Below are 70,471 nucleotides of genomic sequence, written 5' to 3' on the forward strand. Positions count from 1 at the left end.
CTTAGTGTATGTCACTGGATCTTTCTTATTTCAGCACATTCGTTCATTCACTCCCTGGTCTTCATTAGAAGTATGATAATGAGCCGCCATTTTGGTCCAGGCTAAAATTTGTCCACACATACAGTAATACTTCATGATCCCCTACATTTCATTCTTGCTCCAACATTAAATCAAAATCACCATCTGCTCGATGGACCGGCGCCAAGTTCAGTACCAACGTCCACCGTTCTAATGACTTGGATACGCTTTCTGCTATATTAGCCGTCCACGGATCAGAGCCATAATAACTTTGACTTCTGACGACTCTCACCCTGCATCCCACACATAATGTGACATAATGACGGCTCCCACTTTGCATCTCAGCGCTGATGGCTAATGCACCATTTGGCATCACTATTGTTCACCACTTTATGCCACAGGGTCGGCTGCCAAAGTGGAAACAACAGTGGACTCATGGCTTTGACGAAATAAAATAGGTCCTTCTTGGAATATCTCAGCTGTGATCATTACTTCTTTCTTCCTCCTCCCTCCCCTCGCTGTCTCCTCCTTCATTTGCATCTGCCTCCCTCGCGCCCTAACATTTCCCCCGACTTCCTCCTCTTTCCACCTGACATGTTTTCATCTCTCTCCACTTCCTCCCCTGCCGTACCTCTCCACCTCCTTCCTCTCCTTCATTTGATCCCTTTCATCGTCTCCATCCATCTCTGTCTGGCCCTTTATTAAGGGAAAAGGGACTTGCAGCCAAGGCAGTTTAGCTGGATCACCACCCAGACATTACTCCATTCTCACTTGTCCCTCCCACAGCCTTTCTCCCTGCAGTAATTTATAATACATTTTATTGTTTTGTCCCCACAAAGCACCATATACTATAGTACTATTCCCTTCTTTGATTATTTCAAAAGCTTTGGCAATTGCTTAAGGTTTTCATTGGTAAATAAAAAAAATGCTGCTGTCAATGTTTAATCATCTAAAATGTGTTGACTGACAAGATGAGAGAAACGTATAAAAAACAGGAGAACATGTTCTCATTCTCATCTATGTCCCAGCTCTGGAACAGTATAATTCACTTAAGGAAGTGGTCGTGGCCCCTGATATTGATGATCCTGGCTGACAGGACAGAAGGGAATGGTACTGAATCAAGGAAGTGAAACGGCATACTGAATGCTAGCAGCGAGCCAGGAAATGTTTTAATAATCAATCTCATCAGTCCCCTCAGTCACAAAGTAATAAATATGAGCCCCACCATAGTTCATCCTCCAGTTCAAGACCAGCTCACCACTCAATGTCAATCAAATTATGGGAAACGCAGAGCGGTGGTGCAGAAGTGAGAATAGAACTCAGCAAGTAAGTGCCTTGCAGCGTGAGTCGCGGTGTAAACGATTCCCACAGCGAGCGTATCTTTTTATGTTCAGGGTGTAAGTACGCGTTCCTGGTGAGCAGCGCAGGGCAGAGTCAGGATTGCAGAGCTGTGGAGTGCAGGAAAAGGAGGGAAGAAGGGAAATGAAGATCTGCATCTCATGGCTATTAATTACGAAGTAGGGAGAGATGGTGAGAGCCCGAGTGTGTGTCTGTGCAAGTGTGTTACTTTCTCACGTGGAATTTATGCAGCGTCGCTCTGTGGGAAATCATACATAAGCATGCACAGCGCTGCACCCGCCCCCTGCACCCCGCGTTACCCTGCGAGAGCAGACTCGGCCTCTCTGCTCGGCCAATTAAAGCCTCCTTTATTTACCCCTCTGTTGTTCGGCAGCAGAGTTTGTGTGCAGAGGTCAGTGTAGTGTTTGTGTTTGGGTGTGTAGCAGGGAGAGAGGCAGGCTCTGCAGGGCCGGTTTATTCTTAGTCCTCCTCTGAACGGCGGCTCACTGCTAAATTAGAGCCAGAAGCCAAGTGTGTGTCTCGTCGCTGGCTGCTCATCAGAAACAGTTGTTGCCACCAAACCGTGTCAGACCTGTTCAGTTATGACTCGCTCCGCCCAGTATAAAAAATATATATATTTAAGTAGTGTGTATATATATTTACAGTTTAACTTAATGAACCTTTTGCAGTGACCACTAAAAGCCTTTTAACAGACCAGGTCACACTTTAACCCTCCCTGTGTTACTATTTTTATATCTGTAAATTTGAATTTACAGTTTTGCAGGTGGCTCTTTTTTTTTTGTTGCCTTTGTTAATAACAATGAACTCTAAAGCACACGTCACAGCAGGTAAACAAACCTCCTGTGACTTTGTCTCTTCAACAGGTCCAACGCTCCTCCACTGTAGTGGCTCAGACTGTGCTTGGACAGTGTGTGCAGCAGCTTCTCGCTAACGTCTCGTCCCCAGGAGCGACTGGACAGTCCAATAGATTTAAGGCATTTAGAGAAAGCTCCACCCTAAAATAAACAGGGCCTTATTATACCTTCAGCTGGTTCAGACACAGACAGAATCGTTGTCTCAAGTGCACAAGCTGAATTACAGCTTTGCAATATTGAATTCATCATGTAATCCCAACATCCTGCCCTGCTGCGTTATGTGCTAATGAAGCCCAAACACAACTTTGTAGTGTTTTTGACAAAGCTGTCAGAAGAGCTGTGATCATGCATTAGCTGGTGGTGAGGAACCAGTCAGCTCCAGCGTTTTAAGCAACAAATTCACCCTTCGGCGAGATGCTTCCTGGGATCGAGCAAGAGATGGAGGAGTGTGTGTGTGCGTGCGTGTGTGCGTGTGCATGTTAGTATGTGTGAGTGTGTGTGTGTGTGTGTGTGTGTGTGTGTGTTTGTGTGTGTGTGTGTGCACGTGGCACAGCGCTGCTAAAGTGTTTGATATTTGCAACCTGTTTCTCCGTCTGTCACTGAAGGAGGGTGACTAACCCAAAGCCGTTCCCAAAATAAAACATCCTTTGAACTCCAAATCCCCAAGAGCTGTCCTCTCTATGTGTGCATCCAAGTGTGCGCGCTGCCTCGCCCGCATGCATTCACGGGTCTGAGCGAGCTCACCACTGCCGGCCTGTTGGACGCTCATCCAGGACGCGTGACATGGGCTCTTCCTCACAGTGCGTTCGCCTCCATAACTGAAATGAAGCATCAGAAGGCAGCTGAGCTCCTGCATATTGTGTACCAGTCTTGGCAGCCTACTCTGGCTGCAGTGCACCATGGGTAATGGTGAGCGATCACTATTGCTTGAACCGTGGGATTTGTCACACAGTCACGTCAGTATGTGTGCGTCCTTCATGCTGGGAGCATCAACGCTGCAGGAAAGAGTGTTTCTGCCTTAACGCTGCGAATTAAAGTGATCCTTCCACAGCATTGTGTAATCTGGAGCACACCTCATTGTGTATAAATGCAGAAATGAATGGGGAGTTTCCAGGCAGATATTCCTATATATTTAAAAAACACTTGCGCCATGCTCTCCCCCTGTCGTCAGGATTCCTCGGCCCTCTGTCTGAGGACGACGCTCTCTGGTTCCTTCCCCCCGCGTTTGTTGCCTTAGTTACTTTGATCCCTCCCATTGTAGAGCCACAAAGAGCAGTCGACAGAAAAACAGGACGATAAAGGGATAAAAGGGGAAAACGCTGGAACGGGAGCTTCTCTGTCATTTTCTTCGGAGGATTTGTTTTTTTTGTGCCACCGTGGAAGTTTAAATGCTGCGGAGAGCTGTGATTCCACTCCCCGCTCCTCCCCTCCGCTCCCACCGTTCCAGTTCCTCCAAAAATCTGCCACTGTGTGTGTGTGTGTGTGTTTGGGAGATACACGTCCATTGTTTGTTCTTTAATTACCAAAGCAGGACGTCCACTGGCCAAAGGGATTAGGAAGATTAAAATCACATTTTGTCGCGTCATGGTCGGTCTGACGGAGAGAAAAGGGGCGGAAACGATGAAGACAGAGTCAGAGAGCGACAGCAACACCCAGAACACAGGACCATTCTCCTCCGTCCTCTTCTTCTCCTGCCGCCGTGCTCCTTTTTCCCTCCTTCTCCTCATCTCCTCTAAGTCACAGCAGTCAGAGTTAAGTAGCTTAAGTCAACATCTTTAACACAACTTTTGCAGCTTTTTCTCTGCGTCTGTCATCCTGCCTGGGTGGATTACTCTCCAGCTGTGTGTTAGAATCGATGCTGCAGCACTACTGCCACTGTACACACACAACTGGCCTCCTTCCATCACTGTCTGGACTCATATTTAGTCCCTCCTCTGTCTCTGCGCCTTTGTCTTTAACCTGAATCCAAAGTTGGGGCTTGTGCTTCAAGCGGTGGATTGAAAAGGCGACGTTTAGGCCGTAGCCGCTAACCCTGCAGCCGACTGCGGCCTGCTTCTCTGTGGCTGTGTCCTCCCTGGCCTGTCGCTTTGTTATACAATGCTGCCATTTAGCATCGCTGTCACTCCCTGTTTCTGTTCTCTCTTCCGTCTCTCTCTGCCTTTGTGCGTCTTCGCTCTGGATTTAACCCTGTGGTTGTGTTTTTTTTTTTTCGTTTTTTTTTTTTAGCCTTGCAGCTCCAGCAATTTTCTCTGCAAGCGTGCGCACACAACCCTGTGGTCAGACAACACACACACACACACGCACGCACACACACGCACACACACAGGCTGACTGTGTCAACGAATCCTATGATCAAACCCTGTGGACTGCACACCCCGTAATCACAGCCCAGAGCTGAGACCCACCGGGGGCTGCGTCAACAGGCTGCCGGTCCCCTGGCCCTCCCCTGCCCGTGATTAGAGCCTCGCCGGCGAACAGGCACAGGCCCCCGCCGCCCTCTAACTGCCTGCTCCCACCCCGAGCTGCCGACGCCACATTAAAGGCCCCGCCGCCGGCTTCGCTGGCCACCGAGGCCGGGGGCAGCAGCTCCAGGGAGGCTCCGCGCTTTGACAGTGGCAGTGGGGTTAGACCTGAAATAAACCGTGCCGCCTACTGTATAATGTACAGTATTATTACATCTGCTGCTGCAAACAAATGAGGCTGTTTGAAGCGAGCGCGAGTCCCAGTCCCATAAATCCACGATAAACCCAGTCTTTCCTTTACACGTGTTGTGTTACTTCAGTGAAGATAAACTCCTGGCAAGTGGGTTTTCATTCTTTACTGCCACCATCTGCCACTGACAGAGACATATTTTAGCTCCATATGCATGTACCCCGAGGCCATTAGAATGTACAGGTACAGCCCATGTACACAAAGAATATATACTGTACTGTATGTGGAAGGCCAGAAATACTGCGTAAAAATGCATTATTCCGTTCACACAGCCTTTTTATGGATTTGTGTTAAAGCTTTGTGTGAGAAATACAAACACATTTCCAGATATACTTTGTTAAATTCAGCTGCAATCAGATGAGAAGTGCTTGGAGAGCAGTTCTTGAATGTATTTGAAGAGGACGGCTGCTTACAAGGAGGAGGCTGGATTGAAGCAAAGTGGCTGCTTTTGTCCCTAATGTCATGATAAGACAGTGGAACTGTGGCCCAGCGTCCTGTTTAGGCTCCGCCCACACGTCGCGGCCCCGGCGGTGATGAACCTCCGGTTGTGGGTGTGAACCCACGTCCACTGTGGACGTGATGGGCGGTGCGCCGCCGTGAACAATGAGCGAATGAACCGACCGCTGCAGCTCAGGGTGATCTGCTATGATCCATACACACACAGTGATGTCACAGTGATTAAATCAACAACTAGCTGAGGAGGAGACGATGTGACTCACACCATCTCAGTTTTTTCACCCCCTCAGTACTCTTTCCAATACAAACACAATTCCTCCTCCCTCCATCTGATTCCATCATCTCCCTTTATCTCATTTCTGCCCATTTTCCCATATTCACTCACTTCTCTCATCGCCATTTTTACTTTATCTTCCTCCTCACAATTCTGACCAGAGCTGCTCCTCTCTCCTCAACATTCGTCCATCCATCACTCATCCTGCTCCTTTATTATTCTCCTCTATTTCTTTGTGCCCCCCCCCGTCTCAGCTCTATCCGTCCCCCTCATGCTGCCGTCTCTTCGTTTTTATTCATTTCCAGCGTGATGTATCATCCTCGCTTTGTTATCATTCACTCATCGTTCCCTCTCAGCTCTTCTGCTCCTCTGCCGCACGTTCTTTAGTCTTTATCATTTAGGCTCCATCTTTATCACTTTTCACTTCATCACTTATCTCTCATTTCTGTTCTAATTTTTCTGGTCCGCTTTTTTGTGTGTTTCTGTGTTTGGAAGCTAAAATAGATGATTTAGAATAGATTTAGATAAGAAAGTTGTTCCTATGCTTTAGAAGCTGGTTGTTAGTGGTCTAGTCTGTGCTTGGGCTTGTTTTCTTTTTAATGTCCCATAAAAGGCATCTCCATTAAAGTTTAGTGCGGAGACAACTTTAACTTTTACTGGCCAGTAAAAGCCAGTACATGGGAGGAGACTGGAGGGTAAAGAGGAGAGGAGAGGACGATGAAGAGAGGTGTTAAAGATGCGCAGTGTGTCAGAAAGAGGAGAGAGAGCGAAGGGAGATTGAATTTGATCTTATGTCACACGACATTCACAAACTTGCTTGAAAGTCTTTTAAACAGCTTAAATATTAACTTTAATAGGTCACAGTTTCACTCCAGTCCCCCCTGATGGTCAGTGATTGAAACCAGCCATGCCTCCAGCTTCTGAACACACTTGCAAAGCTTCGTGAGTGATGCCCAAAAGGCGATAGATGGACAAAGAGGTCGGTGGAGGAGAGTGAAGGTGCCGGACGAAGACGGATGCGCTCAGGTGACAGCTGTAAGTGAGACCACATGAAGGAGGGAGCAGAGCCACAGATGGAGGGAGGAGGCGGGCGAGTCACACAGAAAGACAGAGAGCGAGTAGTGACAAGGAGGGAGACGGATGAGGGAGAGGAAAGGGCAGGTGGGGGGGTGGGAAGAGGGACGACGTGAGCAAATGACGGCTGGAGGCAGGAAAGTAAAACAAATAGGCAGGAGGAAGAGGAGGGTGGCTCGCAGTTGGCAAAGCCAACTGTTGGCACACTGGGTGGTGAAGAGAGGGATTAAGAAGGGAAAGAGGGGGGGAGAGAGGAGCAGGGAGAGAAGAATGAAGGGGAGCGAGGAGACGAGTGCTCAGCTCTCTGTGCCAGAGGCTGTGTGTGTGTGTGTGTGTGTGTGTGTGTGTGTGGTGTGTGTGTGTGTGTGTGTGTGTGTGTGTGTGTGTGGTGTGTGTGTGTGTGTGTGTGTGTGTGTGTGTGTGAGAGAGAGCGGGGTCCTTGGCACTCGTCCACATGAGGGCTTTACAGTGGCTGGTGTGGCGATCAATACATGTATATGTGGATCCCATTGCTCAAAGGCCCCGACCTTAAGCTGCTAACGCTGCTCAATCCACCCGCCGCACACAAAACAAGATTTGTGAGAACTCCCACAAAAAGCTCAGCGGGGGGTCATGACAGTCATGACAAACGCAGCTAATGTAGCTACTGGACGAGCATCTGGTTCAAGTGGACAACCCAGCCACAACCAATATTACGGTGATGATGTAATTTGTTTGTTGTTTGCCAGTAAACAGCATGTGTTACCATGCAACCTTTGGTTATTGTTATGCTAATTGATACCATCTGTATGTCACTCTTCACTTTAGACGAAAATTCTTGAATCAGATGCTTCTACTTGTGCAACTTTGACGTGTTTACAAGTACATGTGGGTCATTTCCACAAATAACCACTCATCTTTTTCCATAAGCCTCATTAATGCTGCTTAAAAAACCCACCCACCAGCGCAGCGTGCCACAACTCATTGTATTAGACGCCGATACACTGAATACTCGCGGCAGGTGAAAGTGCTGAACGTGTCAAGCGCCTTGAAGCGTCTCAGGGGGAAACAAAAGGCTGCGACACAGATTCTGCCCGCGCGGCAAGCGTTTCCCAAACAGCCTCGTTCTCGGCGACGGCCCCCTTTTTGACCAGAGCATCAATATATGATGAGCCGCGCTGAAACATGCATGACAACAGACAGATGAGAGAGGAAGAGAGAGAGGAAGAACAAGGGACGGCAACAGAGAGGTGGACGAGCGAGCGCCTCGTTCACCTCAGGCCTGTCGTTCATGATTCTTCCACCCACGTACAGGTTAAAGGCAGATGAGGAGTCAAAACGATGAAATGTTGCTTCCTTGTTGTTTGTGAACTTTTTTCCACCCTGCCTTTCACTCATTTTGACGCTTAGTAATCAGCTTGTTCCCCGACTGACTGATCGTTTCTGAATTCGGCGTCTTCTTTAGTTCCTGTTTGCGATTCCGCTGCCTTTCGTCTCACGCCTGTGTCGACTTCTCTCCTCTCCTCCCCCGTCGCCGTCTCAATCCGTCCTCGTATTCATTCAGCCATCCATTTTCCGCGCTTGTTGTTCGCCCTGTAACAGGCTCATGTATAATGCAGGAGCTTGAGGTGAGAGGCAAAGCAGACCTGGCAGCCGTAACCTTTATACAACATTATCTGAAACGCAACAAGAACGGCGGGAGGATGGGGGGGAGCTTGAACGTAGCCTGGTCGTCGCCGTGGCAACCGCGATACGGCATCTGTACATATGTGCAGCGGTGTCATCGGTGGATGATGGATGAACGGTTAGCGGTTGTAACGACAAGCTGTGACCTGTGCACCTGTAATCGTCAGAGTTGAGTTCTGAGCCTGCTTCTTCCTGGGGAGGATGCAAAATGGCCGACAAACACACGCTGTTACATAAAGCGTTACGTAAAGTCAAAGTGCTTGGTCGAAGCCTCTGACCATGATGAGCGAGGCGCATCAGAAAACTCTCCGCTGACTTCACGTGCTCCCGTGCTTCTGGAGTGAAATTAGGCACTTTCCATTCATCTGTGTGCAAAAACCCTGTGGATGCTGCCCCCCCCCACAAAGGAGGGGTCTGTCCATCTGCTATGACTGAAGCCACAAGCTTTACTGTAACGGCTGCAGTAGGGACCCCGGACTCTCTCTTCTTTCCATGCATGGTTATGTGCGCTGCCTTTACAGCTGACTCACATGCACCAATGCGGGGGCTGCTCGACCCCCCCCCCCGTTTTTCATCATGTTGCATATTTATTTTAATTTTTAATGCATCCTCCTTCTGTCTGTTTCATTTGTTCCTTTCGCCTCGTCTCGAGAAGCGTTAAGTGCGGTCCTCTCGAGAACCCGCGCCGGCGTCGCGTTGGCCGCGCACATAGGCGGGAGGTGGGGCAACGCAACTTATTTTAAATTGGGACATAAAACAGCAGAGACAAGCGGCTGTGAATAAGAGCCTTCCGTAGCGAGTGGACTCCTCTGACGACGGCACCACATATAAATATATTAATGCAGATATCTGCGGAGGCGGCGTCGTCCGCCGGGCGTTCGTTTGCATGTGAGTGTGAATCAAGGGGGGGTGCGGGGGCTCTGATGATGATGACGGGGGAGGCGGGTTCCGTGCATGTCGCCAGCGTGCGTGGCACACAGGATGCATGTGTCAGCTCTTCCGCTCCGCTTCCCCCTTTAAACCCGATGAGCTCGCCGTCCCAGCCTCCTGTGGGGCGACGGCGTCTACGCATCGCTACAGCATCGGCCCTTTCTTGCCTCGCGCCTTTATCCCTCGCATCTTCCCTCTCATTCCGGCCCGTCTTCTTATGTTTATCCCCTTCTTGATCTATGCCGTTTTCTCTCCTCCGTCTCTCGTGTTTTATCCTTCATTCCTATTGTCTCCTGACTGTCATCTCCCGTTATTCTGTTTGTTGTTCTACACTGGATAATGCTTGTTGCGCTGCTTTTTTAATCTGTAGGCTCTTCTGTCCCCTTGTCTCCTTCTCCTCAGTGCTCTACAATAGCTGGAAGGTGTGTGTGGTTGTGTGTGTGTGTGTGTACTTGTGTCGAACTGAGAACCAAAACGTATTTTCCTACTACCAAAGCGAGGACATTTGGCCGGCCCTCACTTCTTTGAAGGCCTGTTTGAGGTTAAGATGTGATTTTAGGGCTGAGGTTAGAATTGAGTTTTGGCTCGATTAGGACCAAGAGTTCGACGTCTGCCATTTAGTTGTGATGGTTAGTGTTAGGGTAATGGCTAGGGAGGGCATTATGTAAGTAGAAGGGTGTGTGTGCGTGTGTGTATGCGTGTGTGCGCACGCATGCGTGCGTGCGTGTGTGTGTGTGTTCTTTGTACAGTGCTCCATCTTCTCCATGGTTTCCATGCCAACCATACCATCCTCCATACTGTATCTTGTGAGTGTTTCACATTCTACCACCGTTCCTTCCTCTCTTTCCTGGTTGCCAGACTCTGGTTCTTGCAGATTTGGAGTGCTTATGTCCGTATAGGGTGGATTGGAGACTGGACTGAACTCAGTGTTGGGTCTGATGGATTGGACTAGGAGCGTATTTAGGATGACTAGAAACAAATGAGATGGATGAATGGAAAATGTGGCTGTGAGGCTTTTTATCTAGACGCCGTTCTTCCAAAATTTGCTCAGATTAGTTTCATCAGCGGTGACATAAGAGGTCCGGTTCTGGGGGAGAGGTCTGTGAATAATCTCGGAAAGCTCAAAGCGTCATCCGTCATGTCTGAGGTCACGCGTCCTCTCCCTTTATTGAGTTTGCCGTGTGAGACTCAGGGTGACCTCTGTCTCTGTGTTTCCTCCCCTCTCCCCTTCATCGTACCTTCCTCATCCTCTTCCTCGTAAGCTTCCCTCCATCGCAGCCTAATCCCCCTCTTGAAACACTTTATTCCCCGCGCCCCATCCATCTCTCCCTTCCCACACACAGGAGATGCAACTTTATTGCACACCGTGGCTGGAGACCACTTATCATGAGTGTGTATGTGGGGTGAGACGGGCCTCATTGTACGTTCCATGATATTATTAACGGGGGTGATATCTCTGCTGGCCTCCGTCACATGGCTTTGTTCACGTTCAGCTGAACAAAGGCTTCCTTTGAACTACTTTTCCCCCCTCTGAGCGCTTTCCACTTTTCTAAACCTAAACACTGCTGTCGCTCAGAAAAGCCTCGACTCCAGCGCCACAGTCACGCTTTTTACTAAAACTGTGTCAACACTTTTGCCATCACTTTTGCCATGTTAGTGAGAAGGCGGCGTCTGTCGAGCAGCAGTGGTCGAGCATCATAATGACGCCCAACGCAGCCAGTAGCAGCCAATTATTAATTGGCAAAGAAGTCTTTATATATAGTGACAGTTGCCTGGCTGCAAAATTGCAGAGCAGCCGGTTCTGCTGGGTAAAAATAATGAATGCTTCATGTGAAAATTGGGAGAACCCATCATGTAAAGTAACTGAAAATGAAATAGTTACAAAACAGCTTTGTAGTAAATGCAGACGTGCGTGAGGCTCTCTGGCCTTTAACACCTGCGTTCGACAGGCAGAGACGGAACCCATGTGCTTTTAAACGGCTCAAAGCTTTCCGCATTGAATCGCCGATGACAGATTCTTTCATCTCCTTCCCAACGACGGGAGTGTTTCTAACAACTAACAACTAACAACACCGTGCATTAACGCCAACGCTTCCTGACAATATGCTGCATTCAGGGCCCGTTTGAGTCACCGTCAGCTGAGGACAACGTCGTTTCTCAAGTTCCTGGCCTCGCGACCGCCTATAAGTTCTGACCAAGTGACAAAGAAAGATTTACAGGTTCCTCCAGATGCAGAGACGGTAAAACTGAAGTGCGCCTGTAAATCAGACTCACTCAAGGAAATGAATTGTTTGCAGCCGCCACAGTCCAAGCTCATAGAAATACGCTCCGGCCCGCTTTGCCTCTGAACATATGCGCAACACAAACGCGGGGCGGTAAATCTACATTAAAACCGGAGCCAGAGCCAAATGGATCAGGATGGAGGCCGGGATCTGAGGGGGGTCCGGACCAATTAAGCCAAAGCGTCGCCGTGCGGTTTCTGTCCAGCGAGCGGATCCGTCGGCCTCCCTGACTCTATTTCTAGCGGCGCCGGCTCCGTGCTCGGCTTTGTCTGTGTTTTGTGTCAGCGCGTTGACGGAGCGTAGCGCCGAGGCTCCTGTCTGCCGGAGGAGCCTTCTGGGGAGCAGGTGTCAGGAAGTAAACAAGGTGGAGACGCAGACGGAAGGTGAGACGGAGAGAGGGATGGAGCGAGGCGTCGGAGGAGGAGAGGCGGCGTTCACGGGCCGCATCTCTCCCCTCGGTGGCGCGGGGGGGGCGATCGAGCAGGTCCAATAAACTGAAGGATTCACCCTGTTCTGATGTTTGTGAGAGAACATAACTGTCTGCATCTTTAATATTTTGTAAATTGAAAAAAAGAGGATCATTTTTATCATGTTGCTGGTGTTGTCTTTTACTTCATTGGCCAAATGAGTGGTTTCATCATTAATTGCTGTTTATGTCCTCGCCCGGTAATTTTGCATATTCTCTCTCAGCCTCGACCGCCTCTTTGTGATTTCTCCCCATCGAGGGGAACGTGCGTGATCAGATGTTCTGTGGTTCTGAGTGCAGAACACAGCGGGAGCGTCTTCCTTTAAAGCTCTGCGCCCTGAAGCTCACCATTAGGTGTGATGCATTTACTGGTGCTGTGTATCAGGATGTGATGCAGCCCTGGGTGGAGGAAGAAGCGACGGACGATGGTGGATGGAGTTATTCTGCTGACAGAAACAAGACACGTATGAGACAGATATGAAGCGGGAGCAGCACAGATGGGAGCATCCACTGCAGCCAGTACCAACGATGAATAATGAAAGCCCCACAGTCTGTGTGCCTCACTGTAAATTGGCTGGATTAATGTGTGTGTGTGGCTGGAACGGGGATTCATGCATTAAAACATTCGCCTTCAGTGAGAGCAACTGCTTTCGTGCCGTCGTTGCCAACGATCTCGAGGCATCTCGGAAGCAACGTGCAACTTGCATTGCCCTGAAATGAGAATGAGAGTCGGCCGCTCCTGCAGCCGATCACGCTGTGAGAGCGACTCCCGACGCGTTTGGAGTTCGGCCGCTCGGGTCGACGTGACGCTGGGAACAGCTGATCCCGTGACGGCTCAAACATGAATGCGATGAATTCTTCTCCTCGCTCCTATTTCTCTGTCCCCTCAGGTATGTAACCCCCCCCCCTCCCCCCTCCATCTCCCCCTCCTCTTTTACACTGTTGAACCGCATCCTATTTGCAGCATCAGAGGCAACATGGCTGACAGCGACGCGGTGCTGCTGCTGCAAACGAAGGCGGCGGCTTCTTCTCCGCCTGTCAGAGACACATGAGATGTTGGAATGAGGATGATTTGGTGTGAGAACTAGAGAGACGCCTCACTGATGCCGCAACAACTCCCTGCTTCTGGCTGGAAAACTTCTCAGCACGGCGTCACCTGGAGGAGCTTTTCAGTTTAGATGATGCGGGTCAAGACCTCTGTGGTGTTTGTTCAGTGGGTTCTGAAATCTATTACATGAGCTTGGACCAGTACCATCCCATAATTCATATCGACCTATCTTTTGTAAATTGTTCTGGTTCTGTTGTGGTGTGTTGGGTCTCCAGAGTCTCTGCTAATTGAATATGTCTCAGCGGTGGCGCCGCTGTGCGTCGCACTGGTGTCAGATGAGGAAATCAAACGAATCGGTGCCCGGAGGGAAACATGAGCAGCCTCACGTAGCGTCCCACTGAGCAACAGCAGGATGAACTAATGCATTGCTATCGCTCCTCTCTCTTTAACAGGAAGATAATTGAGGTGAAGATTATCGATGATGAAGAGTATGAGAAGAACAAGACCTTCACAATCGAGCTCGGAGAACCGGTTCTGCTGGAGATAGGACAGAAACACGGTGAGTGTGTGTGTATGTGTGTGTGTGTGTGTGTGTGTGTGTGTGTGTGTGTGTGTGTGTGTGTGTGTGTGTGTGTGTGTGTGTGTGTGTGTGTGTGTGTCTCTCCTTCTCACACGTCTGTTCCAAGCATGGCGAGACCTGCATCGATTGTCTGGAGCCTCCGTGTGAATCCCGATTAGCTCGGGAAACATTTTACTTTGAACCGCCAGCGACGGGCCTCGGATTTCAAAAGCCTCGAGCTGTGAGGAGGCTTTTGAAGCAGCGACGGTCTTGTTTGTTCACACTGGATCTCAAAGTGAGGATTAATAAACAAATCAATATTTAGATTTTACTGTAAGTAAAAAAGCTCAAACCAACTGCAGGTCAAGTTCCCTTCTCTGTAGAGCTCTATCAGTTTCTACAGCACTGCCTCCGTCTAGGGTTTAGACTTCTAGGATCTAAGCTCTTCTTGAATGTGGGAAGCTTTAGTCGAAATATTGGCAGACGGCTAATCTCTGGAAGGTGATTCCAAGCTAGAAAGAAGCAAAACTGAGAGTCTTTTTTCTCTGTTCAAGTTTATATTTATGTTATATTTTTAATTTAAGTGGTTATATTCACAATTGTGTCAAAGCTGGGTCTCCCCCCCCCCCCCCCCCCCCCCCAACACTCAGCCAGTGCCACACAGCTGCTCATCACCTCCACTATTGATCAATCAGCCACTTAAACCAGTCCGTTGATTGTCCAGTCGTAGCTTCACGTGCGCAGCGACGGCGGGCGGTCGATCCGCCGGACAGATCGCCCTGATATTTACTGCTGACATTCAACGCAGGAGGACGAACATCTGCAGAGTGGATGGTCACACACATTAGTAGTGACATCGGTGGTCGCCAAAGGATTAATCCCCCGACTTTACCTCCAGCGCCACTTACAGTCTGACATTTGTGGGTTTGAACAAAATGTCACCTATTGAATGGAATGCCATAAAATTTGGGAGGTGACATTTATCCCCTGTGTTCTTTGCGGGAGCTGTGGTGCTGGTGCATCTTTCATCGCTGCATCCTAATCAGGCAGCTTTAGTTTTTTACCCCATGTTTTGTTTCCTCCCGCTTCAAATCCATAGAATTTACTTACAGAACTTGGTTTCGTGCCAGCCGGTCACCAGCAGCTGCTTATCAGCTTCTCTTTTCAGGCTCCTTCCTGTTAATAAACGGGCCGGGGTGTTGGTGGAGCCCTCGTCCAAGTGGGACAGAAACCCCAATCACCAGTGTGTTATGTTTCCCACACACACACACACACACACACACACATATATTCTCACGAAGCTTAGGTTCTAACTCTAGACATCAGACATGAGAGGTGATGGTGCTGGGATGCTTGGATTCCAGCGCAACACTCGAATATTAGCATTTAGACTGTAATTGATCACGGCGAGTGCTTATGTTTTCTGAAATCAAATGCAAACAACGCAGCACGATCATTTCCACTCAGATCAAAAGCTGCTGAGACAGATTGAATGATCCGTATTTGGATTTCAGGTGACATTCAACAGTCGTGAAAGCTCTGTAGGACCTGCCGGTCTGGGTCGGAACCCGGGCCTGGTGCTGAGAACAGGGCGTTAGTGCTGTTTCAGGACCGGGTAAAGAGCCCCCCTCTCCTCTGTGTGTCCCGATAGGTGACTCCAACGAGAACAAGCCTCTGGTGGGAGCAGAGGAGGAAGAGGTGGCCAAGATGGGCTGTCCCAGCCTGGGCGAGCACACGCAGCTGGAGGTGGTCATCGAGGAGTCCTACGAGTTCAAGGTAAGCGTGCGACTCACTGCAGTTCACGTCCAAACGGGATCCGAGATGATTTAAAGGGAACGGCAGCTGCTTCGCCTGCTTAGCAAGTGATGGGGTCTGTAATGAGGCTCTCATCGTGGTTAATGGAGACATGCAGAGTGGGAGCTGTCGTAGCACAGACCGCTGCTTCCGGCGAAGCCCTCATCTGTATAAAGCAAAAACGTCCAATAGATGCTTGAAGGGGTGAGTGTGTGTGGTCTGCAGCGTAGCTGTGGGTCCTTCACTTCCTGTGAGATCAGACCAGAGGTGGACGTCTCATCATCAGCCTTCATCATCGCCCGTGTTTGGTGTTTTGTCTGCACATTGTCACTCATTTGTCTGTTTCACCCCCCACCCCCCCATCCCTGGTGCGTGCGTGCGTGCGTGCGCGCGTGCGTGCGTGTGTGTGTGTGTGTGTGTGTGTGTGCAGAAAGCAGTGAACACCCTCCTCTGGGGGTCTGAAAAGGTTCTTTCTTCTTTCCTCCTCTGTCTTTGCATGCTGTGTTAGTTCTTCCAGCTCCTGTACTGATGTCTGCATCACATCCCGCTTTCTAAATCTCTACATGTCAGCGGATTAGTTGACGTCTTCTGTTCAGGTTGCCCACATGCACAGCTTTCTTCTGACTAAACGGCTGCTGCTGTTTTTGCATCGGTGTCTCTTTCTCACCACTCTAAGCAGAAGAGCTCAAACCAGTCCGCCTCAAGGCTTTTCCTAGATTTCTCTGGGAGTCAGTCTCACAGCTGCTTCCACCACTCTGCATTAATTAGCACATCCTGCTGGATCCCTCCAAAACTCTCTGTTATGAAATATTGACTTTTCCTCATCTTTGCAGCGTGGGAGCTAATTAGGAGGCTTTGAATTCTGCATTCTCCCCTTTTCTGTGTGGCTACAAGTGATTCACTCGCTGGTGTCTCTGTCCCGGTCTGGATGCTCTTGCTCGTGTGTTCCCGTGTGTGTGTGTGTGTGTGTGTGTGTGTGTGTGTGTGTGTGTGTGTGTGTGTAGAGCACAGTAGACAAGCTGATCAAGAAGACAAACCTGGCCCTGGTGGTGGGGAGCAGCAGCTGGAGGGAGCAGTTTGTGAGCGCTGTGACCGTGAGCGCAGGTACGGCACACACACACACACACACACACACACACACACACACACACACGCACACACGCACACGCACACACACCCTCCTTCCTTTCTCCCCTTCCTCACCTCCTCCCCCCACGGTTTCCACAGGAGACGACGATGAGGAGGAGAGCGGTGAGGAGCGCCTGCCCTCCTGCTTTGACTACATCATGCACTTCCTCACCGTCTTCTGGAAGGTTCTGTTCGCCTTCGTGCCGCCCACCGAGTACTGGAACGGCTGGGCCTGCTTCATCGTGTCCATATCGCTCATCGGCGTGCTGACGGCCGTCACCGGGGACCTGGCGTCTCACTTCGGCTGCACTGTGGGCCTGAAGGACTCGGTGACGGCCGTGGTGTTCGTGGCGCTGGGCACATCGGTGCCAGGTGAGTGTTGGGCTCCACACAAACCTCCTCAAACTGTTCTAATGAAATAAACACATAACTTTACTAGCTAAATCTATTAAACCTTAGGATCAACTAACCAATGTTTTGGCCAATTTACTTATTTTTGTAGAATTTCTACTCTCTGAATAGATGTTTGTTATTGTAGGTCACCACCAGTTGTGTAGATTTACTTTACACCAGTGGCTGTAGGCTTTTAAATCAGGCAGATGTGTTGTAAATCAGTGTGAAAAACATTGTGCTGCCTGTTTGTCATGGGTGCACACAAGAACAATGGGCCGAGATAATGGGATTTTAATGCAAACAATAGCACGACGATAACGCGAAGGGGAGAACTGGTCAAACTGAACACTCCTCACGGAGGGAAACGCGATGTGAGCAGCAGTGGGCGAGTAAGTGACAGAAGACTCAAGCACTAAACAATGAGGCACGAAAATACAGACGTAAGCATTAAGGCAGGAATCTCACAGTCCACGATCCCAAACCAGACAGAACCAGACTGAGTCCCACTGGGAAAACCAGGGTCCGCGCCAAAACAGGCACAAATCCAGACCCCGGCGGTTCTGACGGTCCGGCCGCGCGCTGTCACCACAGATGAACCCATAAAGGGTTCAGCAGCATTTCACCCTACATGCTGCAGGGCTGAACCGAGGCCCGGCTGCGTCTCCACCCGCGTCGGCCCGGAGGGAGCGCATTATCCCGCGGCTCTAATTGAATTCCTTCCTTATTCCGCTCGTCAGCCGTTTTATCGCAGCCGCTCCGTGTGATTTATCGAGGCGGCTCCTTTTGCCGCTCTTCTGGGCCGTAACGCAGCTGAATCGATGCCTTCGGCGGCCGTATATTGCCGCATGCGGACGCTGGGAGCTGTACATGCGGGCGGGGCATCTGTCGAAGGCGTGCGTTGGATTTTTCCCCCGTCGCTCACTCACATTAACAGGTGCCGGTTAGTTCATCACTCCGGGTCTCTTCCTGGACGCCGGGTTCCGACCCATTCATCACCCTGACCTGCGGGTGCAGGTGTGCCTGAGACAAACTCTCTCTCTTTGCTCTGTCAGGGTGATTAAAGCGAGCGCGCCTCGAGTCCGACAGGTCATTATAGGTCCACTTCACTGGGAGTGTTTGCTCCCGTCAGAGGGACTGCAGTCTCTGAAAAAAGAGAAGGGAAGTTTTCCTCGTTTTCCTCCCATCACAGAGCTCTCGTCCCCGTTTATGAAATCATCTCGGCCTTTTTTAACACTTTCCTGCAACAATTTACAAGGTTGGTCCATTCAGGCTTTATTAGAAAGCTCTGACCTACTGTAGTGGAACCATCTGGGTGATTTACATACGCATCTGGTGGTGGAGACTCACTGGGTCCAGTCCTGATCCTCCGGTACCGAGTCACAGCAAACAGGGTTGAGCTCTGTTCAACGTAAGGACTTCATGATTCACTGACTGTGTTCGTCAATTATTTCAGTTTGGCGAATTGAGAATTCAGAATCGAGCCTTTGAGGCTAAAACAAACAAAACCAGTTCAAGTCCGACACTGAGTCCTGCTTGTGTGTGTCCCAACCAGACACGTTCGCCAGCAAGGTGGCCGCCATCCAGGACCAGTACGCCGACGCCTCCATCGGCAACGTCACGGGCTCCAACGCCGTCAACGTGTTCCTGGGCATCGGCGTGGCCTGGACCATCGCCGCCATCGCCTGGCGCTCCAAAGGCGAGCCCTTCAGGGTGGACCCGGGCAACCTGGCCTTCTCCGTCACCCTCTTCACCATCCTGGCCGTGGTGAGCGTGCTCACGCTGCTGTACCGGCGGCGGGCCACGGTGGCCGGCGGCGAGCTGGGCGGCCCGCGGACTTGCAAGCTGCTGACGTCGCTGATGTTCATCTCGCTGTGGCTGATCTACATCCTGCTGGCGTCTATGGAGGCCTACTGCCATATACCCGGGTTCTGAGAGAGAGAGAGAGAGAGAGGGGGGGGGCGAGAGAGACCCACTGTCAGCGTGGACAGAGGAAACTAGAGGGGGATCCATGCGCAGGGTTATCACGGATTTGACACATCTTCAGTTTTCAAGTGCAAAATATACATTTCAGATTCACAGTGAAACACGAAACCTCCCCAGTGATGTCAAAACAAGGCTTCAGCTGCTCAGCCCACTGTCTAGTAGGTGATGAACATACATACATAAGGCAGAGATAAGAGCGTGTTGTCGATGGGAGGACTAGAGAAGAAGACGGCCACTAATGTCCTCCCTACTCTCACTTCACCTGCATCTCGTCGTCTCGGGACCAGTGGAGCCTCCCATTAAACCCAGTGGACTATCTAATACTGAGTGACTTATGACTTTCACCCCTTTCCCCTCTAAGCCGTACACACACACACACACACACACACACACACACACACACACACACACCTCGGGGCCCTCAGGTGATTCTGCAGGTGAGATCAACACTGACAACCTCTTTATTGCTTCTCTTCTTAAAAACACTGTGCGCAATGATTGATTCGACTCCGAGCCACACACACGTACACACTGTACAGAGCCCCCCACACCACCCCCCAAACCCCCCCTCCGCCATAGGAATTGTCTTAGAGTTGTGATGATGAAACGCAGTAGTCGACAGCCACCAACACCTTTTTCTGGTTGAGCCGGTTCCAGACCCTCTGTCCTTGTAACCAACAAACACTCATTCACCCCATGAAGGAAAATGAACCCTGCCCCCGTTTTACTCGACTTTTCAATGGCGTTGCGTGTTGATGTTGTTACCGTGCAATTGTAAAAACAGAAAAAGACATGTACTGTAAATACAGTAAGGTGGATAACGGCTGAGGAGCGCTGGGACGAGTGGGATGATGGGTTGGTCCAAAAAGTGCAATGGAGCAGCGTTCCCCCTGTGAGATTCACTGTTTACACCCAAAGGATTCGCTAAATGTGAACAACTCGAGCCGAGCGAGAAATGAGGTCACGTCAACAAGCGGGAAGGAACAATGAGAGAGGACGAGACCGGCTGTGACCGTGACGACTGGAGATGATGACAGCGTCGTCGTCGACAAATCAAAACTCTGACCACAGCCAGTGTTTCTAACTGTACATGATCATATGAGACGTTTTTATTTGTGTGTGTGCAAAAAAAAACGCTGATATTCAATAAATGTGAAGTCCCCGTCTTTGTGAGGAGGAGGAGGAGGAGGAGGAGGAGGAGACCCACGTGGCCCTGTACCTGGACACGGGGACGGAAGCGTTGAACACAGAGCGAAAAATGTGTTGAAAAATGCCACGTGTCTCCGTTCAATAGGATGACGCGGATGGCTTCACAGTTTAGCTCGTCCCACCTCAAACCCCCACTGCAGCTGTGCATGCGTCGCGTGCCGCGCACACGGTGAACACACGTCCGCCGTTCGCCTGGTCCCCGTCGGAGAGCGCGTGGAGGTCGACGCCCCTGCCTTGCTCCAGGGCCGGAGCGGAGCGGCACAGCAGGCGGAGCACGCGGCCCGTCAGGGCGCATCACTGTTGACACCGGCAGTTTGCTCCTCAACCACCCGCGATGATGTAATAATAATAATAGACCCCCCCCCAACCTACTGTACCACACATATGAGACAGCAGTAGGGCTGAGTTGTACCAGGTCTGTGTTAATGATAACTACAGTGACCTGTGACCTCATCCAGCTCCAGCGCTATGACTCACCTCCCTGACGGTTCCTCTGTCTCCATATGTCAACTTGACCCGTTGGTTTTAGGTCGCTGCAGGAGCGACGCCGCAGACAGAGGTCGCCGGGCGTCTCCAGCGCCGCCGCCGCCGCTCGCACGGCTCCTGGACGCCGGCCGGCCCCACGGCCGCTTTTCTCAATGACTCAATGAGCCGTTGCCAGTTTAAGAATGAGTGGGCAGGATGGAAGGGCCGCTGACGCCACGGAGCACGAGCGCAGCGGGACGGATTTAGAAATGTGGGCTTTTTAAAGGTTGATAAGCTTCGCTGGAGGACGTCTGAGTGTGTGAGCGCGTGGAAAAAAAATGCAACCATATTTTTAGTCTCTCGCCTGTTGCTTAGCGACCATCCACATCCATCTCCAAGCCGTTGTCTTCTTGACTGTTGCTCTGTGTGTGTGTGTGTGTGTGTGTGTGTGTGTGTGTGTGTGTGTGTGTGTGTGTGTGTGTGTGTACATGTGTATTTGTGTCTTCGTGTGTGTCAGGTGTTGTTCTAATCTCCTTATCACCCTGTGCGTCCCTCGCTGAGTCTCCTAGGCCAGATTAATGAATAGGAATGCCAACCTGACCCACTGTCAGAAGCCTGGAAATTGGATCCCCACCCCCCCTCCTCATCCCCGGTGTGTGTGTGTGTGTGTGTGTGTGTGTGTGTGTGTGTGTGTGTGTGTGTGTGTGTGTGTGTGTGTGTGTGTGTGTGTGTGTGTGTGTACCTGTCAAATAACATTAGATATATAATCGATCTGACTGTCGATCAGGGCTGGGAATGGAGTGTGGCACAAGTGTGTGTGTGTGTGTGTGTGTGTGTGTGTGTGTGTGTGTGTGTGTGTGTGTGTGTGTGTGTGTGTGTGTGTGTGTGTGCAGGGCTGTTGACTCCTCATTATCTGACTGGATTAGGTTACGTGACAACAAGCAAGCAGCAGGTCAGATCTATAAGTGACTGTCATGAGGGCTTGAGAACAGACACAACTACAACCACAACACAATACAATAATTCGGTGTAAATCTTGTCACTGCTGCTTCTCCTCTGACATTTACTGACAGTGTTATCACGTAATGTTTTATTATTGTTCAGACCTTGTGCTTTGAAGCACTTTAATCCTGTTACTCTTTTCCTGTATATGCAACTTTGAACATCAACAGCAGTGGTTTGTGGTTCACAGTGTCTAATATTCTCTGCTCAGATGTGACTGCTGAGGGCGACTGAAGGAGGAGTTGATGTTACTTTCCCCACTCTCTGCTCTTTGTAATGACGTGAAGTCTGTTTGGCCTTTCACGTCGCTGCGTGTGATTGGCTGAGGCTGCGGCCAATCACTTCGCTCGCTCTGTCCTTCTTGACTCTTTGCTCAGTGTTGCTGGTTATTGGCCTCTAGCAACACTTTAATCAACTAGATATTCTCGTTCGGTCGTCTTTGTTTTAATGCTGACACGTGTTTGCTTCCAAATTACTTCTTTTTGAATGATTCATACTGTATCTCACATTTTGTAACATCTTAGCAAAACACTTTCCCAATGACTTTGACCTGAACTGCCACCCAGTGATGAAGTAAAGTCTTCAGTGATGTTATGATTTACTAAATGTTGACATACACTTAATGTGTGTGTGTGTGATTTTGACCTGTGTTCATCAGCCACTCATTTTTTTCTCCATATCTCTGTTATTATTAACCACTTTGGTACTGTGTTTACCTCTCTCTCTCTCTCGCTCTCTCTCTCTTTATATACTGTATATATAGATATATATATCTATATATATTCTCATATATATCATGCCACCCTATTTATGAGATCACAAAGTGCTTTTAATATAAATGTGGTTCTATATTTTATTTGTTATACTATTGTTTTACTTTGTTGCATTTGTTTTTACTGTTTGTGTTGTTCTTGGTTAATTGTTTTGTAAGAAAAAAAGTCCCCTGAGAGTAGAACAGCAAATTAGCATCTAAATGTAATGAGTGTGTGTGTGTGTGTGTGTGTGTGTGTGTGTGTGTGTGTGTGTGTGTAATGGGTTGACTCACGTATATTGATATCATTCCGTCCATGGGTGTGTTGACGCATGAAATAAACCAATTCTGGATCGTTGGGATGTTGTTGGAAATGTAGTAGATTTTTAAATGCTGAAAATGACAGTACATGAACAATGATATAGATGTTTACAAAGTCCAGACGTTTTTGTTTTATTTTTCCCTCAAAGACAAAATAAAACTTGACTGGCAAATGCTGTTTAGTGCATGTTTAGCTGTGACTTCTCGTCTGATGACTGGGACCTGTGAGCTCATTCTAATTGAAGGTGCTTTTTTCAGTAGCTGTTTAGCAGTTAGCGTGTACTGTACCGTATCAACAAGAGTCAGATGGGCTGTATATTAGCATATTAGCTTGAACATGAAAATGTGCTTTACGTCTGATTACGTCCAACACAGACTCGTTAAACGATCAGCTGATGTTCATAAATGTAGCAACACGTTTTTGCAAGTCTCTATTGACACAGCGTGTTCAGAAGTGCGTCAGGTGGTTTTAGGAGCAAGAAAGTAAAGATGGCACCACTTCTATGTCACGCTATATAATGAGACCTCAAATGACTCTGTTGGATTTTAATGTTATCCAGTTGACATTTCCAGCTGTTCTGAGGTAATAGAATAGAATTAAACCCACCTTGTCAATTAAACATATCAGTGCTCAGTATCTGAGACCCAAGCTGAGGTCTGTGATGAACCAGCTGGGACCTGTCCCTTCAAAGGCCCATGATTTAGCATAGATACTGTAGTAAGTAAAGCCTGGTGGAGCGAGTTCGACATAAAGCTTCTTGTTAAATGTGTCCCATCATTTTCAGAAGTGGACCTGGCTTAAAACTGGGTATTAATGCTCAGCCACATGCTGATGATCGCGTTGTTTGGTGTGAGCCTCAGATGTTCCGCAACTGATCCCAAGAGAAAACGTGACGGTCCAGCAAAACAAAAGACACATCACCTTCTAACTGTTTGCCAGCGATTTAGAGCCAGTTGGATTCATGAACAATCACGCTAACAGGAATAACGCGGTATCACCCGTTCTGGACGCAGTTTGTGTCCCTCTCACCAGGGATTAGTGAGGATTTCGTAGCTGTTCCTCTGGTGTGGGAGCTATAAAAAGATCAGATCAGCATTTTCCAACATTTCCAGGCCTTAAATTGTTCTGCCGTGGCGGCGGGAGTGGGTGCGGAGGCTTCGAGTCCGAGGGCGGGCGACGGAGAGACGTGAACGCAGCGCAGGTCAGACGGGCAATTAAAGGGCAATTACACAAACTGCACACAGCCGTGGGATCTTCACAGGTTTATTGGAATTATTTGCACACGTTAAAACGATATCTTGCTACAGAAATCACGTAGACTACAGCACCAGATTCACTAAAGCCACACAACACCTGCTGCTCGCTGTACCTTCAGCTACGTCGCTGAAATGGCCTCCGTTCATTATCTCCTTCCACGTTCACCGGCGTGTTTGGCTGTTATCTAACCTGGCAACACGAGAAACACTCATACTGTATTTATAGCTCTGGCCGGAGGGGAGCTGCTGTTGATTTACACTCTCACGCATACAACAGACGCACACACACACACACACACACACACACACACACACACACACACACACACACACACACACACCTGGGACCTGATCAGCAGACGCTGTGTTTTTCTGTGGGATGGTAAACAGCTCGGCGCGCTCTCACCTCAGGTGCGCGTGCCTGTTCACGATTACGTCCACTTTGGAAGAGTGACCTAATTAGAGGGAGGGAGGGCTCCAACTTCCACTCGGGGGTTTAGGGCGGTTTATGTCGTGCACGGTGTTCCATTTCCTCCCCTTTTTCGCGTCGTCTCTGTCAGTTCGCGAACGACGTGGTGGCAGCTGTTATTCCCGCGGCGACGCCGCGGTAACCAGAGTGGCGAGACGCGTCTCCATCCTCCAGCGGAGGAGAACGAGACGAGAGGTAAACACAGCAGCCCTGGGGGAGAGAGGGGGGGGGGGAACAAAAGGAGGCCGACAGGTAAAGCGAGGGAGGAGGACGACGGAGAGGAAGGTGGAGGAGACGCGAAGCCAGGAACGAATGGAGGCGCGTGGAGTTGGACCCCTCCTGTGGGACGAGCGAGGAGACGGGACGTGAAGAGCTACGCCGATCGCCTCGCCTCTCCTGGGTCCAGATGTTTACCTCCACCGAGCCGCTTTGACTCGTCTTAGCCGCTTAATTGGCAGCACACCTTTAACGAACAACTTCCAATTAGGACTCAAACAAAGTAACGTTCACCACCAGGAGAGGAAGGTTCTGCCTCTGTCATTCGGGGAAGTGTCATTCCTGCCGTATGTTAATGATGCCAAGGCTTCTCAGTATGAAAAGCAAACGTGTATTCAACATATTACAATACAGTGTTGTATTAGCGATAGCACGATAATGGATTCTTTTTTATTTATCGTAATATTTCTACAGGTCAAACTAGAAACTCTCACAGACAAACACGAGGTCTCGTGTGGTACAAAATGATCATTTCCCATCAAATCATTGTGAGTGTTGTTAAACAGTGACTCCAGCTTTTGCCAGAATAAGAGCTACTGTAAATTAGCATGAAGTGAACGTCGGTTCATTCCTCTCTCAGCCATTATGGCTGTTTAATATCCTTTAGCAGCTGGTCGCCGGGCCCTCTGTGGACGGGCAGACGCTCCATCTCTGGGTTTTTACGGCACCAGCTGCCTGAGACCAAGCGAGGAGAATGGCTCAGAAAGCCGACAGTGAACTGGAAAACAGTTCAGCTGTTCACAACTTCAGCACAGACTCTGACCTGGTGAAAGGAGTCAGAACCGAGAGCGAGACACGTGGAGAATGGATGAGAACGGCGACGGGATAAAAAAGCAGACGGCGACGTCGGATTTGGGGAGGAAGAGGAGGAGAGGGAGCGACGGACGGACTGAAGCGAGAGGATGAAGAGCGACAGTGAGAAGCGGGGATAAAGAGGAACATGGAATAAAAGAAAGGCAGGAGACGGCAGAGAGCAGTGAGGGGTGACAGACGGGAGGCATGAAGGAGTTTTATTGACAGGTGGAGCGAGGACTGGGGATTTGCACAGGGGCTAATGAAGAAGAGCTGCAGAGGCGGCGGACGAGGGCCACGAGGAAGCTGCAGGCTGCGGCTGGGACACGTGGGCGTAAACACGCGGATGACGCAGGTGAGCCCCACCGGTAAAGGACTGAGGCGGAATCACATCTGAAACCCACCGTATCATAGATTACCGGGGATTAGCAGCAGGTAATCGGCGATCTGGGATGGATTATATTGTGACCTGCCCGGCGGCAGCGAGGACGCGCGAGCGGCAGCGAGGACGCGCGAGCGGCAGCTCTGCCTCTGCGTTACAGGCTGCGTAAACGCAGAGCTCTGCGTTTAAACCCGCCCGTCGCGCGCAATTAGTTCTCAACACATTACGTCGCGTTAAATAATGGACACTTCATTACGAATGGATGGAAGGCAAGTCCTCCAGAAGCCTTCGGTGGAAGAACGTTACGCAACCGACCGCGCAACGAGCAGAACTGAAGCAAACGGGAAGTTTAAAAGCAGAAAAACACAAACAGTGGAGGCTCAGATTGTTTTACAGGAAGTTTATGTTCAGCGATATACTTTATATTAATTATGGAACATTTTACATCTGGATGATTGTACATTATTCCCTTGTTATCTCACTACATCATATATATCATACATCGCATGCTGTCTTTGCTGTGTCTGTGCACAAACGCTGCATTTAAGTCATGTCACCGGCCCCAAAGTCAAAGACGTCTCATTACAGGCTGAAACTGGAGACAGTGGATGAAAAACGAGAGCGGGGGGAGGAGGGGGGTGTAGACGGCGGGACCGCCCCAGGCCTCGGGCCGAGCCGCGGGTCACGTCACACCAAATGTCTGCGAGTGGAGTCCAGCAGCGGTTCCGCTCCCACTCGGGGCAGCGGCGGCGCGGCTGCGTTTGTGTCACAGTGGCGTTGGGCTCGTGCGCGCGCGTGACCAACACGCCGGAAATAACGGAGGTTAAAGGTCGTGGGTGACCCAATTGCTAATGACGTTAGCATGCTAGCTACCGTCCCCGAGCGCGCGCCGGCTGACGATGTCATTTAAACCTAAGGAGGCGTTTTATAGATCGCCGTATAACGTTACCTTATGAGATATATTGTCATTTCCTCTGGGCCTTCCTGTAAAGTGCACATGCTAATCATTTAGTTAATGCCGGGTGATAAAATACTGTTAAAGCACGCAGAAAGTGAAGCCGCTTTCTAATAGTTCTGATTTAGCATCGGGGCCGCTGTCGTTAGCTAGTAGCTCGCGCATCCACAGCTCTGCTTTGGCTCCAAGCGGCTCCAGAGGAAACACCGGCTCCTCCGCTGCTCCACAACAGAAGGGATGAAAGAAAAAAAGGTGAAAATGGGTGATTCACCCTCCAAACAGGAGCGGACACGGGCCGAGTGCGCGAGCTGTAATGAACAGAACGCGGACTCACGCTTGAGGAATAAAACCACTGGAGAGCAGAAGATGAATTCATAATTCTGATGAACCGAAGACACGTAAGCAGGTGATACATTATCTGTGAGTTTAACAAAGCATCTTTGCGTTGCTCCTCTACTAATTACTGGGAATGGACTATTTTCCAGGCTTTGCTGGCTTCAGGGTGCTCATGTTGGACTCCCCTGTTGGAGAACAACCCATGATGATGGATGGATGGATGAGCGTTAATGAACATTAAACCACATACCAACATTTCCGCAAGAAGAATTTGTAATAGGTACGTATTACATCATTACAAACTGTTAAAGCAGCCAAGATCTCCCTCTGCCCCATTCGATAAAAGGCTCAAGTACAAAAGGAAAGTCAGTAAAGCTTTGTTGCATGTGTAAGTACATGGACAGGGCTCATCAGCAGAGCGAAGCGGAAAAGGACCCGAAAAAAAAAATCAACTCATGAATTCACTCTCTCCACCTCGTTCATCGTCACCTGCAGCACTTGTCAGTAGTAAAAGAATTCACATACAACGAACTGCGTAATATTCACAAACTACATATACATAGAGTTGTCGTCATTTTACCCCAAAAAAGAAACACAGCTGAGAAAGAACCATGAAATAAATAGTCTAACAGGATGTTGGGAGACACATTTTTAACTCAAAGTACCATTGTTCGCTGTAGTTTGTGCATCAGTTTAAAATTAATTATTTAAATCAGTTTAAAGCTTTTCAATTTAAAGGGCTCTCTCATAATAAAATGATTCATTCCTATAACTAGTTTAGTTACATTCTCTTTGCTTTGTTGACAGGACCTCAAACGGTTCTGGCCAGCGAGGTCTTTTTCTGGGTCATAACACGATTTCACACCGCGCTGTCCGACGCTAAACCCAGAATAATTAAGTAAATGGAGCAAATCTGTAAAGTCTAAGTCGCAGGGGAGAGGCGTCCTCACACGCATGAGTTTCTACACTGAAATTTTCTAGCTTTAAGTCATAATCCACACACTCTCTCCTACAGTGGCGTTTGCTACTGCGGCGCTATGTGACGTCCACCAAAGTGGCAAACAGACACACACACACTGAACAGACTCTTTCCATTTAGCAGGAAGTATTAGTGTCCTCAGAAGCAGATGTCTCTGCAAGAGATTAACTTCTGGCCACACGCACACAGACACACACACGCACACACAAATACCCTGTGGAGTTATTTTAAGTTAGTTTCATTACTGAAGTTCATCCCTGATGTCTGAGCCTTTCTATGTTTGTGTGAATACACTTTAGTTGTACGAAGGATGGTTTTAAGAATTTGAATTGGGTCTAGGTTGGAGTTGGGATTAGGCATTTAGGTGCATCGGCTAAAGTTACTGTAAGAAAATATGAAATGCATTATGTTAATGAGTAGCAAGTGAGTGTGTGTGTGACTTCTTTGCTGAGACAGGACAGGATGATTATGTTTTGTTTTCAGACTCTGGGTTTCTGAGAAAATGTTACTTTGTTACATCACTTAAATCTTCCCTCTTTTACTACAAAAGACACACACACACACACACACACACACACACACACACACACACACTATCCAGATGGACGTCTGCTCACTGACCGTCATGCAGCCTTGGCTGGATTTCGATTGAAGCTTTAGGGCCGGAGAGATTATCCCGACCAGTGATGCTGCAAACCCTGGCAGGACAGGTGTGTGTGTGTGTGCGTTGGTGGTGAAGTATAATAGGATAACCAGGCTGGATGGAGGAGCAGCCAGCTCAAACACAAATGCGCGTGTTGCAGCGCCCCCTGCTGGACAATTACTGCGATTACGGCTAAAAATAAGGACTTGGACCTGGTCTTTTAAAACGGGGGCTAATTCCACTCATGTAAAAGCTGTGCGGCTTCTGAAGGCATCTCCACAGGCTGCGTTTAGAATTGTTCTACACAGATAAGGTAACTCAAACAAATGTCAGTGATCGCTACAAACAAAACGTCCAAATTGTGTAGTGAAACTTTTCTTACAACTCTGTCGGGTCTTTCCGAACACAGGCTAGCATGCGTGAATAGATGCTGAGCAGACACAACAACTGCATCGACCCAGTGAAGCCGCTGCAGGAACGATCGGCCTGCGGTGCAGCAAAATGTACGCGTCTGAACGAAACAGGACATGGAGGCAAGAAAAAGTAAAGTGAGGCGTTATTAAAAGCCATAGGAATAAAGACTGACTACGATTTCACGAAATCCTCCAACGAAAGTCAACATGTGTCAAAAACAGCAAAATAAAAAATAATATAACTCTGTAGACAGTCTGTGATAAAAAAGGAATAAAATTAGTTAATCTATATCATTACTATGCCACATTATAATCATTATAGACCCCAGAGGAATTTATACATTTTCCTTATTACAAGTAATATTCTAACTGATTGACAGCTCGGCCTCGGAGTCGGCCAGAAAAGAAGGCGTATTGTCTGTGCTCCTGTAGAAGGCGCTCCGATTGGGCGAGGATGGGTCGGAGGGCGAGGAGCAGTTGGAGGGTGGGTCCGAGCCGGTGCTGGGGCTGCTGTGGTTGGACAGCTGGGAGAAAAGGGCATCCTTCTGAAGACCTTTGTTCTGCAGCTCCATCTTCAGGTGCTGGCAGATTTCTTCAGGTAGTCGCTTGTACTCTTCATCCAGATCCTTCACCAGCTGGGACTTCAGCTAGACACGGTGAGAGCCATTTGTTTAGAGGTACACTATTATTTGTTCTATTCGTGCGAGCGCCCCGTGAGGCGGTTCAAACGAGTCGAGGCGCTTTCCTCTCACCTCTGGCAGTTGATCCTCAAAGCGCTGCATCACATTCTTATGGTCTAGAACCACTTTTTCTTGCCTCTTGAGCTGAGCCAACTCCAGCTGGGGTTGGAAGCAAAGATGGGAGGCGTTAAGCGAATGCAAGCAGTGAAGTAAATAAAGTGAGGGTAAAGAAAGCAGGAAAAGACAGACGTGGCATCAGATGGAGTTGTACTGTACGTACCGAACGAATGGAGGCCACGGATTCCTGTATGTGCTTCCTGTTGATGTCCTCCAGCTCCCTACGAACACAAAGGTGAAGACTGGTCAAAAGAAGACACGACGCACAACATTTAACCACCAGAAGTGTCCAACAATGAAGACAAATAAATCCAATGTTACTTCTCAGCTTTTTCTTTGCTGTGGTTTTTAGCTTCGCTGATGCTGTTTTGTCGCTTCCTGTTTAGGATCTTCTGAAGGTCCTTCTTCTCCCTGCAGACACACACACACACACACAGGCGTCACAGATTTGCAGATTTGACAGAACAGGCATATTGGCTTTGGCTGTACTTACTTCTCACACATCTCCTGAAGCTTCTTCAGCTGAAGTGTATGACATTTGCTGGCCGTTTCCTTTAACATCTCAAAGGCCTAAAATATTTTTTTTGAAAAGCAGAAAACAACCCGTCAGCGTGAGTTTCCGCTCCGTGTGTGTGTGTGTGTGTGTGTGCGTGCATTACCTCCATCTGGTTTTCCATCTTCATGGCTCTCTCCTGGGAGAAAAGCTCCTGCCGAAGCTTCAGCAGTTCCTTCATCTGCCACTCCCTCAGCTCGACCGCCTGCTTTTCCAGCTCCTGGTCCAGCGCCGTCAGCTCCCGCCGCACAGGGTCCTGGGATTCACTGAACACACACGAACACCAGCATGTCACATCCTGGCATCACACCTCTTCTACATCACCTTGGTGTTTTTTCGAGTTTTCCGTCCGTACTTTTTCTTGATGCTGCGCTTCAGGTTCTTCTCTATCTGACTGCGCCTCCTCTGGGTGTCACACTGAAGCTGGCTGCTGCGATTCTTCTGCTCCTTGCTCAGAGCCCACACCTGCTCACACAGCAGCACAAAGCGCTTTAGCTCCAGGCTCAACCATAGGGTGGGGTCTTACATGCAGCGGCCTCTAACTCTACCTTTTTGAGGTGTTTTTTACGCAGCTCTTTGACATCTTTCTCGTGTTTCTTTATTAGCTTTATGTAGTTCTTCTGCTCCATCAGTTCCTCCATGGAGACGACGCAGACATCTGGGAGGCGGACAGAGAAGTCAGTGGGATAAAAGCCCACAGCCAGGCCTTAAAAGTGATGCTCTCCTGCATCCACGAATGATTTTACTCATCTCTGGGGGGTCGGGGATGTGATGGGGTGACCTTACCTTCCATAACACTGGATACGAGCTCTTCCTTCTGAGGGGTTACTGTGCACACACACATAGACAGTAATGCATGGGTGAAATAGACAATGGAAGCGAGACCCAGACTTAAATGGCACCAGTGTGGTCGCCGTGATGACGGACAAATGTTCAACAGATGAGGAGCTTTAGGTTCCACAGTGTCGTTGCGTAAACAAGAGCGTCTCTACCTGGAACAGGCACTTTGGGCCCATCGGGCACCTCGTCCATAGAGCTCGGGGGCAGAGGGTTAAAGGGGGCTGGAAGGCGACCTCCTGGGACGCCGTCGCTCTCCTTCTTGGTCTCCTCCTTTTTGGGCTTTCTGGTGACATACTAGACAAAAGACAGGCACGGAAGATTACAACAGCCCAAACACAGTTCATCTATGAGGCACGTGGAGGGAGAGGTTGTCAACACCACGCTCACCTCACTGCCGTCCTCCATGAGAACAGCCAGCTGGGTGTTCCTCTTGTCCAGCTCGCTGATGTGCTTGATGGGGTTGGTAAGGGCCTCTGCGTACTCTGAGAGTCCACACACACGCAAATGTTAAATCATTAAAAGTGACGGGAAAGCAGCGAAGCAGTGAAAGTCGCCATGTCGTACCCTGGTGCTGGTTGGGGATGTAGTCCTGAGCCTCGGTGTAAACCAGCAGCGAGGGCAGCAGCAGCGGCTGGTTCAGCTCAGTCTTAAGGTTGATGTAGTGGTAGCCTGGCAAGACGGAAGCCGGGGGGCAAATAATGGATGGGGGTCAATACGGGATGGTGCAGTGAGGCGAATTTCTACAAATGCCTGACTTGTCTGTTCTAACCGGGTCGAACGGCCGACACAGGGAGGATCCGGTGTCCAATGAACTTGCCGTTTTCCTCAAACACGGCTATTCTCAAAGAGGCCAGTGTAGGAAGCACGACCTGGAAACACAAAGGCCATGAGGATGAAGAGAGACCAGAGGGAACCCAAGCCCCAGAATGCGCTCCACTCACCTTATTGAAGACAAACGACTCGTCCTCCCACACAGGGTCCAGCGAGTTCCCATTGGAGGTTCTGGTTCTGTACTTCCTCTTCGTATCCGCAGGAATTCCAAGCATGTCCACTTCCACGTACACGCCCACCTTCTTATCCGACAGGAACTGGCCAGAGAGCACCTGGTGATCATGGGACACATTTACTGTAGCAACCTGGTCCAACACTCAAAGGCACCGACTGGACTGCTCCTCACCTTGACCTTGATCGTATTGGCCACGATCCCGTCCACTATGTTCTCCGTAAACGGGTCAAAGTGTTTGTCGGTCCTTCTCATGAACTCGGGTTTCAGCAGGTAGCCGCTTTTGCCGTTGTACTCGAACACTCCCATGTTCAGCTGCATGGGCAGGTCTGAGGGGAAGGGAGAGGGGTGGGAGGAGACCCAGAGGAGGGTGAGGGCTGGAAGCTACACACGAAGCCAACGTCCAGGACGGTCGAGCGACCGCACTCACCGAGGGTCTGGAAGTTCAGCGCCACCATCTGGCAGCCGGCGTTCCAGAAGAGCTGGGGCATGTAGTTGGAGCTGTCCACTCTGGTGCCTTTGGGGTAGATCCTGCTCAGCTGGTTCTTGTTGTACCTGGATGACGGCTGTTAGGGATCTACACTGCATGTGTCACTGCTAGGTGATAGTTAGAAAGACTAGTTCATGTCCTGGGGTTCTGGCTCCAGACCTTAAGGATACTCTACAAACTCAGAGGGGGCGTTCTTCAGTAGGTCCAGGCCTTTGGTTTCTACAAATGAGGACATCTCAAAAAACTTCTGCTTTTCTGGTGGATAGAAAGGAATGATGAATGAGAATAGCAACAGATTAAGATCATATGCATGATATAAGTAAGTAGGCAAACACACACACACACACATACACACTTACTGGCTGCCATCTCAAAGTTTTTGAATTTGACTGGTTCGATGTAGTTGACGAGCGTGGACATCTCCTCTGTGGCCTTCACCTCGCTGCCTGCTGTACCCTGCAGGTTCACACACACACACACCACACACACACACACACACACACACACACACACACACACACACACACACCCATCAGCCCCATGACCCAAACACCCGCCTTCAGCCCGTCCACTCGAGGGCATCTTACCTCGTCAGTGTTCTTTTTGGGGTCCAGGCCTTCCTCCTCCTCCTCCTCTTCCTCACTCTCCCCTTCGCCTCCTGGTGGAATAAAAGACTGTTGATACTTCTCTACTAGTCTTCATAGTCACCGTATCCACGTTAACCCACCGAGGGACTTGCGAGGCTCAGCCTCCTTGATCATCTTCTCAGCCAGCTTCTCCTCCCCGTTGGACAGGATCTGGTTTCCATCGTTGTCTGTCAGAGGACAAGGCAGAGTAAGTCATCTCAGCACATCCTCCCCTCCCTCGGCATCGTTGGTTTGTCTACCGACCGTTGTTGGCCGGCGCCTGCTCCCCCTCTCTGCGCCGTATGCTGCCGCCGCTCGATGGCCGGGGCCGGTGGTGGTTCTTCTTGTTCTTAACGAGGATCTTTCCCAACAGATCCTGGGGCGAGGGCAGCGGCTGACCTGGGAGCAGCTGCAATTCAGCAGAGGAATCCCAACATGTAAATGAGACACCGTTATCCTCGTCCAACCTGCGGGCTTAGATCGTTATTCCCCGGCTCGGTCCCGACGGAACACCGTGAACCTGGGTTAAAGTGCACGAGCGCGTCTTCTGTTTGTGCTTCGTGTCATGCGTGTGTGTCTCACCGGATACTTGTCCAGTGGATCGATGAGCAGGGCGTCTCCAAAGATGGTCCTGCAGTACTCAGCCATCTTGGCCTGCTGCCTGGCCCTAACAGCGGAGATACAGGTAGGTTTAAATAAAAGCCTTTATTATAAAAGGCTGCAAAGTAAAAAATGAGACAAAAAAGGCAAATTACGAATCGACGTGGTTTTCAAAGGACAGGATGACTGGGTACGGAGACGCCTTGAAAGCACTCTCTGCTATGGCTTCAATCACCTCCTGCAGTCAGGGGGAGAATGGAGAGGGGAGGTCACTGAACGCCCCCTCCCACCGTTTAAAGGGAGGTCTGGGGGCGAGGGTGGCGGCGCCCACCTTGAAGGAGATCTCCGTGGTCATGGTGAAGCCGTGGGTGATGTAGGGCTCGTCGTCTTGGGTCCGGCCCTTCCAGCAGTCCAGCTCCACACAGCGACAGCCCGTCAGCAGCACCTGCCTGTACATCTCCACGGACGACAGGCCCGTCAGCTGACCCACTGAAAGCACAGACAGGCCCGGTGAGGTTTTACTGGGACGCTGGACTGTCGCGTGACTCTTCCTGTCTACTTCCACTACCTGTGAGGTACGTGTTGTGTGAGGAGTTGATGAAGTAGTGGGACAGCGGTTGGTTCATGTCGTCGATGACGTCCAGCCTCTCTGGAGGCACGATGCCGTTCTCCTCTCCTTCCAGGTACCGACTGAACGCCTGCAGGCTGATCTGGTCTGAGAAGAAGAGGAGACGATGTGACCCCACAACGGGAGAACAGCAGATGGGTTCTCTCCGTTACACACCTCCAGTCAGACAGAGTCTAGGTACTGACCTCTGTCCAGCTGGCTGATGTTTTTCTCATATTTCTCCATGATCTGCCGGACATGCTCTCTCTTCAGTGGCGGGTACAGAACCTCGTTCAACCTGGAGTCTCTCTGCCTGCGGTTGATGAAGTCCATGAACTGGTCCAAGGTGATGAAGGGCTTCCTCTTTGAGCCACTGGAATGAAGGGGGATTTACAGTAGCTTTTTGTTAGTCCTCAAAAAGAGATTTTAGGCCGGGGATTACATCTTATTCTGGCTACAGAATTATTTAAGTCAAATACCTCTCATCAAAGATGCTTTGTATCTCAGGCCGGAGACAGAGGCTGTCAAGAAACTTCTGGAAGGCCTCCCACGTGAAATCATCCAGCTTTACTCCCTCTGCCTGCTGAGATAGATAATAAAGATATTCAGCTCCAGATTTGTTTCTGTGATGAAAAGTCAACTCTAACACACTTCAACTGATCAACTAGACACTATAAAGTCTACATGCTGAGCAGAGAGGCACCAATTTCTGTAGCTCAGACCCTCCTACTGCTTCCTACCACGCCGTGACCAGCAGGAGGCAGCAGAGGACAACAACGGGCAGAGAAACGCTGACACGGCAGCCTGCACAATCTGAAGCCTTGTTCTAAACAGGTCTCGTGACTACAAACTTTTCAAGTTTTTCAGAAAGATTGTATCGTCTGATCAAGACAAGACAAGAACCCGCATGTCCATCTGATGTATATGCATATAACCATCATCTAATCAGCCTAGCTGTATAAAAGCAATCAGTAGCTCATAAGACTTTAAAAGAATAGTTTAACATGAAATTACTGTATGTGTAACTTCCCTAAAATTGTATTTTAAAAGTCATAATGCTGTATATCTCCTCCTACAGCGGTCACAAAGTTAAACGCCATTTACTTCGTAAATGCTTTAAGGATGAGAGACGGAGATGATGTTTAATGTACGATGCATCACCGCGCAGACCAACAGCTCCATCAGCGTGTGTGTGTGTGTGTGTGTGTGTGTGGTCACTAACTGCTCTTGACGCGTACCCTGTTATTGGCCGCCGGGCTGCTGAGGCCACACTGCTCCAGAGCCGTCTCCACCCGCCTTTTGTCCGAGAACAGTTTGAGAATGCTGCAAAACAAAGCGGGTTGGAACTGAATGAATCACTTTGAAAAGGATTTACTGAAAGCTGGCACCGCTCACGGTTCAATATCACGAGTTAAAGGAGGAAAAGTACAGGTAAACTAACGAGTCAAGACGAGGGAGAAAGTGAAAGAAACGCAAAAAAGAGGAAAAGAAAGAAGAAGTGGAGGAGACGGCCACAAAAACGTCAGTTTGGAGTTCAAACAGTGGTTGACATGCGTGTTTCTCACTTCTTCATGGAAATCTTCCCATCCGCGGTCCCCTGCAGCTTTAACTTCACATACCTGCAACAGACAAGTACACAGAGATCATCACCTTAGCTCACACACACACACACACACACACACACACACACACACACGCACGCACGCCTTACGCTTTGCGGAGGAAGGTGTTCCGTGATGCATTCTGGGACAGAATGTTTGTGGCCAGTAAGAACAGCTCATCCGTCCACAGCTGGAAACACACACGCATGAGAGAGAATCACACAAAGTGGGTGAACAGTTTGTCTGAAACCGTTTCTATATACAACATAGAACACACACATGCAGAGGAAATCCCTCTTTGCTCCTACACACACATTCCTCTGTGTAAACACTGTCAAGGCAGCGAGCAGCACATGGCCTCAGCAAAGAAAGTCTCCAGAGGAGAAGGGACGAAGACAGGGAAACAGAAGCGGACTATGCGGATGGGGTTGCCGTGGTTACCTTTGCTTCGTCCTCGTTCATGGCCTGGAGGTTGAGGAAGGAGATGTTGACCAGGTCGTTGCCGTAGACGATGGAGAGGAGCTTCCCCTCTGCGCTGTCGTCTCTCCCGAAGCCCAGCACGTCGCGCTGCTTCGCGTCCTGATGGACCACAAGTGCTCCATGTTACATTGAAAGTCAACATAACAGGGTTTATTGACCTCAACGCAGGTCTGACTTCCAAACCCCGCATCCTTTAGAATCCTCGTCCACGTCTCTGCCCCCCGAGGACCATAAACGTAACGAATGCGATGTAGCACTCTGATCTAATTAACCGCAGGACTCGTCGTCCCTCGCCACCAGCCGCTCCGTCAAGCGCCGACTCACCGTGTCTGTCCATTAAACCCCCTCTCCATCAATCTCCGCCTCCCTCTCGCTCGCATCTCATGTTTCAGTTAAACGGATGAACATGGACGTCGTTTATTAAGAAAAATGCTGTCAGAGCAGAGAACACAATGTACAGGACAAGCAGGGCTTTAAAGCCTGGCAGTCCGCAGGAGCACGGCTTCACAGGAATCAGTCTCAAATATTATTCAAAACAAGAAGCAAACCTGGAAAAACCCGAGTGACTCAAACTCATCTTAAAGCTTGAACGATCTAACTTTAAGCTACAGAACCGTTGCTAATGTGAATGCTGCGCTACAGCTTCTAAATGTTCACAACATATTTTTCTACAGTTGATATTACTTTACAGCGCTGCTCTATTGTAAATATAATAATTATAGCAGCTTGGGAATCATTTGAACCTGACCACAGAAAATGGAGCAAATCCGATCAAACTAACTTTAATATACAGGATTTGACATTATTGAGCTCGGTGCACAAGGATTTGCAGCTCCGGCCTCTACGGCGCTGCTTCGCCTCCGACACGAGTGTACATTCGAGTTGTCGCGGGCCACTTCTGCACTCTTACACAATGGCCTCCTCGCCAACAGTCACTGGTTATATCACTTCCTGGCCAACAGTCCATCTGTCAGCAGGCTCATTAGCACTCTGCCACCTTTGCACCATCAGCTGAGGGGAGGAAGCACACGCACACATGCAACATCTCCTGGTGACATTTACGCTGCTGGTCAGAGGACGACGTCACCCAAAGCAGCAGGTTTCCTCGCACACACGCACGCACGCACGCACACACACGCACGCACGCACACACACACACACACACACACACACACGCACACACACACACACACACACACACAACCAACCTTTGGCTGCTTGGCGTACTTTCCTGTCCTCGTGTCTCTGATGCTGCTCATGTCCAGGATCTCCGCGTCCTGTAAAATCAGTCAGAACAACGGGTGAGGCTTTGGGTGAAAGTGGTTGAGTCTTCATCGCATCTCGCGTCAGGACGGCAACTACTCAGCGAGTCCGATCTTGACCCTCATCTTAGTTAGTGGCCGACGTTAACATGCTTTTAGATTTGTCCCGATATAAAACACGAGCACTGACATAACCTGTGTTCAACACAGCAAACACACAGGCACACACACACACTCTTTGCATGAACTTAATCATGCACATTGTACAAAGAGGCGAACACATTAGCACTAACAGCACCTTCAGCCTGGAGGGCGAGGTTGTCTGGTAGTGGGGATGAGAGAGTGTGGTCATTAAGCTATAAACACTGAGGAGGATGCACTAAATATTTCTTTAGCCCTGCACTCCCCTCCTGAGCTTGTCTCCCCTCATGTCATTCACCCCCCCTTCCATCCTTTCCACCATCTCTACGAGCCTTTGATGTGGCATTTTGTGTATTTTTAGGACATGCAGTTTTTACTCTGTGTCCCGAGGACTCATTAATGACAACAAAAAGCTCTCATGTTTATCTTTCCCATCCTGTTGTCCTTTGCCTGAGCCAACTTTGCCGTTTGTCAAATATCTCCTTGTTTAATACGTGTTCTTCTCAGATTCTCTCTCCAAGAACAACAACAAAGTCATAAAGACACTCTGGCCTAAGTATTGAAAGTAATTTGTTCCTCATTCCCTGGTTTGCTGTTCCACGCTAGCTGTGATGTCACCTCCCCGCAGGCCGTCCGGTCCCCAGGGATTGGAGGAAAGTAATAAAGGTTAAAGCGTTGGACCAATTGGATTAAACTCTGCTTCAAACTTTGTCCTCTGATTGGCCTGTGGAGAATAACGTACTTCCTGGGGGAGAGCGGCACTTTTGGGTCTTTAGGACACACACACACACACACACACACACACACACACACAGATCCACTCCCACAGGCCATGGTTTCATTCTGCCATCGCCATGGCGACTCCTTGGAGACCGAAGTAATGAGACTACAACTTTGTCTGCCGCCTGTGTGTGTTACTCTTCTACCCACTAGTAATGTACAACAATGCACAACACATCCACACAAGAAGCAGCAACATGCTCACAGACATGCATGTCCGGACTTGTGAAACATCCTGGCCTGTTGAGCAAGACGCGGTGTGTGTGTGTGTGTGTGTGTGTGTGTGTGTGGCTTGTAAATCAGCACAAATCTGATGCATGTGACACAAATGTGTGTAAGGAATGGTTAAAAACAACTTCCCGACGCGAGCACAAACGTGTCGGCGTGCGATCAGTCGAATGCGTGTGTTTTGGCGCTTCGCTGCGAGAGCGTGTGTGTGCGCGCGAAGCTCGGCCTTGGCGGCCAGCGCATTCCTGACATATTTGGGCCTTCTGCTCAGTTAGCAGGAGTGTATCTGTGTGCTTGAGTTTGTCATGTTCAGCGAGTCATGGCAGCTGCACTTCTCCATTCATCTTTCGCTGTCCAGGCCACACACACGAACTTTGCCAATTATCAATGCGCCAAAGCAGGAAGTAAAGAAGTCTGTCTCATGAGCAATCTCCTACAATTCCCAGAATGCACCGTGCTGCTTCTTTTGAGCCGTGAACTTGTTGCACTGCCGCGGTTTCAAAGGGCAGGTGAGGTTGATAGTGGAGTTTTTACAGTTCAAAAGCAGAACTGCAGCCTGCTCACGTCTACTGAGAGCTGCTGCGTCTACAGGACAGACCTGAGCCACTTACTTAAGACGCAACGGGACCAAACGCAATCCTAAGCCTTGCAAACGTGGAACTTCTTTCCTACTGGCATTGTATCTTCTCCAGGGTTTGTCGTGTGCACAGCACCGCTTACACTTGCTGACTCGAGTAATTAAACTAGCTACAAACCGGACAGACAGGTTCGGCTGGTATTCAATTAAAGTGTGATTTCATTGTAATTACCTCAGAGCCCGACCAGTTGAGGCAGATGGACGCCCACCCTCTGATGCTGCTTCTCTGATGGGTTTCTACTAAACGACTCTCAAACCTGACATTGTAAAATGCCTTCAGATGATTTTTTTAAAATTGGTTTCTTTATAAATGACAACAATTTGAATAACAAACAACCCGTTTGAACAGCCTGAAGGCTTGGAGCAGTCAGCAAACAGTCTATGTAAATTTGGACTGTTGTTTGTAGAGTGAAGTAAAGTGGAAATGTTCAACTTCAGTAAGTTCTCTAAAGTTCTCTAAATCCAAAGACGAGGCGTGCTCACTTTACAGGCACACTAGTGTCCCAGCTCAGCCTTAACCTGGTTCAGGACCTTCTCCAGGGGCCACAAGCAAAAATACTCCTAGAGTCCACCCAGAGCTCCAACGTAGCTCAGTGGCAAAATGGTGACGATCAGAGAGACGGTGTCTTTGCAGCAACACCTCATTTAATTAGAACATGACCAAGCATAGCTTCCATCACAAGTATTCATTCAAAACTTAAATAGGGACCACCCATATTACTCTTTCTGTGTGGTTTGGATCTAACAATAGTTATTAGGTTAGTTTATATTCAGGCACTAATCTCAAGTACAGTGAATGGTATTTATTTCCCCTGCTTTGATTATGCTCCCGCTCACTTCCTGCGTTTCTTTGATTGGCATCTGGCCTCCTGCTCCCTCCTCTCCTCAGTTCATTTTCTCAAGATCATAAAAATATGAAAGGGCAGCTAAACAATCAAGGCAGCACCACTCCTTTCCTGTGACGCCTGTGTGTGTGTGTGTGTGTGTGTGTGTGTGTGTGTGTGTGTGTGTGTGAGACAGCGTTTGACTGATCACCACAACTAAATACGGCTCAGATGACCAATCATGGCTCAAATGGCACATGATGACGGCATATAGGAAACTGATCCTTGCGAGCGCGCGCGCGCGCACACACACACACACACACACACACACACACACACACACACACACACACACACACACACACACACACACACACACACACACACACACACACACACACACACACACACACACACACACACACACGGTGCCAGGACAGCGTGCGTCTCCACCCTCAGCCACTTGGCTGCAGCCCAGACGGACAATCAGGGCAGAAACCGGGAGACTTTAAAAGACACAGAAATGTCATGGAAGCTTTCTCTGTTGCGGTCTCACATTTTAGACAGTTTTGTGCAGCTTTTGTGTGACTTGTAGTAATTTGTAATCATTGAAATATTAGTGCGTGCAGAGAAGAAAGAAAGAAGAGAGAAAAAAAGTACTGACACTAAAAAAAAATCCCAGAAAAAGCACCTTCCGAACATGAAAGAGAAATTAAGATGAAAAGAAGAAAATGAAAAAGGAAGGGAAAAAAACATCACCGTTGTGAGAAAAGGCAAAAAACATCATTAAAACGAGAGAACACAAACAAAACCGGTCCAAATGTCTCAAAAGCGCAAATAAATACCGGCTGGGCTGGCAGAACACACACACACACACACACACACACACACACACACACACACACACACACACACACACACACACACACACACACACACACACACACACACACACACACACACACACAGATAGCTGAATCATAAATCCTTCACTAAATGCAAACACACATAGATCAGTGGGGGTTAGGTTGCAAAACAAGTTTGCATGTGCAGCTGCCCACTCACACACACAGATACTGTACGAACTTGCACAAGGAAAGACGAGACGGACAGGAAGAAAGTGGAGCCGTGTGTCAGACACTGTTCGTTTAGATTCATGGAAATCTGCTGCTTATTGTGTGTGTGATTTATAATCTAGCTCATTCAACACAGAATAAAAAGAAGCAAGCTCCTGGAGAAACAACTACACAGTCACAGTTAATGCTTAGATCCGTGAAACTGTGGACGGGTTAACACACGTTCGCTTCCTGCTGGTTCCAGGTTTGAATTTCACTTGATAGGCTTCTTATCTAAGAACGTAACTGCTGAGAACTTAATCTGATGTTCTTACAACTGGAAGGACTAGAAATTGAGTGTGGCAAATGAATTGCTGAGAATCAGATGTCTTTGAGGCCCTGCCTTAATGGGAGGGTTTGCAAAAACGAGAAAAAAGACTCCACCAGTAAACCGCGCACATCAGGCTCCACCCCTCACATCTAGAGTGGTTGACCCACAGAGGTCACCAGGTTCCAGCCAGGAGGAAGGCCGGCGAGAAGGGAGAAAGCAAGGCCTCCATAGCCGCGGTTCACCCCGATGTTTACCAGCCCATCATCAGTGCGACTTCCAAGACTCTAAAAGAAGCGTGCGTGATCAAAAAACCAGAACCAACCTCTGGTTCTGTAATAACGAAACAACAAAACTATGAGACCGACGTGGTTAGAACTTCAGTCAGAGCTATTTCACCTAACGATTAACCATAAAAATTCCACATTTACAGCCAGATCCCGGATTATTTTGAGATTTTATGAATGTACAAATACTGGAATCATCCTTTAAAAACCATTTAAACATTAAAGCAGCTTCGTTTGCCAAGAAGACACAAAAACAGGACGTTAGAATATTTGGAGGAAGCATCTGCTCAGACAATAGATTTGATACCACGCAGCATCTCAGTTCATCATACGGAGAAGAACTGAACACACTGTGTGTGTGTGTGTGTGTGTGTGTGTGTGTGTGTGTGTGTGTGTGTGTGTGTGTGTGCCTGCGTGTGAAAATAAAGGCTGCTCTGCTATGAACAGATAGTGTCAACAGCACAGTGTAATAAAGAGACCAAGACAGAAAAGAGAGAGACAGAGGAAGCTGTCACCATATTATCACACATGATCGACTTCCCCCCGTGACCCGTTTGCTGGATGTGTGTGTGTGTGTGTGTGTGTGTGTGTGTGTGTGTGTGTGTGTGTGTGTGTGTGTGTGTGCGCGCGCGCGCGCGCGTGCGTGTGCGCCTTGTAACCCCCTTGTTTCAAACTAATTCTTTGTGGATGTTTGACTCGAGCCAGGAAGATAATCTCAATTAGATCTCTACTTCACCTGCCAAAAACCCACTGCACTAACAATTCAAACACAAACAGGCCGCACACACAGCGCCGCGGTTCTGAGAAGACCCATTAATCGGATGCCTGCTCCAACCGTAACACTCACCATAGGAAGATATGCGGAAAGACGAGCGCGCTCTCACACCACAAGCAACAACGTAAGTGGCTGCTACATCATGACACCGCTGTCATTAGCACTAGATCAGACGTACAGGAGACAACTCTCCTCAACCGTGGATCACTTAAGAACAGAACGTCTTAGGACTGATTAGAACAATCAATGTGAAGTGTGGGGAATGCACTCCACGAGCACTGGGCTGGTGTCTGGAGACCAGCCCTGGAAGCCAGACCGTCCCCCAGCACAACCACTAAAAGCCCATAGAGCCATTTAAAAGATATTAAACGTGTGATTACGGAGCTTTAGAGCTGTTGTTTGGTAAAGCTGCAAAAAGTTAAGCTGACCGTGTCCTGGCAGAGACACTATTAATCCTCACTGAAGCAAATCTAAACCTAAAAGCCTCACTGAAAACATTAACAGAAAAAATAAATACTATGCAACTCCTCTAAATGCTCCCTGGGGCAAATGTCTGATACGGATGATATGACCCGGCCTTAAGGGAGGAGGAGGGGGGGGGGCAACACAATTCCCCAGAACCCCCATCTCCCCGTCTGAGCCACTTCCTGCCCGCTTTCCCACGCTGAGAGAGAACCGTGGCCGCGTTTTCGCAAGAAACGACGGGGCAAGAGCGAAAAGGAAGGAAGAGCGAGGCGACGAGAGAGTAAAGTGAGAGTGGGAGGAAGTTTACATTGCAAAAGCGTCTTCTGGCCGGTTCGTGTGACGCCTGCCGGCTGCTGTGAGGCGGCGGGGCGCTGGATTAGCAGGGCAGGGACGGGGAAACCGGCGTCAGCTGACGACCAGCGGGACTGAAAGCAGAGCGACGGGGAGGATGAGCGGCGCCGCCGGGCGCGGTTCAGCTCATCCCAGCGCGGCAGGTGGAGCCAGGACCGCGTCAAGCGCTCCTGTTGGTTCACAGGAAACGACGCCGCAGCCGTCGGGTCGTCTGAGATGAGCTAAACGAGGCGGCGGGAAGGACGGGCCCGGTGCTGGAGGACACAGGCTTTACATGGTGCTCCTGGTTGCAGCAAGTTCTTGAAAACTGACTAATCACAACCTATCGGAGCCAAAGGATGAACCTACACTGAAGTGTAGGTACTGTACTGGGTGAACGAGTTACATGAGCACTCTCGGCCGGTTTAAAGCTGGTTTATAGCAAACATAATTCATTTTGAACAAGTACTTGGAATTTGAATTAACAACTGAATTTGGGCCAGAAAAACTGGTTTGGATCATCAGGAACCGGATCACCTAAAATGTGTTATCATTTATGTCATTAGTTTAAATGCAGTGTGATTGATATAAACAAGCTAGGCTGTTAGCTACAGACTAAAGCTGGCATCAAACTGCTGGTTCATAGCTAGTTGTTTCTTATAAAGGGGCGTCATTCACCACTGACCTTTTGCTATTGTGACTTCAGGGCCCGCGGGTACTGTGAACTCCCAAGGCTGCTCTCAAGCATCTGCTAAATACCAAAAACTCCTTCATGTTTAGGTTGTAAATGTAAAGAGCAGGTGAAAAGTCTGGAGGGACAAGCAGGTGGATTAGCAGCAGCGCGTGAGCGTATGTTCTAACGGATACGCGGCTCTGTGGCGGACACGTGTAAACCAAAGCTAGGGGCAAACTCATCAGGCCGGACTGATGCTCGGCTACGGGCCTGCACAGAACCAAAGCAGAACCAAATACACGAGACAAGGCCAGAACGCACACTGGATGCTACTATGCTGCTAGCGCTATGCTAACACACAACACACAAAGCCAGCTCGGTTCTATTTATACCTGCAAGACACCCACAATGGCAGAAGAACTCAGTGTAGCTCTGACTCACTTACATCAGATTAGGTCCTATAATAAAAGCCTGAGCCTCCTAATAACATCTTTATTGTATTTAATCTCTGGCAGATTTAAAGAGTTGGGACAGGAAACGCAGAAAGAGTGAAGGACAGTGAGAGAAAGAAAAACAGTGCAGACTGGTGTGTGGCGGGTGTGTCTCACCCATTTCACTGCCAAACCACAGTGTGTGTGTGTGTGTGTGTGTGTGTGTATACTTAGAGCCCAGAATTTCCCATAATGCTTGAGTCAGTGGCGATAACAACCAACTGCTGCACGCACGCACGCACACGACAGGTCATGTAGGCCAAACCTCCGAGCATTACACAAAGATGGAGAGAAGGCGATAACACAGGGAGGAGAAGATGGAGAAAAGGGGGCTGAGAGGGCAAGAAGATGCAAGAGATTATAACTAAAGATGGAGGAAGATGGAGCTCTCAAAGGGTCAGAAAGGAACAGAGACAAATTGGGGGGGAAGATATTTATAAGGAAAATGTTAAACAAATGGGTCTAAAAAGAGGCTAACACAAAACAGACGGAGATAAGTGAACCAGATGAAGGGGTCAAAGGTCGTGTAATTCAATGGATATACAAAAGAAGGGATAAGATAAACCAGGTTCTTCTAAGAAGGGCAAAAGTGCAGAGAAAAGGTGAAACAGAGGAGATAGATGATCTAAATAAAGTCAGAGAGGAAGGAAAGGAGGATAACAGAAATATGATGGATGAAGCAGGAGAACGGGCTGGAAAGGCACAGGATGTGAAGAGATGTACCCTGGACTGGTTCTTTCATGCTGGAAGGAACACGTTCATCCTTTCCATTACAATCCGGCCTCGCACCAGTTCAGGCAGTCGGCCCGACGACATGTATTAGGACGTGGAGCGCGTGGGTCGGGCTCGGAGGACAACGGTTCAACTGCAGCTGGGTCAAAAGAGGCCGAGTTATGAGCCCTTTATGTGCGGAGTCCCTATAAACTCAACTCCACGGGGACCGAGCTTTTACGGGTTCGTGTGACCGTCCTACATAAAAAGCGGCGTCATGAAGGCACCATGAATCACAGCTTCTATCCTCCATCGCCGCGTCAACCGTGCTTTTTGGGCCGTAGACTTTTAGAAGTCCTTGCGTGTCTTTGCAGAGGCTCTAAAAATGACTTTAGTGGGGTGTGATCCAGTTTCCCAAAGCACAAAGCATTCATGCTGCATTTTTGTCACGTCCAAATAGACAAAATCTTCAAAGTAACGCTGTTTAGTCATCAAGATATGAAAGCAGCAAAACTAAAAACTGCACCGGAGATCAAATATCTCGGGTCCCGCTATTCAGAGAAATTGGTTCCAAGTAGAATCCCCTTGTCATCAGTGTAAAGGCATATTAACTGCTCTCATTAATAATAGCTGGAGATCTGTGTTGCCGTGTCCTCTTTCTTTTCAGATCTGGTTTGACATCTCCTGGGGCGCTGGAATCACTACACAGTCACTTAGAAATAGGACTTCTGCAAAGCCGCAGTTACTTGAGAGCGCCGGGTTTCACCCCAAAGCAGCGCCGGCCGGGTGCAGTGGAGGCCAAGAACCGTAAGGGACAACGAATGGACGCTGGCGCACACCAGGCAAATGACCTGGCGCGGCTACAGCTCATGATTTTGGTTTGTGGTCACTCTACTGTGAAAACGGACAGGCTGCACGGCTGAATCCCCAAAAGCAAACGCGTCACTGTCACTTTAACTGATACCATACAATCACTTCAATGATCTGCCTTTTAGTCAGTCTCTGCTCACCTGGTTCTTCCTTTTCTCATTTGGTCACACCACATCAGAGCAATCTACGTCGTCAGAATTTGAACAAGACAGAACAAAACCAAAAGCAAAACCAAAGACAACCATCGGCAGATGACTCCGCGATAAACATATTTAAATACGATTAAAATCAATAAACACGTATGACAACTGAGTCAGAAATGTACTGTCGGGTTCTGCTGTCCGATGGAAAGCAGGAAGTGGCTGCGTGGGGCCCTCAGTCAACAGCTTAATCTGTGGAGCCAACGTTCAGCATCAGCTGCTCTCCAGTTAAACCTGCTTCAAACGAGGACGATGGACGCCACACATTCTGAGCATAGATGCCTTGTACTGGGGCTGCACTGCATTAGTACATATTTACATAAACCTAACACAGTTGTCAAATCCCTATTATGACCCTAAGCAGCTGTCACCGTTATAATTAAAGTAACACGACTGATTTCAGTTAATAAAGCTACGACCAAGGCTTGTGAAAATTACAGCGTTACATCTACAACTGAGGCCATGTGGGAGGTATGAAGCAATGACTGTACTCTGAGTGAGACGTTAGTGGTGAATGGGACCCGGCTGCTAAAGAACCAGGCGGGCTTTTACAGTTCTACAGAGACTGTGTGACGGTAGCGAGGGGAAAGAGTTTCTCTGTAAAGACAAGCTGGACAAAGTGTCTGCTCATCGCTCCTCAAGCCCGTGTCAACTGCTGCTCCGCGACTTCTAACAGGGTTCAGTCCGTCTGGAAATGTGTGACTGCAGAAAACTGTTAAAAGACTGTGGAGGCTCCGCTGTTGTGCTGAGAAGATTTAAAGGCTGACGAGCTGACTCTTTATTAAACAGTGTCACAGCTGCACCTCAGGCGACTAATGGCCTATTATCTCAGTACCAGTGTGTGTGTGTGTGTGTGTGTGCGCATTCGCACAGACAAGACATCAGGGTAAAGTATTTAAGGCCTCAGCAGCACATGCAGAGTGACAGGGTGACGTGTGCTCTGGTCCAGATACACACACACGTACACACACGCACACACACGCACGCACACACACGCACACACACACACACACACACACACACACACACACACACACACACACACACACACACACACACACACACACACACACACACACACACACACACACACACACACACACACACACACACAAAGCTGCAGACACAACGCGGCATTAACGCTGGCTATCAACAAATGATTCCATACATTCTTTCTGGATAAAGGAACGGCCAGAAATAAAGAGAGTCGGCGTGTGTGCGAGAAAGACAAGACACAAACAGCAAACAGAGAAATGGAAGTGGAGGGCAGGACAGCGATGGTCTCCTCTGTAATGTCATTAGAACTGGACAGATATAGTAGATGAGTGAGAGGACAGGATGGAAGCAGCTGCTTGAAATATTAGATCTGTTTATTAAAAACAAATTGTAAAATTAATGAACTTTAGTATCAAACCCATAATACATACATAACATACAATAGTACATGCACACAACACACTCAGACTCTTGAAGCTCTAAGTTGTGCGGCTGCTTCTGGATAATTATGTCATCTAAAAGCCTTAAATGCAAAACCCAATCTTTGTAAACTAATTGCTTAGACCAAGCAACAGCGCAGACGGATGGACAGAGCGTCAGAGATGGACTAAAAGGATGAAAACCACAAAGACATCAGGGAGACAGGGACACAGGAGAGAGGAGGAGGTGGGGACAAATGGATGGAACTAATGGACCGGCTCAAACCACAATGACAGACAAGAAACTATTTGAATGAGCTGGAAAAGGGGGGGGGGGGGGGGGGGGGGGGGGGGGGTAGGAGAAGGCAAAGAAACTACCACAGTGAACCAGAGTATCATGGACATGAAAACATGATCAGTCTGCTGTAGTAACTGCTCTGACTTTACATGTATTTTGTATGTCCACCTTTTCTTTCCACTGTGCAATATCGCATGCGTGTTGTCAATAGTCTTATTATTTCTCCGCATCATAAAAATGTCAGATTTTTGCATAGTGACATTTGGATTCATGCCTTAAACGCTTGCGGTTGTGAACAGCTGTCGTCGATGAATGAGGAGCTTCAGGTGTTCAGTTAGAAAAAAAAAAAAAAAGACCTCGATGCGACCAAATAGACCTACAAAAACACACCAAACCGCTGGAAATGCATCTTTAGCCCAAACAGGCCCAACGGTGCTGTGTAAAGTGTGGAATTCTTTAAACAGAGAGCCAATAAAACGCTGCTCTGCGCTTTGTAAAAGTGAAAAGGGGCCACTGTTACCACAGCAGCACAACGGCGACGCACAACAAACATTTTGGTTTGTTTTTGCACATTTAAGCCGAGAACGCAACACAACGCCGACACCGCGGTGAGCTAAATAACACAAGAGCATTTATGACTGCAGTTAACACCGGCTCTGATCGATAATGTCCCTGTTTGTGACATGGTGAAAGGTCAATTAGACTAAAGTGTGTGTGTGCGTGCGTGCGTGCGTGCGTGCGTGCGTGCGTGCGTGCGTGCGTGCGTGCGTGCGTGCGTGCGTGCGTGCGTGCGTCTCACCATGTTGTTGCCTCCACTCCATGTGAGAAAGAATCCATCTGGGTCCACTTTCAGTGTTACCAGGGTGGGCACGCTGTTGGGGTCCTGTATGACGACAGCAATACGAGTGTTACAAGAATGAACACGCACAAACAGTAGACACAGCACTTCATTCAGTTCATCACCATCAACACTGTCAAAATAAAAATAGGGGGGTTATAATAATTATAAATTATATGTATAATAAATTATTCCTAAAACTTTAAATGAACATATTCATGTATTAATCCCTTAAAATGAGGGGCCTGGGCCCCCGGAGGCCCCCTACTGCACACACCTGTACTGAAGCTGCTGACAGTAAGGGGCTGTGAAGCTAAGCGTTCACGGCGGCAGCGGCCCAACCTGCTACTTGGTGACGCCGGGTCATTATGGGATTGACGACGCACACATGGACAGACAGGGCTCAACGCGTTGGTGGGCGCGTGACGCGCAGCAGCGGCCGCCGCCGTGCTGCAGACCGCACAGCCTGCCAGCATTGAGATCTCATTCATGTGCAGCGTAATGATGGAACAGGAGCCTTCATCAACGTATCATTACCATCATCATTATGGGTTTGTTTTTATACACACGATACCGTGACTGCCAGACACACACACACACACACACGCACGGAGTTAGTGGCTCTGTAATTACGGTCAAACTGTGGCGTAACAGACATACACTGCATCCAGACGTCCTGCGAGAACGAGCGATGATGTTATTACAGATGACGGATGACTCCAACGCACATGCTGTCATCAGCGTCATCGCCACCATCACATGTGGAGTGACAGAGATCTGCCTGGCAACGCCACCAACACCTTACCAGCCTCACTGCTGGACCAACAAGACGTCTAGTCTGGATGATGCTTCATGATAATGAAATTAAATATATGCTTTATGCTAAACATACCTTGGGTTTAGGCTCCAAAGACGGCTAAGGCGTGAGGTTAGCAGGAGGTAGAGGGAGAAGGACGGAAGGACAGAGATGGTTAGAAATGGGAGCAACCAGACGCCTGAAACAACGGGACCCACTCGGACTCGGCTCAGTACTGTAGCTCACTGCTCCCTCACCGGCGATTACGCGTTAGGGCCTGGTGTCACATCCTCATTTAACTTGTCGAGTTTGTGCTGTAAATGTGTGAGCTTGACCCCCCCACCGATTATCTGAAGCAGCCCACTGTACACAGAAGAAGCAGCAGAACTCCACAAATGGCTGAAAACGCCATCATCATCGTCATCGCAAACATAAGAGCAATTTGCAATTTCAGCATTGGAGCCAGTTTCAACTCATCTTCAGGGCTTTTAATTTGACATTAGGACGGCAGCTCGTAATTGGCGCCAGATGAACAAGCTCAAGGAGCTTTTGCAGGGCCGTTTCACGCTCCATTACGTTGGCTAAGTGACAATAAATGGCATTAACACCAATCGGGGCCTGCGTTAGGGAGGGAGGAAGGGGTTCAGCAGCCGATCGCAGGCCGGGCTGCGAGCGACGATGACCTCGTGACGGCGGCTCACCATTAAACCAGGTCTGCGTGGCGTCGCACCCCCACCTCCCCCCAGGGGGCCTCGCCGTGATGCTCCCGCTGCGTTCCAGCCGCACTGCGGTCAGAGGCCATTTGCATGGCACACCTGCTGGGCTTTACCTATCTGCCCGCTGCGGCGCCTCCTCGCGCAGATTGGTTCTGGTGCCGCGTCCTTCCAGCGCTCTGCTGCCTTTTATTATCGCTGGAACCGAGCGTTCGGGGGATTGAAACCCATCGTTCCGTGACATTTTTAAAATGAAAGGTTTAATCCCTGTAATCAGTGGCTAAACTAGTCGTTCATTCATTGTCTTAAATGGCTTTTTGTTGTTGAAGGTCATCGTAACTGCTTTGTAAAATGAGTTTCAAAACACACCAGTTGAAAATAGGGGGAAATCATTAGCGCGTGCCATTCACGCACCTCTTGTTTTCTGTAAACATGTTTTCTTTGTGACAGGAGGCGGTAGATCTATAATGGGACGTGGCCCCACTCCCTAATTAACCGCTATATGTGGAAAGCGTCTGAAGTCTCCACCCTCTCCCTCTTTCATGCCTCTCTTTCCTCAGCCCTGACTGTGATTGTCTCCGTCCCTCCTCTACCGACAGGAGGCCACGTCTCTGTTCCCAGGAGCCCCTCCCGACGCCCCGATCCCCCAGCAGACGGCAACGCCGCGCATCCACACGGAGACGATGGAGGCGGAGGTTTCACTCAGACAAACAGCAGCTAATGACCCCCCGAAAATCCCACTCATATAACGGCCCGCGCATAAACAGAGACAGCGCTGCACCTCGTCACGCGTGCTGTCCCCGCACCAATGCGTGCGTTGGGTAATGTCAGCCAGGAGGAAGCCATTAGGGAGAACTCATAAACGAGGCTGGTTCAAGTGCACCTTTGTGTGTGTGTGTGTGTGTGTGTGTGTGTGCACGCTGACAGCTTACAGCAGGAGTGTGAGAAACAAAGCCGCTGTGCACTTAGCGCGAGTGTGTTTGAGCTGCTGCTTTGGCAACACAGTAAAAGTTGATGACAGTGAGTGACCTTTGGACTCTGGAGAGTGGCGAGGACCGAGGGAGGAGTGGGGCGGAGCGGAGCGGGTGGGTGAAGGCGGCATTCAGTGTAATAGAAGAAGGAACTCCATGAGCCGTGGCGCTACGGTGATGCTATAATGAACACAGGCTCCGAGCGGCCAGGTGATTTTTCCTGCACCGTTTGAGGTTTCAGCACCGTTTGCATCCAAGACTGTTACATGTTAAGTGAAGCCACAACGTGCTTCGACGGTTAAAGGCCTGGGGTCAAACTTTACAGTGTGACAGCAGCATCAACATTGCACTTTCTATTGTGACGGGGACGTGCTGGTTGACTGATGTACTTCCTGTACGACCAGATATTTTAAAAGGACAGTTTGCCTATGACCCGCAGGAATGCGTTCCTAAGAACACAGACAGTAGATAAAAGACAGAGGGAAACAAAGAGGGATCAAAACAAAACTAAAAGAGACGAGACAGAAAACAGGAGGACAGAAGCGAGAGCGGAGCGATGACGGACAGCGAACGAGGAAGAGATCCACAAATAAGCAAGCGAGAGACGAGGAGCAGTCCAGATGTCAGCTGCACCCTTCACATGTGGCAGCGGTTGACCTTTGACCTCGCTGCCCGCCCGCCTCCCTCCCTCCTCCGCTCTGTGAGGACGCCCCCCCACTCTCTCTCCCTCCGTTATCGTCAATTTGTGGCTTGTTGCTTCCGCGCCTTCGTCTAATGGCAAACCCGAAGATCCACATTGTGAGAGAGAGAGACTCGTTGGAGCTTGATGCGTTCAAGCAAAGCACCTCCAACGACGGTTCAGCAAACGTCAGACCCTCCCTACGCTCCTACAGACCTTGCGTTACAAGTTTTACCAAATGTACGCATCCCATATTCAAAGCGCGTTGCGTAAGCAGAGGAGCGCTCGGACGCGGGACCTGGTTGTGTCTCGCTGGTCGGTAACGGCTGCCAGGTCCTCCACAACGTCTAAAAATGAGCATCAGCCTCCAAACTGCAGGAAACACCTCCGGCACGCAAAGCATTATGGGCCACGAGGAGCCAAAACCTCGGAGGGAGGCAAACCTCCTGTCATTAATTGGACGGCATGCGGCCCCATGTGACTTTGTTTACACGCCCTGGATTGCTAGTAATTGTGCAGTGTGGATATAAACAGATCGAGACTGTTTAAACTATGGAACGCTACACTTTTGACATCTGGTTCTCGTGTGCTGGAGCCCTTGTTCTCGTGATAAAACACTAGAAAGTGTGAATCTGGACGGGAATATGAGTCGACCGTAGCCCAGCTTCATAAAACCTTCCAACATGTTTCACTATTCATTTATTTAATGTTTTGTTATTCGCAGCACGCGGACACAAAGCCGCCTGTGTGTGTTGGTTTAATTAGATGTTTAGCAGGAATTTTAACTGAACGCCAGCGTGAAGCCGACGGGGAGAGACGGGCAGAAAACGGTTCGGCTCCGGACGCTCGCGACGAGCCCAAACAGGAAGTCGTCCGACGGGAAACCGGCGGCGGAGGGCAAAACAGCGCCGCACGCGCACGCGGGCCCACGCGCCGCACGAGGAGGCTCCGGTCGAGGAGGCTCCGGTCGGACGCACTCCTCCTCCCGCCTGAGTCAGCGCACGGCTTCACGCGTGTTTATTGGTGACATTCCCAGAATCCACACACATATTTTCATGAGAGAGTCCAGAGGATGAAAGCGGTGACGCAAGACGGGAAAAGAAGCTGGAGCGAGTGGCGCGACGACAGCGAGACGGGGACGGGGGCAAAAATGGGGGATTCACGTAAACAGAGTGCGCTGCCCTCAGGCACTTCCTGGTGCTTGTGACCTTATAGAAGTAAACCAAGTTGTTAGATTCCTTCACGGACATTTATTTTTAAATAGACGGAATGAGATGAAGTGAAAACAAGCTAATTAAAAAACAAAGGAACTCGGATGGAACTTTGCTCCGTCACTCCAGACCGTTCTCAACCGTGTCCCGTTCGCTTCATTTATCCTGTCACAGTCGCACACCTGTGCCTGGTTAAACAGATTTTGCATAGCGAGAGGCTCACACCTGTGTGACGTCACGTCAGCTCGCGGTGCCGCGGAGCGCGAGGAGGCGTAAAGGCACGTGTCCAGCAGCAGCAGCTGGATGAAAGTGGAAGCAGAGGCTTTGTAATACAGAAACCCCGCAGTGTTGGTGAGAGGAGCTTCATCCTGGAGCTGAAGCCCAAATACTCAGAGGAAACCATGATCATCCATCTGAAAGCCCAGTGCTGCTGATTTACCGTCTAGCCTCCTGCTGTATCACAGTTGGAGCTTTGTGTCCTGTCCGCTCACCCGCTCTGTGATGCACAACATTTACCTACTGAAACCATAAAAGATGCCAGCCAGACTTGGCCCCGCCCACTTTCTTCTTCTACAGCATCTCGTCTGCTACCACAGACTGCGGGTCAGCATCTGCTCCAGCGCTGACGGGGGCAGATGCATTGACTAAGACGCAGACTCTGATAACAGTGGAGCGTATTTCACAGCATCAGCATCAAACCTGCCTGTATGAGCAGAAATCAATTTACAATCTCTGCAATTTATGACATCAACCTCTCCCTCGTCTACATTCTCCACATTAAAAAAAATTAATCCCCCTCCCCACAATTCCTCCTTCAGCACCAGGGCGGAAATGGGAATGAAAGATAAACGGAGCCGTGCACATGTTTTCGAGTGTTCACACGCTCAATCGCCAGCATAACCATTTCCTGGGAATTCCCTGGGAGAGAGAGCAAGACAGCGGCGTTAGTGTGTGCAGGAGAGGAAGGAATCAAAAGCAACGGTATCCACGGGTGGCGTGACAAGACCGTTTATTAGAGGCCACACACACACACACACACACACACACACACACACACACACACGTCATCATTAAGACGTCTCCTGCCGATATGTTACTTTACTTTCAAACACTCATGTCTGTTTTCCTTTTGGCCCTCGACAGCAGTTTCCATTTGTATGTGGAGTATGTTTACTTGTCCGCAACACATCTGACCTCATATATGTACACAACACCACCACAACACCTGCCCGACTCCAACTACAGGCCTTTCTTGGGACACAGACACACACAGTTGTCCCAGAGAGCCAATGCTGGAGCTTCAAATGGACACCAGGCTGAATGAGTCTCAGCCACTGGGTCAATCATTAACACACACACACACACACACACACACACACACACACACACACACACTGGACAAAGTTGGATAATGCTCTGCTCCAGCACGCAGAAACACACCTAACGTCTCCAGCCCCTAACAGGCAGGCGCACGTCAGGGTTGCCAGACACGCTCGTGCAAAAATACGCGGAAGAGGTGGGGAAATAAAGCAGGAATAATCCTTAAAACCTATTGCGCTGGCGTGATTTGTAGACGTTGAGTAAAAAGACAAATAAATCAGGTCGTGCAATCGCAGCGGCCGCTGGGGCGCGTGCAGCTTGTGCCGAGCCCCTCTCAGGTGTCTTGGACGAGGCAAAGCAGGGAGGAAAGGAGGCGACCGACGGTGATCGGAGCTGAACCCGAGCCCGGCGAAAACCGGCTCGACCAGAACTCGACACAACACGCGCATTCAGGCCCTGTTCCCAACTGGCAGCTATAGGGGACTTTCTCCGCTCCGGGAGGGTCCGATTAACGCGCATATAGAGGGCCCCTGTGTTCTCCGCGGGACCGTGCACACACCTGAGCGCCGCGTTCGCGACCCGGACCGGGACCTCGTTAGGGCGCGCGCGCGCCAGTCTCGCGTGTCGCGCCACCGCAGCGGCTCTGCGAGCCACGACACGGCGTTCGCGAGTTCAAAGCTACGGGGTTTTTTTTTTCATCTCACCTCGTCCCATTTGACGAACTTGCCCCCCTTCTTCAGCGCCTCGTGGACGCACGGAGGCTTGAGCTGCAGCGCGTGCACTCCCGGCTTGGCCCCGGCCATGACGAGGGACTCCCTGCGCGCGTGCCAACTCCTCGAACCCCCGGCTACGACGAGCCGGACTCCCGCGAAGGCCCCTCCCGCTCCGCTGCCAAGATCCGAGCGTCCTCTTCTTTTCCGGGGAGAGAGTCAATTGGAAGGGGAGGGGTTTTCTTCAGCTCGAAAAGTTGCCGGAGCTCGCCGCGAGTTCGGAGAACATGAGGAGTGGAGTCCAGACGGAGGGAGACGGGGCTCGACTGTGTCAGCGCGCACGGCCGCTGTCTTGTCCGCGTCCGCGCAACGCCGCGACGCGCCCCCGGCCTCGCGCTCTTATAACAGGCTTTGATTCATAGACGTGTTATTTATCGTCTTAATTGCGCACTTGAGCCCACGCAGCGGTGCCGTCCTTCCTTCCTCCCATCTGATCGAGGCTTCTCCTCTCCTGTCGCACTCTCGCTCCTCTGCCAACTTTCTCCGCTTTCTCCGCTTCCTCTCTCTCTCTCTCTCTCTCTCTCTCGCTCGTCGCCTCCGACGCGTTTCTTCTTTTCTCCTCCTTCTCTCCTCCCTTCTTGTTTTTTTGTCGTAAAAAAAGAAGAGACGAGAGCGCGAGGGAGAGGAGCAGCGTCAGATAACGTTGAGTGAATGAGAAACGAGAGAGGAGGGAGAGTTTTGGTTAAAAAAAAAAGGGGTGTGTTCGATTTCAGTGCGTCTGCACGACACGAACATGATAGTGAGCGCTCCATTTTTCTGCCGTTATAGCGAGCACTTCCCTAGATTCTAATTAGTGAACAACTGCGCTCGTGCGCTAGTTAAAGGTGCACTCTAGAGGTTTCAGAACGTTAATCGATTCAGGCGTGATCAATTATAAAATGTGTTTAAAAAAAGGTTAAACTGAGGCTTTTGGTTCACGGCATTAAGGCAAACACCAAACAGCCCAGGAACCTACATTTCCCACAATGCAGTTGTCTAACGTATTCTACCAGTGCCCAGGTCTGCTGCCCTTCATAACTGTCCCTACGTTTATTCAGATCACCATTGTTCCGACTCCTCTGACATTTCTGCTTTTTGGTTGACTTTTGCACATTATGTTAATGTTAACTGAAAACAAGCCCCCACGACAGAAACGCCGCAGAGTTTCTGCACAGATTTGAGTGAAGTTTTGCTTCTTTTGGTGTCAAGTCCACCTGAGGCTCACACACATCACTTTCCAGGCTTCCTGATAGTGTTACACGCGCTCCTGTACTCGGTGGCATTCTTCACATTGCTGAGCTGCACTCTCTCTCATGCTGCTTGTAGTCATCCTCAGTTACTGCTGGTTTTGTTTCTAACACTCAAACCCGATCATCAGAGATTCCTATAGAATGTTTTGTCGGTGTCAGTTTCATTTTGTGTGTTGCAGGCGACGAATTCAATCTCATACAAACACTGAAAATCTTTTCCTTTACTTCAAATGAAGCTAAACTGTTTATTGACTACAAAACCAAACTATTCCTCTGATGGAACATTTCTCTTTTAAACGTTTATTTCCAATAAAGCCATTATTTGCTCATTTACTGCAGGGTCCACAGTAAAAGCACAGCTGCCTTTTTAAAATTGTAGTTATTAATGAAGGTGACTTTTTGCTGACAGCGACAGATTAGTCGAGGAGGCTGAAACGTTATTAAAACCACGGCAGCAGTTCTTACTGGTCTTACTGGAAATACAAGTAATGAGCTTAGGGGGGTTTAGGGCGATATGGGATGAGTGGCAGTGTTGTGAGATTATCACCATATAAAACATGATACTATGTTTGTATGAATAGACAGAACCTGTTCCAGATCGGTGTTTTGAGCAGTGTGAGAAAAGCGCTGCTCACAGCTGCCCCCCCCCTCCTCCTCCAAACCCTGTGCTGCCAAGCAGCATCCCAACGTGGGCTTCTCATAAAAACTATCATGGCGCAACAGATTCTCTGGATTCAGACTCTCATTCTCCAACTCCCCAACTACACCCGGCAGGAATGTCGGCTATGCCGCAGGCCGCTGACGGCGGGACCCGCTGCGCCGGTGTGTTTTTCCTCCACACAAACCGCAGAGAAGTAAAAAAAAAACAACAATCCGCCAGATTGAGTCAGACACACTCCATCACCGCACACACAACTACTTATGTGCATGTAGAAAGTCAGTGCTTAAGTTACGCGATACCCACATGTAAGAGGGAGATTGTTTAACAATTTAGCACCTGGATAGACTGTGTTTGTGTCCGCTGAGCTGTAACTGAGTCCAGGCGGACTTCTTAATTCATGTGATCACACACACACACACACACACACACACACACACACACACACACACACACACACACACACACACACACACACACACAGAGCGTTGCATCTGAAGTGCACACACCTGTGGAGTCAATAGACGTGCCCATCACCCCCCCCCCCCCCCCCCCCCCCCCCCCCCGAGTGTTTTTTCATGCATACACTTTGTTTTCATATGTCTCTATGTTTAGACACAGCCTCTCGCCATCGCTCCTCCACCAACAGGTGTCCTGCTCCTAATCATTATGCGGCACGTCTTATTTTCCAGTCACAACAGCAAACAAGCGAACAACAAACAAAAAGCCAGATGAGCCGCGTTGCGTTCGTGCCGCGAGGACGCTCTCATCCTCTTTTCTGAGGTGAAGTCGGACCATTTCCTTTAAAGTTAGCAACGCTGTGTTGTGTCTGGAGGTTGAATATGAAAATATTATTCATCAGATATTAGTTCAGCATTTAGCATGAAGCGTAGTTGCAGCTCACCCATAGACCCGTGCATGTAATTACTCCATGCACGGTGGGTTGACCTGTAATGTGCCCTGCACAGCTTCCCCTGCTGCTGCTGTGTCCTCAGGAGGCCCCACTGTGGGGTCACAAAGGAGCCGGAGGAAGTGTTATCTAGTGAAGAAGCTGAGAGATAAGGAAGGACAGTTTACATTCATGGAAATGTGAGAGAAAAAGGTATAAGATGTAATCAGGTCCAGACTTTCAGCTTAGTGTGCAAGAAGGGAGGAAAGAAATGCAGATAAAGAGATTTAGAGCATGACTTTAATGACTGGAGACTATTAATATTGTGGCACAAAACCGAGTTTTCAAACGGCACAAAGGAAGATCCAGAAACACATGGAGAAGCTGTTGGGGGAAAGAAGGAAAGACTCGTCGCTGTTGCTCTCGCTCCGTCTCCTGCAACAGCAAGAGCTTTCTCTCCAACGCAAAGCCAAGGATTCACAAAGACACATTGTATACAGGCACACAGGCATATTCACACACACTGCCCCCTCCCTCTACACACACACACACATACACACACACACAGATTCAGTCACCAGAGTTGGGCTGGATGTCGCAGACAGTTCGCAGGAGCTCGCATCCATCGGTCTCCATAACATTGCCGGGTTATTGTTGGTGTGTTTTGGAGAAAGGGGGACACGTGGGCGAGGTGATTGCAGTTTTCCACAGAAAAGCTATATATAGACAATGTCCGAGAACTCATCACAGTCTGGTGATGGCTGCATCCGGTCCGCCCCTCGACATGATCCCCTACACTTCAGGCCCCAGATGCTTTGCATGGTGCACGCGTTGATGGTGACCGTGGGTTTTAATTAGCCCGCCGTGCTGTAGCTGCAGCGTGGTGCAACACCGCCACCTGTGGGCCGCGTGCGGACACTGCGCCCCGTTCACCGCAGCGCTGGCAGGGTTGTGCAACACTTGGGAATGTGCACAGACAAGTTTCAGATGTGTGCAGTTTGTCCCGTGCCGTGGGAACCGTGGGGGTGGGAGCCACCTGTGTTGGTGCACCAGCGTTCGATCATTACATGGAGTAGAGGCAGCCATTCAGAAGGTGAAAGGGTGATTCATGCTGCCAGTGTGTGGAATACTACCATAAATAAAGGAACAGACTCAGTTATTATTAAGAGTATTCATGAAAAATGACCAAAGGCCAAAAGCACTTTAATCACATTTGTCTGATTTGTCCTCTGGGTTTCATGGGGTCGGAGCTGGCAACACAAAGGGAAACAGATCCACAGCTCCCTCCTGTGGACGAAAGGCGCTCACAATGGCCACGGAAATATCCATTTCTGTTCAGCCTGTGACTGAAGAAGCACCGACGCTCATTTACTGACTGCATGTAGCATGTTGTGCTAGCGTGATGCAGGAGCTACAGTTAGTCAGTTGCTCCAGTCTTTGCTGTCGCTCATCACTGTCTGCGTGAACGAGACAGAATAAGGACCTTGTGACAGGCTGCTGGTTGACCTCTGACCTCTGTGTAATGAATGGGTGACATCCTCAGACAGACTCAGGCTCCAGCACAGGCCGCAGTCATGACCAGTGCTGCCTTCCTGCCCACCGTGAAGCATCCGTGTATAAAACATTCTCACTCTGGCTTCACCTCGTCCGACGGGGCGTTTTCACAAACCGGCCCAGCGCCCACTGGGCCGCTGTATATAAGATTCCACGGCAGCGCGGTCCTGAGCTTCCTGTCTCTGCGTCAAAACACGAGATCAAAAATCACTGACAAGTCACACAGTTAGTTTAGTGAAGCAGATGCACACAGCTGCTTCGCATCAGCACACTCTCCCTTCACCTGGAGACACACTAGCTTTGTGACTGCACGGCCAGGACCGTGTGTGTGTGTGTGTGTGTGTGTGTGTGTGTGTGTGTGTGTGTGTGTGCGTGTGTGTGTGTGTGCGTGCGTGTGTGCGTAGCTCTGTCTGTGCTTACTCAACTGTAAGTTTCAGACACGCCGCCTGAATTATTCAGCTTTTTATGTCTTGTTGCCATGGCCGTCGTGAAGCGGTGCCTGGGCTGCTGTATGAAATACAGGACACACACCGGTACGAGGCACGTTGACACCCTCCTGAAGGAGGAGACGCAGGGGACCCCCGCCTTTACCCCCCCCCTTCACTTCACACCCCCGTCCTTATTAAAGGGCTCGTTATCAGGCGGCCCAGCAGGACGTGGGCTTCCCTGCTGCTGCCGCACAATGGCCAGAGAGCGGCTTCCTGTTAATGGAACACCTTCAGCAGGCTCATCAGCCTGGGGAAGCTCAAACTACAACATCCAGCTGTTCCAGATGTGGCGCCGCGTGTAATACAGCCGGACGACAACAGATCTGCGTAGAGTCCGACACATATAGGCTCCGGGTTTCACGCGCTGTGAAATCTGGGTGTGGAATTTCGCCCGTGTGCATTTCACACTTCACAGTGGAGGCATTTGGTTGTTGTTGTCAAGTAAACATGGGAATACAACGGTTTCAGGGAGCAGTAAAGCGGACGTTGGTCGCAGGCTAACGGTGAACAACGGTGAACAAAAGGCTGTGAGGAAGTCAAAGTGTGTCAATAAGCGTTGGGCTGTTGACCGGCTCTAAATAGGGCACCGTGGATAATGGCAGCGACCGGAGTGAACCGAGAAAAAATGTCTGACTTTGATGTTTATGTTTGATGAGCTCATTGTTCACGCGCCGCGAACCCAGTTCAAAGTTACGAGCGATACTGAGACAGAGGATCTTTAAGTTCCCCCATGTGAGCAATAACCACGAGGTGAACGAGTTTGTAAAAGTGACACGCGCGCGCACGCGCGCGCACGAACACTCGCTTTCTTTCTTTTTTTTCCCTGTGCCGCTACGTCGGATGCGCTCGAGTCCTGACGGAGAGCGCGCACGCAGGTCTCGTGGGGGGGGAGAGAGAGAGAGCGAGCGAGAAGAGCGAGAGAGACGTGTGATTTCTCTTTGTACCGAAGGAAGAGTTGAGGCCGGTTCCGCTGCTGCCGCCGTCTCTTTTCTTTTATATAAGCAGAGTTTGCATGCTGTAAATAGCCCAATAAGCCGGTTACACTTTGCCGTTCACGGTACCCGTCGGCCCCTGTTGTTCCGCGGAAGCGGGCGGTCAAAGCCGGAGTCCCTTTGAGCGTTCTCGGACAACAAAAGCATCAGGTCCCGGAGCTTCGTCCTCGGCTGCTTTCAAGTCACGCGTTCCTCCGACGGGGTTTTCCAGCGTCCACGCGCCGCATTTCGCTCATTTTCCGTCGCCTTTCCCCGCCCCCCCCGCAGACTTCAACACCTCCGGGGTGAGTTTTTTGCTGTTTTTTTTTACCCCCTTCACCGAGCGACCATGGCAGCTGTAACGAGCCCGGAGACGAGCCCCCAGCCCCGGGTGTATTTCCAGACGCCGGCCGGCGCCACGGAGGAGCCGGAGACCCCCGTTCGCAAGCAGGGACGCGTTACCGTCAAGTACGACCGCAAGGAGCTGAGGAAGAGGCTGAACCTGGAGGAGTGGATTATCGACCAGCTAACGGATCTGTACGACTGCGAGGTAACGAACCGATCGATCCAGCGGCTATGCAAAGTAATAGGAGCCCCGGTGCGCGGTGCAGCCCGGCGGGTTGATCCGCTCCGGGGCCCGACGCTGCGCAGCCCTCCGGCAAACTGTTGATAAAGACACGTTAAAAGGCCCTTTGTGGCTGCGTCCGGCCTAGCGTGGTTTATTATGCAGCTCATAGGATCCGCGCCACGTGTGTGTAGCTTGAAGAATAAACCGGGCATTTAATAAATAATGCGACCGTTACACGTAGGAGGCGGCATTAAAGCCATTGTGTGTGTGTGTGTGTGTGTGTGTGTGTGTGTGTGTGGTTGTGCAGCCCTCCGTCCTCAGGTAGGCTAAATGTAGCACATGCAGCTTTATAGCCCCTGCGCTGCGCTCTGATTGGCTGGAGCACATTTAAAGCACACCTGTGAGTCGGTCCGAGCCAATAGTTTGTTTTGAAGTGCGCGGCTCGCTTCTACTGATTGCGCGAGACGACGGAGACGCGGGCTGCGGGCAGGGTTGCGGGTTCGAAGCCGAGGCGACGGAGGGGACAGCGGTGTGCGCGTGCGGGGGGGTCCGCGCTGTCGTGTGGCCGATGACTGATGACTGTGCATCGGTGGGACGTGACCCCCCCCCCTCCTCCTGCGGTTCCCATGCAGCCTGTCGGCAGCTGCGGCGTGGCTGCTGGCGTCAGTAGTTGGTAAGCTCATGTCAACTCTCCTGAGCTGGCTTTGACCCACATTCTATTCCGAGTGTGTGGAATACGGCGACTTAGCAGGTTACGGAGGATTCCTAGTAGACTAAAAGCAGGAAGCGCAGGAACACAGTGACGGCACATATTTACATATACTGCCTTCACATACGGAGCGCGGCCCATCACGGGGTCCTCAGGTGGTCTGTTAGTCACAATAAAGGCCATAATAAAGGAATCGGGGCCGATGCCTCAGTGTACCGAGGTTGTCTCTCTGGCAGCTGCTGGGACGTGAGATGTGGATGATGGTAAAGTAGCGGGGATGTGACAGTCACGCCAGCCGAGGTGATTAAATGGCCCAGAGAGGATTTTAAAATCAATGTGCTTTGATGGTGCGCCAGTGGATTAATGTGTTACATGTTCGAGGCTCGAAAGGGAAGCGCAAGAAACGAGCACCGGCTGGAATCTGCGCGGCACAGTTACTGTCTGTGCCCGTGACCCGTGGGCTTCATCGCGTTTCTGAGCTCAGTGTCATAGATAACCTCCGCTCACAGTGTAGGTTTCTCCATTCATCAGCCCCGTGTGCACTAATTCCACTAATTTCGGGCACTAATCCGCTCAGGCCCCCGGTTCTGCGCGTGTTAACGAGCTGCCGCTTTGTTGGTCTGTTTTTCAGCCGCGTAAATAGTTTAGTAATAGTCCAACTCGTGCCAAGGGATGAGCGTTGGCTCCTCAGAAACACATCGGAGCCCTGACGATTCATTATAGTTTGATTATAGCTCTATCCTTTTAACCCTGTGCTAACTGGCCATTAATCATTTATACTAAATGTTAGTTCACACGGTGGCTGATTTTACCTTCCGTGCACGGCAGCCCCCCCCCCCCCCCTTTCATTGTCCAGATCCAGCGGGTGCCGGAGCTGTTAGACAACAAAGAGATTAATTTACAGCCGCTCCGCTGGCGGAGACGCATGGAGCTCTCAGAGGCAGGGAAATGTGGAGCACGTGCTCCTGAGAGGAGAAACCGGAGCGGCAGCTCGGGCCGGGCCGGTCCGGCAACGGAGCACCCCGTTCACGTACAGCCCCCTCGCTGAGTGGGGTGCTTTTTCTGCCACGTCTGTGCTTTTTGTCCCCAATCGTCCCGTAGCGTCTTCGTTTTCCACCCGCCGTCGTTCGTAATCTCGGCTCCATCTTTGTGGATTTCAGTCAGCGGGTAATTTCTATTGAGCTGTGGTTATATGATCCCCTTAAACGCGCTACAAGCAGTCACGCAGTCGGCTCTGCCGAGCGGCCTGTCGGATTTTCACCCAGACACTGACTCAGCCTATCAGTCGGAGTTGCTACGGCTAAAAGCTAGGAGGCGAGCCTTGAGACGCTGCCATGGCAACAAGGCCTGTAAGATGTTTACATTCGTTAACCGGGCAGCGGAGAAGGGAGGTTAACGCACGGAGGTTATTTCTCTCGGCCGACATCAGCGGGTCACACTTCCTGTTTACACTGTGATGACCCCAATGAACACATGAGCCACGGGATGCTCGAAATCAGGGAGTGTTCCTTTAAGATCTGGCCCAGTCCCCGCGGGATTCGGCCTCCGCTCTGTAACCGCGCTACGCGAGGCCGAGGGGATCGAGGCAGCGACACGGTTGACGGCGGCGCGAGGAGGCGGACGGATCCCTGAAGCAGGGTCGTACGTGGCCGCACGAGCACAGACGGGGCTTCCAGTGGGAACGGAGGCAGCAGGAATGCATGAACGGGGGGGAGTGGAGGGGACGACAAAAGGAGAAGGGAAATGTAGTGGGAGTGGGCAGCAATGTCATGAGAGGGGGGGGGGGTCTGGTTATTACATGATATTTATACTCTGAGAATAGTCACACAGGTTCCTTCACTGCAGTAACACACAACACTGCTGAATAAACAAGCTGCATTCATGCTGCCTTCATCACTGGGTGTTATTTATCCAGAGCCAGGTGATCCACCCCCCACTCCCATACTCACAGTAGATACCTACTCCTTGGTGAGATCTTTTCATCTTAGTAGTGTTGGGAGCTTTCCACAATTGCTCCCTGAGAAGTATTGGAACAGTTCTCAAGCGGAGACCATGTGCGTGTTTGCAGTCTAAACATGACGCCATGTTAGTAATTCTATACGTCTGCATGCTGCAGTACTCGCTCATCTGGTTGCGATTGTTGTGCTTTGACTCAACAGAGAGCTGAAGACGTGAGCGCTGTCGCCAGGGGGTGGGGGGGGGTTCTGACCGTGGGAACAGCTGTCATTTCATAGCTTCTCCTGTTATGGATTAAGTCGAGTCGTGGAGTCGCCTTTCACAGTAAACGCACGCACATGGGCCTGAGCCGTGCTCGCAGGTCTGAATACCAATCAGCGCCACTGGGTCCCACTCAGTGTGCGTAAGGGAGGGAGACTACAAAGAGTGGTTGTTACTCAGCGGGAGTGAAAGACCCCAGTGTGTCTTTGTAAACACACACACACACACACACACACATGGACTCACACGTCCTGGTAATAGGTTGCACGTGGTTCTGTGAGGAACACAGCTCTTCCTGGTTGATTGTGGGTGACTCAGCAGGCCGACTACTGTAGCCCGACCACGTGAGCCCCGTTGAGACCTCTGGTGAATAAATCAGCCAAGTCGGACAATAAGGAAGTCCCAGGCAGAATGTTGCGAGTGGGGGGAGGCCAGAGTGTGTTTTGGTTAGAGACCAGACCGGAAGGAAGCAAAGAATACCAAGCGAGGCGACGCCTGGGATGAGCAAGAAAGGGATGGAGGGACGTGAGTCATTTAGAGGAATGCTGCCACAGGATGTGTGTGAAACGATCACATACGCCGCAAAGAACAACTTACAATATTAAGTAACACAACACAACACACTCCTTGTGTTGTTGTTTTGCATCCTTGTTTTAAGCCCGTTCCTTTAATCGCAGCTTCAAAACGTCGTCTAACGTTTGTTGGTTGTGCCGCCGTCTTGCGTTTGGCCGTTCTGAATGCGGCCCCAGACTGTTCGCATGGTTTCAGGGCTGTTCTGAGACGTGCTCGCCCCCTGGGGGAGGCTTTTTAAGGGTGGTCGGGTGTTTAGGCGCCCGTGTTATTACTAGACGCGGCTCCGGGGTGCTGTTGTCATAATAGCGCTTTTAAATTAGCGATGGTTGTGAGACTTCGCTGCTGCTCGTTTACAGGCGGCCGCGTTGAAACCGTAGCGTTCCAGCGGCCGCGGCGGAGGCGCTTCCACGATGAAGCCTGTTCGTTAGTAATGGCCACTGCCTGCAGGTTGAATGAGGTAACGTCGATCCACTCAGGAGTATATTTAGGTCCCAGGAGGTGCATTGGAGCAGACGCCGGTTCAGCTGTTGGTTGACTGCAGGGAAACGCGTGTGAGGCCTCGGATCCTGTTGTTGAGTAACAGGCTGTGGGTGAAGCTGCACGCAGAATCTCCTCTTTGCTGCGTGTGTGATGTTGCTGCTGTTGCTTTTAGCAGGTCGTCATGGATCCGCCGAGCGCAGGCACCGCGTCGGGGACCGTCTTCTGGCCAAGAGCAGCGACGCCACACGGCTTTATATTCATTTATATTCACTCCATGATGTCACTGTGTGAAACCGAACTTAAGCCGTCGCGGTATCACAACCTCAATGATGTCACATGTCAGGGTTGTTGTTTGGTGAAAGCGCCTCAGAGAGCTGAGGGACGACTGACGGTGTGTGGACAGATGGACGGACGGCTGGCACGCGCTCGGTGGATGACAGATGAACGGGTGAACGGGTGAACGGATGAATGTCGCCAGCTCAGCGGTGTCATGGAGCCAGGTGGTCATGGGACGAACTCACGTTTGGCTTTGGAGCGAAAGGAGCTGTAGTTCCTGATTCACCATAAGGGAGTTGGTCTCACTCACTCAGGTTCACACATTCACATTAAAAGACCAGGAAGGGTACGTGTCTAAATGGATTCGCATGATGAGTCAGTCTTTTCTAATAAAGTGTGTGTGTGTGTGTGTGTGTGTGTGTGTGTGTGTGTGTGTGTGTGTGTGTGTGTGTGTGTGTGTGTGTGTGTGTGTGTGTGTGTGTGTGTGTGTGTGTGTGTGTGTGTGTGTAGCTGATCGACTCGTCTTGGAAATGAACCAAGGCATTAGCTTATTAGATCACCCGGCGTTTGAGAAGCCCAAGGTTGCGTTGATGACTGAGCTCCAGGGAGGAATTACCATGTTCCCTGATCTAAATCCACACAGATCGTAGGATGGAGGACTGGTTTCACTGGGACCTGACTGACCTGTTGGGGTGGTCCACTTCCACACACGCCTGACGCTTCCATAACAAAAGCCAAAAGTCACTCGGTTATTCAGTGGATGAAGTAACTGTTGCCCTAGTAGTTCCTGCCAAGAGCCTTAAACTGCTCTGAGTGTGTGCATTCCTATTTTAATCTGCACAGAATCTCTCCGTTCAGTCCAGTTGAAGCGGTAACGGCTTATTTTGGCCCACGGAGTGTGTGTGTGTGTGTGTGTGTGTGTGTGTGTGTGTGTGTGTGTGTGTGTGTGTGTGTGTGTGTGTGTGTGTGTGTGTGTGTGTGTGTGTGTGTGTGTGTGTGTGTGTGTGCGCGTGTGCCTCCATCTCCGTATCTAGTATACGCATTAGTGTTTTGTTACCATTTGTTGGCTCCCATGATGATCAATAATTGATTATAATGGAAGAAAAAACATTCTTCAAAACACTCTGGACTGCGTTTCCAGTGTAACCACAGGAATGACAGGCTGAAGAGGAGCTGGAGAGCGGAGACGGAGGGTGAAGGTGGGCGCTAACGATGCTGTCGGGTCACGCGCTTTGTAATTAGAGGAGACTGAGGAAGAACAAGGGTTGTGCACGATGAGAGGGAAGCTCTGTTCTTAACCGAGTGCTTTTAGCTGAATCATAGAAAGACTGTTCAGAGTTGGAGGCTCCACACTAGGCGACATGTTTACTGTGTGGCTCTGCCTAAAACACAGCACTGAATGTGTTTCCTTTCTTTGGAACGTCTTTGTTTTCATTCAGTCTGTTCTACATGAGTCCTTTTTTCCACTTTAGCTTCAGCGGCTGCTTCAGCCCGAACTATTTACGTCTATTATTCTGAAAGAAATCAATACAGTTGTGGTTGGAAATTTAAAAAGCCTGGCGTGCAGTCACCCAATCCGGCGCACGCTGAGGATGTGAGGATGGAAAAGCGAAGCGGGCCACGTCCGGGAGCACGGGCCGGGATCCTGATGCCGATCCGTGGATGTGAGGTCCCGGGGAGTGGACTTGGACCCACACAGCAGTTACTGAGCGTGATGCAGCAGCGTGGGGTCGCACACACGTCCAGGCAACACACACACAAGAGCTGAAGTGTGCGCTCGGGCCAAACAAGCCGTTGTGTGACTCCAGAAACAGGGCAGCTATGACTGGGAGCAGCCTAAACACTAAATACAATGTGTGTGCCTTGATTAAATGTCATGTTCACCATGTTTCCTCTACTAAGAAATCCCTGTACTCATTTAATGGTCTATGCAGTATGTAGTGCTGCCACTTAATCCCAGTGTAAGAATGGCCGGCCCTACTGTGCACGCGTCCTAATTACAGTGATGAATGTTTCCTGGCGTCCTACGACGGCGCATTCGTGTTCTTGGAGCCCGCTTGCGTTGGCTTTTCCCTGCAGCCGAGTGGAAAACAACCCACACAGCGCTGGGACTCGATAGCGTGCCCACATCACCCCCACCAGCAGCACCAGTAGCAGCAGCAGCAGACTCTGGAGGCTCGGCTCCTCTTCTGCCTCACGTGAGCGGCCCTTTGCGTTCTACCTGCAGTCAGGCCAAGCCGACGGGGGCTGTGGTGGACGCACTGGGCCACGGGTCACGGAGGAAATGGATTTGAATAATCCAATAATAAATAATCCAAATGTTCTGTTTACCACCAGCGTATACAAATCCGCCTGGAAAGGATCCTCTGTGTTTAGAGGCTACTCCGGTTCAACTGTAGCTCATCGCTTCTCTCTGTTTTCCATATGATGCAAAGCAGGTTGTTTTTCAGGTTCCTCGCGCTCTGTGCTCTGTGTCACTTTATTGTGACTGTACACACACACACACACACACACACAGCGTTACTAATGCCATTATATCAACTCTGCAAGCGTTTTCTTATCTCTGCACACCGAGCCAGACACCTCCCCACTGTCGTCCCAGCCCCCGCCCCACCCCCCATGTCTGTATTGGTCACGTACCCCTTCAGTGAGATGAACAGACACGGCTCTTATTAGAAGCATGTTCTGTTTTTGTAACAGAGGAAGAGAAGCTGGCAGCGATCCCACATACAATATACTGCAGGTTCCCCATTACAAGCACCTGTGTGTGAGAGGGGGGGGGGGTCGAACGATCGATCCCCAGTCTCAGCGGCCTGTGTCTCGGCCGACCCCGCGGTGACTCCGTCTTTTGTGCGCCCGTGTCATGAGTTGTGCGATGCCTGGCAGCAAACGAGAGGCATTGGGTCGCGAATGGGCCTCTTACAGAAGCATCAGGGCTGATTTATTAGGACTGGTAACACCAGCCAAAGAGGAAGGAACTGAGATAAGGCCCAGTGTTGTTCCACTGTGTGTGCGCTTGTCTGCGTTAATGAGAGGACAGTAGACAGAACGACAGTCACAACAGTCGTCACCTTCATCCATCTGAGCCTTTTCTGTCATTCTGACCTGCAGTTCAGCTGCTGCTCCACAGGCTGCTCATATTCAGGTCACTGCAGGCTGAGGGAACCAGGTGCAAACCCGGATTTCACCACAACCTGCGTTTCTGGGAACAGATTTGGAGTTCTTCAGAGAGGTTGTGTTTGGCGTCGGCTCACTTCCAGTTCTGCTTTATCTGATTCACAGGCCGGCACATGCACATGATGTGGGAGTGGGAGTGCGAAGGTGTGCTGACTGTCTCTGAGCCGCCGTGAGCTCTAGTTACCTTTAAATCCTCTGTCGCCTGCTTCAGCCTCCACGGGGGGGGGGTCTTCTCTTACCTACGTGTCGTCAGATCTCCTTGTTCACATTCATTTCGTGAAGGTGTTTTGTTCAGTTCTGTGTTTTTATTGGCCCAAAGCCTCACTTCTGTTTTTCCATTTCTGCTCTCACCTCCTCTCCATTTTCCACCCTCTCCTTTGTCGCCCTGTGATGCGGCAGTAATCCTTTTTTTTCCCCACACTTGCGTCTAATTGCACGAGCTAAACATTCATGACTGGCATAGTGCAGAATGAACGATAGCTCTGGTCTCTTTTGGATCTTATTTGGATCATTTGACTTGTTTTAAAAATGCTCAGCATCAGCTTTGATTGCAAATAGTCTCTCTCTTTTCCATCTTTTCAGGTCTTTGCCAGTTCATTCCAAACAACTGCAGCTAAATCACATTATTCCACACATTTAAAATCAGAATAAACATAGGCCAGTCTGTTGTGTCACAGTTTTATTGGAGCCCAGGCTCTCACACTCTCACTCACCCATTAAAGCCCCCCTGCTGGTTCTGACCTGGACCTGGATGCAGTGTAAAGGTCGTTAC

At 49.9% G+C, this 70,471-nt stretch overlaps 3 protein-coding genes and 1 long non-coding RNA gene across 8 annotated transcripts in view; 3 read left to right on the top strand and 1 right to left on the bottom strand.

The window, feature by feature from the left end:
* The window catches only part of slc8a4b (solute carrier family 8 member 4b), a 59,734-nt gene extending 36,813 nt beyond the window's left edge, over window positions 1-22,921 (top strand). Inside the window, exons 12-18 of one of the 3 annotated variants that reach the window (XR_008693282.1) lie at window positions 13,591-13,697; window positions 15,349-15,473; window positions 15,922-15,957; window positions 16,496-16,595; window positions 16,719-16,991; window positions 18,565-21,528; window positions 21,563-22,921. Coding sequence is in view for 2 of the 3 variants with exons in the window: in XM_029127881.3 (XP_028983714.1) it covers window positions 13,591-13,697; window positions 15,349-15,473; window positions 15,922-15,957; window positions 16,496-16,595; window positions 16,719-16,991; window positions 18,565-18,944 (1,021 nt within the window). In the remaining variant the exon portion in view is untranslated. Of the gene's footprint in view, window positions 1-13,590; window positions 13,698-15,348; window positions 15,474-15,921; window positions 15,958-16,495; window positions 16,596-16,718; window positions 16,992-18,564 lie in introns of all 3 variants that reach the window. The other 2 variants (XM_029127881.3, XM_029127891.3) reach the window with 2 other exon arrangements.
* Window positions 22,922-24,729: 1,808 nt separating this feature from the next.
* On the top strand, window positions 24,730-30,369 carry LOC114846610 (uncharacterized). Its single transcript, XR_003784084.3, has 2 exons — window positions 24,730-27,280; window positions 27,360-30,369. It is a non-coding gene; the product is annotated as an uncharacterized LOC114846610 (long non-coding RNA).
* On the bottom strand, window positions 27,466-56,482 carry plcb3 (phospholipase C, beta 3 (phosphatidylinositol-specific)). 3 transcript variants are annotated; one of them, XM_029135645.3, is made up of 34 exons: window positions 55,845-56,480; window positions 49,412-49,495; window positions 38,051-38,119; window positions 36,804-36,941; window positions 36,473-36,552; window positions 36,327-36,380; window positions 36,000-36,084; window positions 35,241-35,341; window positions 34,968-35,134; window positions 34,723-34,869; window positions 34,486-34,643; window positions 34,310-34,392; window positions 34,137-34,221; window positions 33,819-33,963; window positions 33,656-33,742; window positions 33,516-33,586; window positions 33,288-33,384; window positions 33,099-33,183; window positions 32,869-32,993; window positions 32,613-32,767; window positions 32,377-32,538; window positions 32,205-32,304; window positions 32,000-32,104; window positions 31,823-31,917; window positions 31,588-31,729; window positions 31,382-31,423; window positions 31,144-31,253; window positions 30,951-31,060; window positions 30,702-30,861; window positions 30,536-30,612; window positions 30,364-30,453; window positions 30,206-30,263; window positions 29,998-30,084; window positions 27,466-29,892 (listed from the first exon to the last, which is right to left on the bottom strand). In XM_029135645.3, exons 1-34 carry the CDS (start codon window positions 55,941-55,943, stop codon window positions 29,611-29,613), a joined length of 3,735 nt encoding a protein of 1,244 aa, XP_028991478.1. In that variant the 5' UTR covers window positions 55,944-56,480; the 3' UTR covers window positions 27,466-29,610. The 3 variants fall into 3 exon arrangements, with proteins under 3 accessions (XP_028991478.1, XP_028991474.1, XP_028991479.1); XM_029135641.3 differs by having other exon boundaries at window positions 35,241-35,344; window positions 55,845-56,477; XM_029135646.3 differs by lacking the exon at window positions 31,382-31,423 and having other exon boundaries at window positions 35,241-35,344; window positions 55,845-56,482.
* Window positions 56,483-61,623: 5,141 nt separating this feature from the next.
* Window positions 61,624-70,471, top strand: part of ppp1r14bb (protein phosphatase 1, regulatory (inhibitor) subunit 14Bb) — a 13,035-nt gene continuing 4,187 nt past the window's right edge. Inside the window, exon 1 of the mRNA XM_029175979.2 lies at window positions 61,624-62,249. Coding sequence (XP_029031812.1) covers window positions 62,049-62,249 — 201 coding nt within the window. The 5' untranslated portion in view covers window positions 61,624-62,048. The remainder of the gene's footprint in view (window positions 62,250-70,471) is intronic.

Source organism: Betta splendens, chromosome 2 (genome assembly GCF_900634795.4).
Source record: "Betta splendens chromosome 2, fBetSpl5.4, whole genome shotgun sequence".
NCBI lineage: Eukaryota > Metazoa > Chordata > Actinopteri > Anabantiformes > Osphronemidae > Betta > Betta splendens.

What these genes read in the sequence shown, in the direction of transcription:
- plcb3 (XM_029135641.3), bottom strand. Translation starts at nt 55,943, where the DNA reads ATGGCCGGGGCCAAGCCGGGAGTGCACGCGCTGCAGCTCAAGCCTCCG. An exon ending in AGTTCGTCAAATGGGACGAG is followed by an intron (nt 49,496 to 55,844) that starts GTGAGATGAAAA and finishes GTCGTCATACAG; the next exon opens with GACCCCAACAGCGTGCCCAC. An exon ending in ACACAACACGTACCTCACAG is followed by an intron (nt 34,644 to 34,722) that starts GTAGTGGAAGTA and finishes CTGTGCTTTCAG; the next exon opens with TGGGTCAGCTGACGGGCCTG.